Genomic DNA, 60,948 nt, shown 5'->3' with positions numbered 1-60,948 from the left:
AAATGCCAATTTTGAAAAACATCCTTCCTGGAGATGTTGTTTTAGCCGATAGAGGTTTTATGATTGCTGATAGTGTTGGCTTTTATTGTGGGGAGCTAAAGATTCCAGGATTTACAAAAGGAAAGTTACAACTTACTTGTTTAGATGTAGAAATAACCCGGAAAATTGCCTCTGTTCGAGTACACGTTGAGAGGGTTATTGGATTGTTATGCAACAAATAAAAATTTATGCAAAGCATTATGCCATTAGATTACTTATATACTAAAGATTCAAGATCATGCTCAATAGAAAAAATTGTTATTGTTTGTTCTTCTTTGACAAATATATGTGATTCAATTATTTCCTCCTGTTAAATTTTTAACTATTCCACAATTCAAAAATAGTGGAATAGTTAAAATTTAACAGGATTGAATAATTAGTGAAACTAGAATTTGTAACAAAAGAATAAACAGTATAAAATATTTTTATTAAAAGACTACATTTTTATTTCAATTTTATACAATAATCGTGATCAATAAAAACTTTGTTTTCTTTTTTAAAGTAGTTGTGTTCTTTAAGCACAAAATTACTTTTATCCGATATTTCTTTCATAAAACGATTTTTATGGGTGTAAAATTTGTCAATTAGTTCAGGTAAAATACATTCTTCAAAAATTTGTTTACATTTTATTATACTCCTATCCAAAAAATTCCAAATATTCGCTTTCTGTTGACATTGTCGATCTATTTGTTTACGTTTGTTTGTCCTCCATAATGGCGGTATAGTTAAGTTCCTTATAATTAGAATAAATTAATGACGAGGTAGGAACGGTGGATACCCAATGAAAATCAACACAACAAAATAGCCACGATGGAATTTAAAGAAATTATTTAATTGGTATTTTATCATTATTGTTTTTTTAATTTTTAAAATTTTTTTTACATGCTTACAAGCTGTAGAAAGTTATTATTGGAAATTACTATATTTTAGGAGAAAATTCAAGTCGACTGTTTAAAAAATGAATATTTTCATAATATGCGCTATAAAATCTACACAGCGTTTGCTGTACCCTTTTGACAATCGAGGTCGATTTACTTTAAAGTTAAAATTTGAATCTTTGATAGATCAGTTGCTGCCATGTGAAGTTTACTTTTGGATTTTATTTTTCATTGAGACAAACTTCTACTAACGGACACTTTTTAAGAAAAAAATTGCGCAAGAAAGTATTTCTTGCCTTATTGTTATTTAAGCATGGTTCTCCAAAAAAATTCGTTTTTTAAACAAAGGCTATTTTTCACATAAATGAAGAATTACCTTTAAAAAAAACTTTTTTCTTGAAAATCGAACAGTGCACCTTCCCCTTAAGTGAGGGCGCCACGTCTTTACATGTCATTCTGCATCAACTTTTGAGTGTGCTACTCAATAATATAGCTTGAATTTTGTCCTCTCTCAACTCCTTTCTCTTACATAAAAATGACGCTGTTCTTAAAGAACTAAATATTGCAGTTTCGAGAGTTAACATTCAAAATATTCACTTTAATTTGACAAGCTAACCGGGGGTTTTCTATAAATATCTTAAGACAAGAAAAGACAAGAAAGGACAAGATGAAAAACTACCTTGTCTTAATATTCATTTGATAAGTTTAAAACATGACCATCTTGCTTTGTCAGCATCCTAAGTAATAAGAAAACTCTAGAACGGACTATTTAAAATATATTTCGTTAAGAAAAATTCTTTATGAAAAATGTATTTATCTTTATGAAAAATCATGATGCATAAAAGCAACCTCTAACGTAAATTTACTTTCATTGTTTCCTAAGTTTCTTAATTGTTAATAATGTATCTGCGAAGTAAAGCTTACATTTAAAATGTATCTGCGAAGCAAAGCTTACATTTAAAATGTATCTGCGAAGCAATGCTTATATTTAAAATATATCTGCGAAGCAAAGCTTGTATTTAAAATAGGGACAAATATCGCTACAGGTAAACGACCGTTGAAGTGGTTGAATCAGCAGAAGTGGATTCAGCATCAACATCAACAACCTCTTTTAAATTGTCACTAATTTGATTTTTTTCTAACTTCATTAACTCAATCTTTAGTTCTGCTAGGTGATTATTCATAGATTCATAGCTATGAGTGCTGGCCTTTCGCTTTGATTCTGCTAACCATCGTTCACACTGAGCAATAACATGAGCTTGTTTCATCAAGAAATGTTTATGAATAATCTACAGAAAAAAAAAAAAAAGATTTTAAAGTTGATTCACGTCATCGCTTGTATTTACAGTTCTTAGGGCCCCAATTTTACAGAGGAGAGCGCAGTAGAAATATTAATTTTTAATAGATGTTTGCATTGCTCTCTCTCACGCGTAAAATCGGGATGTCAGAGAACCCTAATTATATTTACACATAAGATAGCCAACAGAAATTTACCTGAGGTCATTTTTCTTACAAAACAACAAAAAACCCCACGAAACAACTTAAGTTTGGTTTAATCATAACATTTGAAGAGTAGAGATTCACACACACATTAACAACCCTTTATGATGAGAATAGGCTAAACAACAGCAACGCAACAGCTATAAACAAACCTCTCGGAAACATAATGATGGCCTCTTAATCTGTTCCACCATTGCCCATTTTATTGTTGCTTGCTGAATGTTTGCATTATAATCACAAGAATTTTGCTGACCCTGTGGTGTAGTACGCATTCTCTCATAACCAGGTTCATTAAAATACGGTTCACTAACCAAAATCAAGGATTGTATTGAAACAAGAACCTAATCATAAAACAAAATTAATATTCAGTAATATACCAAGAGCAGGCATAAATATATAACTGCTAGAGAAAAATCAGAAAAAGAAACAAACTTCTCATGGCACCTGCAAGAGACTAGAGGTTTGTGGATTCCACCGTTCTTCTGGTCTTCCGTGCCATGTGTTAAGTACACTTAAGCAGACCTTTCCATCGTTGTAAAGGTTAGGATTGAACCTTACTGTTTGTTTCCCAGTTGTCCTCAAGTTGACACTCATTGGAGAAGCTGGGTATTCTGCTGGAAAGTAAACATCAAACTCAAAGCAACCATTCTCATACGGCGTGTCTTCTGGTCCTGTTATAAGTACCTGAAATTAAAAAAAAAATTCTAGCATCAAAGAAAACTACTAAATATTACACGGCGTCAATCCTATAGATAAATTACAGACTTGTATTTATAGGTCTCTTTAAAAATCTGTTATTCTGTAAGAGAGAAATTTATTTTTTAATTTCCTAAATTTTCTGTTAGAGAACCAAATGTTAAATGTATTACTAAACAAATATACTTGTGCGTAATTATCAAGTTTCCAGTTAACTGTTTAACTGTTTTTGACCCAACTAAAATTATTTTCTCACCTTCATAACATCCAATCTTTCATCGTCACATCGCAAAAACACAGTAGAGCTATATGATAAAGGCAAGGAAGTTGATAATGTAGCAACTTCTTGAGCTAGCCTGCGAGCTCGTGAAGAACTCCAAGCATCATTTGTTACACCTGCAGTTGAGCGCACAGCTGATGCATAGTAAAAAGGGACATTAAAATGCAATGTTCCATCTTCCTTTTCTGTTATAATTTCATATGTATCTAGTTAAAACAAAAGACATCTAAAGTAATTAAATACAATTAAAAATCCAGAAGCACTAAAAAAATTCTAAACCAAAAAACAAATAAGAGCGAATGCTTATAGAACACTAACAATAGATAGGTAAAATCTCACCAAATTGAAGACGTGACATTGTAGCCACATACAGTTCATCATTGCTTTTGCCTTTAAGACATTCGAAAGATTCAAGAACTTCATTATCATTTTCCATTGCTGCATTCAGTTCCTTGTCATAATCCTCTGCTTTGTGTTGAACAAAGTCCGATATTAGTTCAATATGATCAAGTAAAATATTTAACTCTTCAGTGTCAGTCTCAGGAGACAAATCTTCTTCATCTTTGTATATAATGACACGTGACTTTGTGACTGTTCTTTTAGGCTTGTTAGTTACTCTACAACAAAAAAAACCTAACAAGTTAGAACAACAGTAGATTTTTTTTTTGGAATCTTATCAATTTCCTTTCATTTTTATAAGGATTTGTAAAACTTTTTAAAGTCTTTTTTTTTTAAAATTTGGAAAATAGTTAAATTCTTTAAGTGAATATAAATTATTTTATTAAATTATATTAAATTATAACTCTTAAATTTATTCATGTTGTACACTGCTTGAATTATCTATAAATATCCAAGATATTTAAATTGTTAAAAATGTCTTTTAAAAGAAAAAAAAATCTAAAAAACTATATCTTACTTGAGCCTTTTATTGTATGTTTCCACACAGGATTTCAGCTTTGATAACAAACTTACAATTGAAGAAGAACTTTCTTTCAATGTTTGAGGTCCTTTCGTTCCAATGAGAAGTCTTAAGGTGATTGTGGAAGAAGCAAGTGATTGTACTAACTTTAATATAGCATGATACAGCACAATGTGATGGGACATGTCAAAAACTAAAGTTTATTTTAAAAAATATAAAATTTAAATACGAGCTGTACCATTTTTTTTTTAAAGCCTGTTAAAAACTGAAAAAAAAATCAACTTTTAATTTTTATTAAACTGTTAAATACCACTCACCTGAATCATTTCTAAGATACCCAGAAAGAACTTCTGTAATGCATGAGTTTTCAAAAAGTGAGTAGACATCATTTAAAATCTCAGTGTCTTCGCATAGAAAAGCTGCCAGTACCTAAACACACATCTGAAATTCATTACATAAAACTTTTAACATCTGTTTTGCTTTATTTTTATTTTAACTTTGAAATAAATTCTAAAAAGTACAATAAAAACAAACCTGAAAGATTACAACAACTTGCTTCTCTTCCTTTTTTTTTTCACTTAATGCTTTCTCAATATCCCAGTTTGATGCAGTAGATCCAGTCCCAAATCCAGTTCCCTTTGCCCAGTAATTTGTACTGCTAGAAATCATATCAGTAGAACCAACAGCCTGACTTGTACTGAAATTCCAAAACAAGTAAAAAGAATCAGATTACTAATTTAGCTGAACTTATAGCATTTTGCAATCAAGCAAACTCTTTCTATGAGCTAAAAGCTACACAACTCACCTTTGTTCACTTGGTTTTAGATTCTTCTTTTTATTGGTTACTAAACATTCAAGAAGACTGATTATAAAATTGAGAACTCCTTGTTTTAACATTTCTTTTCGCAGCTCTATAAAATGTTTATAAGTGGAAGGCTTTAGCAACAACAACTTCCACAAAGACATTAGAGGAAGTACATGAAGATCTTGTGCAACTGCTAATTCTTGAATAACTTCTAAAATTAACAAAGTTTTCTTGCATAATCTTTAGGAATATTATAAATCAAACTTTTAAACTACACTTCTTCAATTAACAATATTAGTTAACTACTTACGGCCAGCTTTTGTTTCCATCACACCCATCATAATACGCAACATAAATTCAGCTTTTGTGCGGTCCTCTAAAAAGACACTAGAGAAACCTGGCAATGGGAGAATTAAAGAGAACAACTTCACAAATGATTGATGATTGTCCTCAACTTTAGGGGATAGTAAAGAAAGTCCTCCAAAGTTAGCAAACATTTCTAACATTGTTGAAAATGGAGCTGTTGAAAGAAGTACATTATTTTCTATTGGAGCAGCATCATCATTTGATTTCCCATATCGCACACAGTATTCTATCAATGGAGGAGAATCTAAAAAAATAGGGTCCTTTTCATGCAATAACTGCAAAATCTGGCCAATACTTAATTTTTTTGGAAGAGGTTGATTGCTTATATCTGACTGGAAAAAATCAATGCCAAGCTGCTCATCTAATGTTGAACTTGATTTTTCTGTGGGTTCCATCATAGATTTTGGTTGGCGCTTAAATATTGCAAGCTTTCCAGATTGCAAAACTTGTTCATTTAGCAAGTCAACCATTTTATTGTTGTCAGACTTTGGTACTTTATTTTCAGTAACTGCAGAACTTTTAATTTTAAACAATGTTTGTTCTATTTCATTTAATGTTGCTGTTATTCTAAAATGAAGTTTATGCGTATTCTGCAATATATACATATTCCATTTTGACTTAAAATGAACAATGATGGTATCTTCGGCAATAACCAAATGCATTATAACCTGCTTTAAGTAACCACTCATTGTCAAGTTATGCTGCTTTGTCCAGTATAAAACATCAATAAGAATCTTGCAGAAATAATACATGTTTTCCTTGTTTAAATATAAAATGTTATGAAAGAATTGTATAGTTTGTTGTTGAAGCTTATACATATGTAATAGTACATTTGAGTTTACATGTTGTGATAGCGTATATTGTAAAAGTTGTTTCCAAAATAATCTACCATCAATAGAATAAAACCAAATAGATAACCCATTGTTGGCTGAAGAAAACTTACATAAACAACTTAAAATCATGCATGCTGATTTGACATTTTTTGAATCTACAGTAGGTTGAGATAAAATGTCTGCAAAATGTCTTGAAAGTTTTCCTAAAAACTCATATGTTTTATCATGTACCATAGAAATCTTGCTTTGATATGCAAAAACTATGATGTCTAAAGCTTTTGAAAATTGAGTATTATTTAAAAAAGAATTGTTCAGATATGTATCAGCTATTTGTAAGTATTTCAGGAAAAAGTCTTGCTTTGATTCAATAGCCATTTGAAGCAACTGACCAAGATAAGCAATGTTGGAATGGTGTGTAGTATTATTTAAAATAAATTTCTCAAGCCCACTAAAAAAAATTTTCACTTAGATTTAAACAATCAAAATATTGATAGCAATACTTGTTATCATGTGCCTTATCTTGAGCATACCTGAAATTTAGGATTTCATACACATGGTAACAATCTAATTCATAAACTGAAAAAATTGCATACACAATTATTGCTCTGAAATGATTTAACCTAGACACTTTCAAACTAAGAGAAATGAAGGGATAAGCTAGAGAAACACTTCCTAATATTGAAATCGGTATTTAAATATACCTGAGCAGCTTCTCGCTAACTTTACATTCAATTTGCAAACTCTTTGCATGTAGAAAAAGCTTTACTATAAAACACTGAATAACATCTGATACTCTTGCATTACAATCATCTTGTGCAACATTTAAAAACTCAGCAAACCATTCAAAAAGATATGAAAATATTCTAAAATATCAAACAATAACCCATTTTAAACAACAACCATGCTTTCGCTGAAGTTATTACACATATAATAACACCAGCAATAATGATGAGCCATTTATAAGCTCTTCTATTAAAACAAGTTGCTACTTTTTTTTCTTTCAATAAAAAAACTGGTAAAACTACTGCAAGTGATAATAGATAACATCAGAAACTTAGTTGTTACATGGCTTACCTAATTTGCTGTGCTGAATCTGTTTTTAAAACAATATCTGATAACAGTTGAATAAGAAGCTGCAACTGTGAAGAACTGAATCGATTTAAATAGCTAATCTGTAACATATGTTTAGTGGTTTGCATCACAAATGTGTATGCAAAATCAGGTAAAGATCTCAAAAAAATGGACATTAACACTGTGGATATTCGATGTAAAGATAACCTATATATATTTAGGAAAAAAAAAAATTATTATAACAAAACACCTAACATTTTCCAATTACAAGATAATAGCACAACAATTATTTGACAATTAAAAACTTTGTAATTAACAGATTTACAAAAAGAAATCACAGCATTAGCAAGATGTTTTGAAAATAACTATGATTAAAATGTAAAAAAAAAAAAAAAGAAGTTAGGTGTTAAAATGAAAAACAGAATCAACAAACCTTGTCAAAAATGGTAATACACAAATTAATGAATCAAGTAAGCGATCATCTAAGTAGGATTTGATCAGCTCAATTGATGATTTGTTGTCTGTTAACATCATCGACAGCAAATCTATCCATACTTCACTGAAAATGTAATAGAAAAGTTTTAATAAACACTTTTTAAAAAATATATTTAAGTAAAAACTATTAGAAAAGTGGAGATTTGGAAATAAAACTATTGGAAAAGTGGAGTCATCGCACTGTGGACATAGTGAACTCTGAGCTACTTCAAATAAAATCTTTTTTTTTCCCACTGTAATATGGCAGTAATACCATGTGAGGACATTTTCAGTGAATACTTCATATATGATTTTAGTACCCTTATCATTACATTGATAAACCCCACCATCTAGAAAAGAACACCAAGGGCGCATAACAGAATAATTTTGGACATGTGGACACATGTTTTATACTCATTTTTTAAAGACCTATTCATTTAAAATAGTCTCCAGAGCAAAGGCACATGTAGGACCCCCTGACAGATGGCACCAACAGCATTTAGGACACATAACATTGTTAAGAATGTTATTAAGATCATTTAAATACGAAGAATTTTAAAAATTAATTTCAAATGTTACAGAACAAGTTCAAGATATTCTTTAGGTAGGTCTAGCTTCTTCTTTGATCCAGAACCTATCCCCATAGGAATGATGAATAGGTCTGAAGAGCAGAGCAACTTTCTCACTACATTTTCATTCATCAATTTTCTTAAAAGTTTTCTTATAAAGTATTCCCTGTAGTTTTCAACACCTTTGTTTCTGCTTTCCAGAGCTTCTTCAGACAAGATGCCAATTATCATAGACTTGTCTCTTACAACCTGGTATGAATGCACAATCATCTTGTGAACTCCAGCAGGCAAGGGATACTATTCAAATTGTACTACATGTCTTGAAGATACAATTAGTTCAAATTTATCTGGATATATTGGGTTCTTAAGGGGTAAGGGACAAAGGATAATGTAGAATCATTTAACAAGATCTACATCAACTCCAAGTATTTCATCAAATGCTTCATGGCTCCTAAATGCTCATCTCACAGTATTTCCATCTTTTGATGTGCCAGAACCTACACTTCTGAGAAATCAACTACTACTCCAAATATATCATTAACATTTCCTTTTTTGTATTTGCATTTAATTCTGTCTTCTCATCTGTGTTTACATTAAAAAATCCAGGATCTTTAACTTCTGATCTTATATGTCCTACATCTAACAGACATCCCAGATTATAAATCCAAAGATGGTGAGTATGGATTTCCAGGTCCAAACAGACTGTCCAGTTGAATCATTGAATATGACCTTGCTTATAATGGTTATAAGAAAGATTGAATTAGATTCAGGTAGTTTTGTTTTATCCACTACTTTCCAAATTTAGTTTATAGTTTGGTCCATTATTTGCATATTGGTCCCTAAAAATAACAGAAGCACTGTAGTTTGAGGCTTTAATTCCAGTCTCCAGAATGCAATCACACTTTGCCTTGACTGAATAGTAGTAAGCAGGGTATAGTCTGCAACCTTTGTCTAAAACCCATGACAAATATTTTGATTATCAGCTCTACTCATTCTACAGTCCAACATCAAAGCTAGGGTTTCTTCTGGTGAGTAGGTTTTAGTGCAGTCTGCTTTAGGATCCATTAATATCACTTTCTATTAATTATTTCAAAATCTTGGAATTTTTTGGTCATCCTTCCTTATTGAGGTTTAGAATAAGAGCATAAAACAGGCTCTCTGTGGTAACTCCTACAATTCAGTAGTCTCAGTAGGTTTTCTCTTCTTAGACTTCACAGAGAGATCTTCAAATGCTTTGGATGACTGCAAAATTTTTAACATGTTGGGGTTCAGTTAGCAAAATTTCCATCTGGAGCCATTTCTTGTGAGTCTGTCTTTCTGTTTACTAATTGCAGCCCATTTTTTTCTTAAAGTCCCTTATGAATTTTCAGTTAACTGAATCTGATTGCATTCAGAAGAATATCAAGAAATCAACATACAATTTTCAGCTTTTGCTTCTTCACTAGTTAAGCTTGCATATTTATTTTCATCTTTTCCTTTAACTAACAAATCAAATATTATTCTTCATGTTGATGTCTGGACTTGACTAATTAAATGAGTATTTATTTTTTCTGAATAATCCTTAAATACAGAAAGAAAACAATGGTCAATATTCCCAAATATTTTTTTTCACAGTCACACACAAATGAAATTCAGAAGTTGGGAAGTGGGAGAGATGGGAGGTAAGTTGGTTTAAGTTTAAAAAGAAGGAAATAAAATGATACTGTATGCATAGAACATGTTGTTTAAATTATTTAAACCAATCGTGAAGAATATATACACAACTATTTTAACTTAATGCATCAAGTTTGGAAGGATCCTATAATCATAAATACAAATGAATACAGCTAAATAATTCATAGAACTTTCGTATAAATATCAGTTGTTCAAATACAAAAAGTCTCAAGATAAGCAAGAGACTGGGCAAAAGTTTTCAAAGGTGTTCCAAAAGAAATAATTTAGATATTAAAGTTTTCTTTCTTAATGTCTTAAAAAAGAAAACCTACAAAAAGAAATACTAAATTATTTCCATTTAAATATTTTGCATATCTGTTTCTATATATGCACACAGGTAGAGTTAGAGAGGCTACTTATCAGACCTATAATGTTTTAAAAGGACAAAAATCTTAGAACAAAAATCTATGAAAAAAGAAAACTTTAACTTTAAAATTTTAAGTAATATCTCACAAGTTTAATTTTTGAGGCTTGTCCATAATAGTAAATATTGTTCTTCCAAACAATTCCAATAGATTCAGTTTTAAACTGTCACAACCTCGAGGTCTATGCAAACACAAACGAAGCTCCTAAAATACATGACACATGCATTACATTAAAAAAAAAAATTGCAATTATAATAAATCAGCTTAATTTCTAAGCAATCAAGCAGACATCATGTTCACACAACTAACCAAATTGGCTTCATATTAAAATAATGAAAGAGAATTTTTAAAATACTTCACATGTGTTGAGAATTACTAGAAACTAATTTAGAGTCCTCCATGGAAACCATTTGGAGGGGGGATGATAGTACTGCTATTCTTGATTACAAAAATGCAAAACTTGAAACCACCTGTAAACTGTCCGTGAAAGAAAATTTGATTTGAAATTTTCCTCTATTTAAAAAATAATTTAAGATGATAGCCTTAGATCTTGTTTGCATTTTTTACAGCATTTATGAGTAAAAATGTCACTAAAGTTTTCCATGAAAACTAAAATACCAGCCTTTTAAATTAATGTGCTCTCCTGGAATTTTCAATGTTTTAATACTAACAAGGAATTTTTTTTTTATGAAACAGCAACTACCCTGTTACTTTACTTTTAGAATTAGCCCTGTATAGGCTAATTCTATATCAAAATTTTAAGAACAATTCTTAAGAATGCCAAACTCGAAGAGAACTCATGAAGACTGTAGAAAAATAGTTTGCATCCTTTGCATGAAAAATTGTACAAGAGAGTTAAATGACCAATTAACTAATACACTGGAAATCGTGCTTAACATCAAATTCAACTTTTCAGACTCATGAGTCCCAAAAGGTATTTGGGACACATGAAGGATTGCTCTTGGAAAGAAGAAAAATAATGAAAATATTACACTCCCTCTAACGTTTCAATTTAACACCATAAAAATTTGACCTTCAACATGCGAACAAGAATGTGACTGCCTGATCTGTCTAATAGTGCATTTAAAGTTCTATGAAAAACATCCACTGGAGTCTTCCTCTGAACAACCTCAACCATCTTTAAACCAAAGAAGGTGTTCTGATTGTTTATCCCTTCTCAGAAAAGGAATTCCACATAGCTGCAATAACTTCTCATTTTGTGAAAATGAGACAACTGGCTACAAAGGATTCTCTGGTGAGTGAGCAAATTGCAGCCTCAGTTATTGCTGCTGAAGAAGCATCCCCACATGGAACTGTCAGACTTGCACAAACATAGCTGTCCACCTTGCATTTCACAAAAGGTACTAAATATTTCTCCAGGAACTACCATTGAGTTATGTAGTAACTTTGAACTATGAATATTTCTTAGTTTGTTATACTAAAAATCATAATACTTTAGCAAAGACATCTTTGAAAAATGCAATGTTTTCCTCTGTTATCTTATTAAATGAAATAAAAGGCAATAGATATCAACTGATTCCTTTAATTTGAAACTTAATCAATGCTTGAATAAATACCTAAATATTTGTTGCACATTAAGTACAAGGGTCTTAACTTATACATTTATTTGTGAACCAGACATACCCAACAAATATCAATGTTTTATGTAGTTTACATCTGTAAACTTTTTTATGTAATGCACCAACCCAGAGGTTAAAATTTGCCGAATAAAGGCAAATTGAGGTCTGCAATGACAAATCACAGAAAAAGAAGCAATTAGTTGTGCACTGCAGAAACCTAGGAGAGTTTCTGAATGATGTCCTGCTTCAAAAGTAAATCTACACTCATCACATTGTGAAGCTTGGACTTGATGATGGTCTAAGGCTCTTCATATCAAGCTTCAGCCTTTACATGGAGGTCAATTTACTGGAAATTAGTGTAGAAATCTTCTCAAAAATGTTGATGTCCTTCAGAGACTTGTAATATTTTTGTGATAGTTTATTAACTGAGAAAATTTGATGCAGTGGTGTCTGCCTGCCTTGGAATGTCACTAGAACCAGACTCTATTGAAAAGTCTCGGCATTTCAGGCCTCTTATCTAGTTCTTGACAGAGTGAGTGTTTTACCACATCCAACACTTCATACAAAAACTTTCCTGCCTTGTAAAATATAGTGAGCAGGCTGCTGAAGCACTTCACTACAGCTTCAAGACTCATTGGAATACATAGAAACCAATTTATCATCCAGATTGTTGCTTCTTTACCTATTCTCAGGAAACTTTACTACTTAGAATTCAGAAAGTATTCTATACTAGAGAATATTGAATAGATCACTGTATAGAAAAGCCACTAAATTTAAAGCACTGCACCTTATGTCTCTAATTATTGAATGTACAAATAACAAAAATTTATGTTTATTATATATTTTTGAATTTTTGAATGATGTAGAAATACAAAATAAATTGAATGCTCTCATTTACTTTCAACTATGTAGCAGAAAACTTTCAAATTAAATTTTCTTTCTTAAACGTATACAAAGAATTTCAAATTTTACATTTTTGTAATCAGGAATAATACCAAAGGGTTTTTATAGAGGGCTTCAAAGTATTTTCTAGAAATTCTCAATATGTGTAGCTTTTTTTACAAATTAAATTAAAATTTTGGTTAAAAAGATTATTTCAAACAATCTGACACACTTTGCAAATAATCCCTTCTGTAAAATGCAAATCAATTGATGACAACCCGCTTGTTTCAATGATGGGAGATGCTTTAATAAAATTGTTTGACATTGCTTTGTACTCAACCATGACTTGTGAAGGTGCCCCTAAAATAAGAAACCAGATCGGATTACAGACTAAAAAAATAGAAAAAAAAAGAAAAAGAGGGGGATACACAAATAAATGCTCAAAGATGCAATATCATTATGTTTACCATTATTTTTAGTAAAACTTTAGTAATGCTTTAAACCTGGCAAGCAAGAAGCATGCATGTGTATAATGACTTCCTTTAACAACAACTGAAACGGAAATATTAGGTGAAGCTGTAGCCAAGGATCTTCAGAATCCTGAAATTGATGTGCCCATGCTGCAAATCGTGATCTTCGAAGAGGAGTTTTATCAACCAATAAAACATCTGCTCCAGATGGTATGATTCTAGCTGTAAAAGCATAAATATATAAGAAAAATAAATTTAAATAGGCTATTAGAAACTAATGCCAATGTTTTTAACCAAAATCTGCTTTGAGACATAATTTGACATAGTCATATGAAAAAATAGCAATGCGATTATTTTAACTGTCTCTAACCCTCTTTACAGTGATATGATATAATAAAAAAAGACTTGAACTTAAGAACTCTATTTTATAAATCAAGAGAGTATTGAGTAACTCAAAGTTCTGTATTGTACTTTTTACATTGCATTGAAATGCAATGTAAAAGTAATATAAACATACCAGCAAAATAAAAACAAACCATAAGGTGCAAAGTTCTCTAATTTATCTGCTCTTGTTCTTTCTTGATCAAGATGCTTTCTATTTAATTGACTTATTTCAACTGAGTATAATTCTTGCATTACAGGTGATTGATGTAAGGTATCAACCCAACTAATTTCTTTCTTAGAATGGAAGAGGACTGCATCACATATAGTTTTAAAACCACCTTTAAATAAATTAAATAATATTTGTTAAAATCAACTGATTATGAAATTAAACATCTTTTAAAAGCACTTTTTAACAAATTAATAACATTATTTAAAAGCACTTTTTAATATAATTGTTTAAAACCATCTTTAAATAAATAACAAGAAATATTTTTAACTACTTTTATAATGCTTAACAGAGGAAAAAAGGTTTATATAACAAACCTGCCATTACAAACTTTGGGAATAGTTCTGAGTTTTGTGTTAGCAAAGATTTCATGAGAATCACAAGATCTCCCTTCCACTCAAACTGTTTTAATCTCTTCTGAAGAACAGCAACTAATGAACTAACCAATGCATTAGAAAAATTTCCACTGCATAGATCAGTTAAGGTAACAATTATACCAAACACAATAGGATGTACTGCACTTGATAAAAGGTCTCCTGAGATTTCAGTTAATGATGTATTTTGTGCCAATCCATTTTTGATCCTCAACTTTGGGCAAATACATAGTGCATCAAGCAGATTGAGGCATACCTTTTCCATCAATCTATTTTTACAAATTATTTTGATTAATATTAAAGAAGATGTATGGAACTCTTTTTTTTCAGCAAATAAGAGATAAAGTACCACTAATACTCACAGTGTTTGTTCTGAAGCAAGTTTTGTAAAATCAAGAGTTGACAAGATCTTCAAAAGTTTTAAGCATTCAGTTACATCTTCATTATGATGTATTTTACCTGCCAACTTTACGCAACCTTCATTTATCAAAAAAATGGTGCTTTTATTAGATGCACTCTCTTTCTGACATAAATCAAGTCTCTGGTTTGTATGAGTAACAAACATTTTAATCCTTTCAGTGACAAGTAGAGCAATTCTTAAAGTTGATTCTTGATCAATATTATGAGAAAACAACTTGCTCTGCCATATCTTTTCAAGCAAACTAACTATTTTTGAATCCCCATCAATTTCTCTAAAAAAATCCATCTATATAGCATATAAGAGTATAGTGAAATCAATAAATCTTTACTCTAAATCCTACAAGCAGATTAGAAACATGATTCAAATATAAGCCATTAAAAATATGGACCCACTGAAAATTGAGTTTAAAAAGCAACAAAAAAACAATAAAATAGTACGCTACTTGTTTGATAAAATTACAGAAAAGAGTTGCTGTGCCACAACTGTCTCATCTGGTTGTAAGTGTATCTTTTCTGTTAACTTGCATAGTGATAATATTGCTAGCTCAAAATCAATTAGACATGTGGTCTTCAAACCAATTAGTTTGTAAATGAAAGAAGCTGGTATGACATCCATCTCTAAAGCTAATGCAATTAGCTGTTTGAATAAATTATAGGCAAACAGATCATGTGTTGATATTTTAGAAAATAATTGAACTAAAACATTTTCAAGTTTTATTGCCAACTCATTTGATGGTTTAATACCACTAGTCATCATATGCTCTGCAAAAAACAAAATCTGCTGAATAAACAAGGAACACTTCACTCTATCCATATCAAAATTCAGTAAACAATTTAGAAGATAATGCAAAGATGAAATTTGCATTTTTTTTAAACCCTTGGAAAACATTTCATGATCTGAATAAAGAACATTTTGTTTCTGAAGTTTCCAAGAATTAAAACTAGCTAAGTTTTCTGAAACCTTAGATTGCAGTTTCAGGCCATCAGATTCTAAAAGGGAGAAAATATCTTCAAGTATGACATGCGTTACCATACATTCTGCTAAACTTTCAGATTCTTTCTCTAGAGATGAACTACTTTCTTGTTTTTGTTTTAGATTCGTTAACGTTTTTCCTTCGGTCATTTCTAAAAACTTTTTAAAAAAAACTGTTTCTTGAGAGTTTTTTTTTTCAACCTTTTTTTTCTTGTGCTTTTCTTCCTTTGAAGTTGGTGGATTGCATGACTCATTTAATGAATGTTCCACTTTTCTATCTTCAGAACAGGATTTTTGATTGAGGAAACATTTAACAAGTGTGTTAATGGCAAGTAGATGCCATTGCTTGCTATTGGATTCTAAACAAGGCATGTAGAGCATCTGGAAGTGTTCAATTGATAAAATGTCTTCTATGTAAATAATACTGCGGCAGTTAATTAACACCAAGGAAGATACCTAAATGAACAAAAAAATTTTAATAACAATAAATATATTAATACCAAAACAAAATCAGCAACAGTGGTGGTCAGAGAATCAGCACATATAAGTCATAACTAATTTAAAAAGATTTTCAAAAAGTTAAGAACTTTAGTTTAAGTTTTAGATAGGTGAAAGCTCTGTTACGAACTTAGATACCATATGAAGATTTCTTTTCATTAGAAAGAAATAGATATAGTTCTTAAGTAACTATTTTTTTTTTTAATATGAATTCATGTTTTTCTTTTGTAACATATTTAACACACTTGTAAAAAATTACAGGTCTTTTTAAATTTAAAATTTTTTATTTTAATATTTGGTTGGCTAACAGCTTCCAAACAGCATAGCAAAAAATTAACTAAATCTTTGCACCAATATGTAGGAAGTGAATATCGGCCTTCTTTTACTGCTTCTCACAGTTCATTCATGTATTCAACTTTGTTAATTTTTACATTCTTCTTGATGCCATTCCAATTTTTTTCAATAGGATTAAGATCAAGGCTTTGAACTGAGCACTTCAAAAAGGTCAATAGAGTAAGCATGAAAACAATATTCTATTAGGGATGAAGTATGTATAGGGTTGTTATTTTGCATAAATGTGCATTTTCACAGGATGTTTTTATATAAGAATGGCTTCTTGTGATTTTTTAAAATTTCCTTATAGGTATTCTTATTCTTTCTAGTGATTACCAGTCTTTTCTAGTTATCATTTAGTATTGTTTAGTTATCATCTAGTAATGTTTTTCTTAGTGGAGTTTTGTTTTTAATATTGTTGTTCATTTTATGCCTTCCATATGCTGAATTGAATTGTAAACCAATATTCGCAATCTTCCAACATTTTCTGCAATTTTGCTGATTTTCCATTGTTTTTCATATCAATGATGGTTTTTCATGTTTCTGGAGTGCAAGAGTTATTACAACCCATTTACAAGAAATATTTTAAATCCAAAATGCAACTAAATTAAGTACTTAAAGTTTGTTTAAAGTTATTTTTGATGACTTCAATTAAAAAAGGAGTCACAACAAAAACTTTTTCTGATTAATTACATTTACAGACTGTGTGGTAATAATTCCAGCCAAGATTGCAATAGAAACAACATTTTGATTAAAAAATGGGAGAAAACTATCAGATTATAAGAATATTTTCACAATACCAAGCATAGCTATACTAGATTAAATACTCAACATCAACCAATATTGATGCTAAAAATCCAACAAAATCAATAGAATTGAAATTCTCATAACACAAGTGTGCTAACTCCCATACCACCGCTGTTCATATAAAACTACACATTTTCAATGTTCTCGAACAATGCAAAAGTTAATGTTTGAGAAAAAACTTTAACAGCTAAAAATAGTTGCTAATTGGTAAATAAATTCACTAAAAAGTACTTAAGTACAAATGCATAACATTATCACAAATCAACAGATATGGTTGATAATTAACTATAAAAACAATATACTTTGCATGCTAGAGTTAACTGATGCAGATTACCACTGACTATTTTTAATGAAATAAATTCCATTAGAGCTTTAAAGGTCGAAATAGCTAAATTTCTTTGTATGAAGAAAGTTTGTTCAACAACAAAGCTTGTTTCAAACCCTCGGTCAGATGCTTCAATACCAAAAAATTGTTTATAAACTTCTTCATTTTTTGATTGATCCTGAAGGCAAATAAACAAGGCAAATAAAAGTAGCAACCGCATACATACATACATACATACATACATACATACATACATACATACATACATACATACATACATACATAAAACATAAATATGTATATGCATGTATGTATAATAGATTCAGAAATTCATTATTTAGATATTTACAAAAACAATCAAACTTAGAGCTAATACCTCAGAAATATCCTTTGATTTGCTTGATGATGTAAGAAACACAGGTAGTTTTACAAACATCTGATTAAGCAGTTTTTCAGAGGATAGTGACTTGTTATCTGAAGGATTTGTAATGATAGGAACTGAGTCTGACAAAGATGGTTTTAAACTCTCCCAAGGACTTAAGTAATTGTAAAGTTTAAAATCTAAAAAAAAATTCAAGAGGAAGTTTAAAATACACTTTGACCAAAAGCTATAGCAATTTTACAGTTTTAACATTAATATTTTTCTTTCTTCTTTTTTAATTTTCGATAAGTTCATCACAAAATGTCTTGCTATCAACAAAATCCATTCTTCATAAAAAAATGAACTTTAACTGCAGAAAAATGTTTTGAATTTTTATCTGGAACAGATTGCTATTTAAAAATTTTAAAGCTGCTTTTATATTTAATCTCAACCTTATGTCAAGTACAGTGACATTTTGACTAAATCATCCTCAGGCTTGTTCCCATAATTTTTCAGGGCTTTTAAAGCATTCTGCTCCAGCTGTGGATATTGCTGACAGTAAATTTATTATACAGCATTTTTCTAGATACCTTCATCTAAATAATATTAAACCATCCAAATGTGCAGGATGATAATTTAACCACTTAAATTTGAAAGCTTGTGTGCTGTGAATTTAGTATATTTAAGGCAGTTGTTCTGACACTTTGTTTTTTTTATACTGTAGCTATATGAAATAAAGCAGTTAAAAAATCTTTCAAGTGTCAGGCAAACTAACAAAAAGATAATATTAAATTTAAGAGCTTTAATCCTAATTATCTCTCATTCTCATATTTTACAGCACTTGAATGCCATGTACATACCCATAAATCTTCATGACAAGTATATGAAATGAATGCCATGTATGCCATGTACATACCATGACAAGTATGTGAAACTATTAAAATCATACAAATGACAATTGGATAAATATATATAAATATAAGTTGAAATATTACAAAATAGAAGTAATTACAAGTTTTTTGATATAAGTGTGAGTTCAAATATATTTTTATTGTAAAAATGTCAGTCAATAAACAATTCCTCATTGACCAAAGAACAACACAATATTAATAAGAAATGGTGTTGACATATCACTTAGTAGGCCCTTGAAAAGCAGAAAAATCAACTTGCTGAAGCTAATCAAACTGCTGTATGTAGATATTCAGGAAAAAAAACTCTAAAAATGAGATTATTGTTTCAATATGGATACTAAGTTCAATTAACCATGTGCCAGTTGAACATCAGTGAGGCTGAAAATAGCCCTACCAAAATTAGTCACAGTTTGTGATTGTCATGGAGTATCTGATAGACAAGCTGCTGTATTTGCATCAATGTTCTTGCAAGATTTTAGACTAATTTCACAGGAAAACCTGGAGATAGTTGTTGGCAGAAGCAAAGTTAGAAGAGTAAGACAAAGAGAAAAACTTTGAGACAAACTAATAAGGAATCTCATAATGCTATTCATAGCTCATTTTTTAAATTGACATGAAGACTGCACAAACATTGATAAATAGAAATGCAGCAAGCAATATTAACTGGTGCTAGTAAAAGAGCACATATCATTTACAAAAGAGCTGGAATAAAAAGATCTTGGTCATTTACGCTATAATTAGCTATCAAGCAAACCCAAATGATCTTTTCTTACGCCAAATGCCATTTTCTTCTGTTTTTTTTTTCAAAAACAAATTAAAATCTGACCAGAATCTCATCAATTAATGCCTAGTTTTAACACTTCAACTGAATAACCAGTCTGACATATGTAACAATGAAGGTGAATGGGATTTTGGACTCAATTAAATGTAATGTGTTTTTACATTATAAATACTCTTTATTCTATAATTAAATGAGCACAACAACCTAGATTTCAAATATGATATACAAATATACAAATAAGCATATAAATTGTTTGAAACTTATCAGTTAAAGCTTACACAGGCCAAAAAAAAATGTTTGTAAAAACTTTTTAAACCACATCACCTAAACCCCATTATTTTTTTGGTGCTAAAACTGTATTTGGCATCAGTTTTTTTTTATTACCCACAACTCTTTGACAATATGACATCACCATTTCAAAATAAAAAAATTTACATTAAAGTTAACAAACTTTATAAATAAAGTTACAAATTTTACTTAAGATAATATTAAATTACTTATTTTTATATTTTTCTTATCCCTTTTCTCAGTAAAATTTCTTATAACTTTTTCTCCAATGTGATACACTTTGTTTTTCTCTGTGAAGTGACCAATAATAACCCATTATGTTGATATTCCACTGTCCTTGGTATCATTTCTCTGTAACTTTTGAGAGAGCTTTTCACCCGTGATTAGCATTACTTAGATTGTAAATTAAAATCACATAGGTCAAACATTGCAATGTGAGGTTATATTAACTAGAAGAAAACAAACAACTCTGTCATTTATCAGAACTACTGACCTAATAATAATTGATTTAATTGCCAACCTTACAATATTTGAATGATTAAAAATATATATTTTTAAAAATATTTGGGTGATTAAACTTTTTTGTTACTATTTTCAGAATAAAAAAACCAAACACAACACAGGAAATAGGTGAAACTATTGAAAAAGATTTTTCAGTGTTGTGTTACAGATGAAAATATTCAAAAAAGTGAACATGTATTAAAGATGAACAATAATACTGCAACTTGAAACCTAAAAATATGTTCCCCAATCACAACATTCTATAAAAATCCAAAACTTTAGAGGAGCCTCAAAGCTAGTTTTTCTTGAAATTTTTTTTAAAATTAAGTTTGAGAGATTATCTGGCAATTTTTTTTACAACCAAAATCCACTTGCAGAGGACCTAATCTAAGTCAAACTTACTACAGATATATAAGTTAACTCCATATTACTAGAGATATATAAATATAACTTTTGAACATTTTAGAAATTTAGATTATAACTAATATATCATGGTAATTTATTAGCTATAATATGATAATATATAATATATAATATATAATATATATATATATATATATATATATATATATATATATATATATATATATATATATATATATATATATATATATATATATATATATATATATATATATATATATATATGATAATATATAATATATAACACAATTGTAATATATCATATTATAGCTAATAAATTACCATGATATATTAGTTATAATCTAAATTTCTAAAATGTTCAAAAGTTATCTTTATACAACATGTAACTGTTTTTTGGCCATCTCCCATTCTCTACATATGTTAAGATTTACAATGAGTAGTTAAATACAGTTATTTTTATTAGATAGAAACAGATTTTATCTAAATTAAAATTTTTTTAAAACCGCTTTAAGAAGAAGAGAAGAAAAAAAAAAAAGAAAAAAAAAACTTTACCTGGAGATTCTAACAAAGTACACAGTACCAATAACAACCAATCAAGCATACTTTCATTAGATACATGGTTAGAAGATGTGTCTGGATGCAAAAGAGCATTTAAATCATTTTGCAATAAAACAAGAAACTTCTCAAGAACAGCTTCCTTATCTTTTGATGAATGAATAAGTTGAGCTAGAAGCTTAAACAACCTAAAAATTGATAAAAGAAAAAAGAAAAACAGTGGAATTTTTCAAAGTTAATTTATTACAAAAGTTTTGGGATCATTTGCAAACAAATCTTTATTTATAAACTTTAAATATCTTTTCACTTTTTGTTAAAATTGGGATCATTTGTAAACAAAAATTTATTCATAAACTTTAAACATCTTTTCATTTTATATTAAAATTATAATTTTAACATAAAATGAATAGATAGTTTCATCTTGCAACTGTATTTATTTTTCTTATCATTTCAATATCATATAATATATAATATATAATATATAATATATAATATATAACACAATTGTAATATATCATATTATAGCTAATAAATTACCATGATATATTAGTTATAGTATCATGATAACAAACTGCATATTATACCAAAAATAATTCAAATCTATATATAGGAATTTTTAGCATACTGGTATCATCTTTAGTATACTAATACCAGCATCTTTAGCATAGCATAGCATCTTTAGCATAGCATAGCATCTTTAGCATAGCGTAGCGTAGCGTAGCATAGCATAGCATAGCATAGCATAGCATAGCATAGCATAGCATAGCATAGCATAGCATAGCATAGCATAGCATAGCATAGCATAGCATAGCATAGCATAGCATAGCATAGCATCTTTATGATATACAGCAAAAACATCTTCATAAAAATCAAACGCAAAAAATAATGCTAACCTCCCTCTTGGAACAGGAACTAAGGAATTTATGCAAAAGAATTTTTTAAACACTTCAACTAATGCATCACTCCACCAACTTGCATTCCCACAGAGCATGCACAAAACTATTGTTGCTGTGTTTGTCAAGTGACATACTCCATAGACACAGAGCTTTTCAAACAACACAATAAATTCTTCTTGCAATAAAACACAACTAATTTCACTTTTATTTTTATTGAGAGTTAAATGATAAAACATAGTTTCCAATAGACGCAGTAAAATAACCTGAACACAGCTAAATGAAGCATCCTCTAGGCAAGGAATGTTAGTCAGTTCATTCTCAAAGTCTTGTTTTTGAAGTAAGCTCTCAAGAGATTGATTAACTATGTTATTACGAAGAAAGTTTAAACTCAACTGCAACTGAAAACTCAGAGCATGATCTTTTTTTAAAGAGCTTAGAAGAAGACTCATTCCTTTTGAAAACCTAACTGTACCTTCATGTGGACTTGAAATTGGTTTGAAGCGTTCTATGGTTGATGTGAAACGGCAAAATAAATCTTCATATTGCTGCGAATAACTACTTAAAGTAGCTGATGACAAGATATCTTTCTGTAGATATCCATAAAACTGTCCCAATGGTATAGCTACACTTGAAGATATACCTCCCATAACAAGAATCTATAGCAAAAGATATCTATAAATTTATATGTAGAGTTCAAAATAAATAAAAGCAACAACAAAATATTTACAGACTATAACTATGCCAAAACTAATTGTAAAAACAAACTTTTAAGTATTGCAAACTTATAGGTTCCACCAAGTTTGACATGATCAAAGCTTTTGAACTAATTTCATCACTATATGCTATTACATGCTCTAGCTCTGGAGAAGTACCCCAAATAGAAATCATTATACTACCAAGTGCTTTGCATGGTGGAATTATAAAATCTGTTAACAAAACTGGAGCTTGAAAATCCAAAATAACATAATGCCATGAACTTAAATGCATCTTTTCAACAATCATACATTTTGGTGGAGGAAGCTAAAAAAAACCACTTTTAAAGTCCTATAAACTAATACACTGATTAACAGTAATATGTTTTTTAACAATTTATTGCAATTTGATTACAACAAAATATTCTGCATTTTGAACAAAATCAAATGGATTTGATTTTGAAACTGAGAAAAAAAAAAATCAATTACATTTGACTTCATAAAATGCAAACAAATATTTTTAACCTGAAATTCCTAAAAATAAATTTGACGTTAAATGAAGTTAACAATAATTCTCTATATTCAACTTTAGCATATTCTAAAGAAACTACTTACATAGGAGTCATCAGCAGCATTTTCTATTGCTGAAATTATAGAGAAAGTCTTTTGATCGGCAATTGAAATTCCTGAATTAGTATTTGAGAGTTCAAAATATGTACTCTCATCTTTTTCATGCAATAATTCTGAGGGTTTTTCGAGATCAGCTTGCTTTTGGAGTTGTGATGTTCCCTTAAGAAAACACAGTAGTTCACTACTAATTACGAACTATAAATAATACAAGAAATTTTTGATTATTATTAAGATTCATTTTGAAAACAAAAAATTTTTTTTATTTATAAGGTTTAAAAGAAATTTGGGCTCATTTAGAAATATTTAATGATGGTACAAAATAATTTTATAGATTAGTGCGATTAGAGGATTTTAAAACAAGTGGAAAGACATTTAGTCTCTTGTGCACCATTTTAATCTATAGTTGAGCTTTCATATATCTCAATTAACTAATTCATACCCTAAGGTAAATATTATGTAATTCATTACAGTAAGGCAAGAAAAAAATTTGCATTAATTGAATTTTTTGATGATTTTAAAATATCTACTATAGTTAGAGATGCAACTAAAGCAACACATTTTAAACATCTTCACTATAACAAAATTTTAGTAAACTTTCAAGATTCTAAATTCATTCAAATTCTGAATGTAAAATTAAAATACGATTGTTATATTTTTTAAAGAAATATCCTATCCTATAAACAAAAAATTGCATCATCAAACAAAATGATTCCTTTGTATTCTGAAATAATGAAAACCTTTTCTTTTCTTAAATACTATAAAAAAAAAAAAAATGTTTCACGCTCAAGGCATTCATGCCAAAATTAAATTTCTAATTGTCTTTCTTTGACAAAGTATTACAACCTACTGAGATCACTTTTTTCAATTTCAGAACTGTTTAAGCCTTACTAAAACCACATCAGTCCTGGTTCTTACTAAAACTACATCAATCCTGGTTCTTACTAAAACTGCATCTAGTTATACTAAGTCTTAAACACTTGAGGCAACTTTACTAGTTTAAACAATTAATGATACCTGAATAGGTGACCATGCCTTGCTCAATTTGGAGATGTTAGATTTGGAGTTTATCTGCTGAACCTTAGAACCTTCACTAGCATCCAAGCAAACAAATTTCAGAGGTTGACTTTCTAATACACCTTAAATTAAACAATTAAAATGTTAAAAAAAAATTTCCTAAATTATTAAAACTTATTTAATCTTAACTTGAAGTTATCATGCTAAAAAAATAGTATACTAGCCTACCAGGAATATCAGTAGGGGCAATGCGAACAACTTCAAAATGGGCTGTATCACCAGTCTTAAACGATGAACCAATGTGTAGCTGTAGATAATGTGGCTCGGTTAGTAAAGGTTCGCTGACCATTTCAGATAGGCCATATCTAAAGAAAAAAAAAATAAAAGTATGAATTATGCTATTACATCTTAAATCTAAATTTTTAAAGTTTGCAATTAATTGGTTTGTTTTAATTGATCTTCAAATAAATTTTATCAATTTTTAGAAAGTTATATTAAGATTTTTTATTTCTTTACAGTATTTTATATTATTATATTTAAAAAACAATAATCACATTCAATAGCCTTAAGCTTAATTAACTTTTATTTAACTAATTTAAAGAATTAATTAAAAAAACCAATGAAGCAAAATTGTCCTGGTTCATTTTCTTTTTCTAAAGAGATTTCTCTGGAATTTATTTATATTCATTCAGATTTTAATCCATAAAGATTAAATTTAAGCTTTATGTATATTTATTTTGGGTAAACTTATAAAAGCACATTAAATTTAACATACTTTTGGGAATAAATTTATCGACTTCTGCCAAAAGCAATAGTAGAGACCTTTTAGCAATTTCTAACGAAAGTGAAAGTGAAAATGAAAGCTGAAAGTAGTGTAAAGAAAACTCTCAATAAGTTTGACAGTGATAAACAATTTTTACCTGTTTTTTAAATTTTTATTGAGCTCAAGATTTTAAAACCTTTTTTAAAGAAAAAAAAGTCACCAATTAAAAATACATCTCTCTGTATACATTGGTTTTTAAACATTAAACTACTCTTTTCAGTTAAAAATTGGTGTTTGACTTGTAGGTTTGTCTTACAGAAAACAAGGCATAGTGTATATAAACAGTTATGTGTACCATGCCTCCTTTTGTGTAAGACAAAAAAACAAAACATAAGAAAGTAAAATCTTCATACACTGCATCCAGATATTTATGAGTTTCTGTAATTTTGTCACCATATGATTTACCAGTTTGCATCAGCATGGTTTTAAAATGAAGAAGCATTTCACTGCTGTTTACTTCTGAAAATTCAACAACTTTACAAAGAAGTAAAAAAGTCCAGTGAATAGCTGCAGCAGAAAAAGCATTGTGAATATTAGGTAACAACTTCCTCAACTCAGAAGATAGGTCTATGACAAACATACAATTGGAAGAGCATCTAAATTTAAAAAATTATTACTGCAATTTAAATGTAAGAAACTATATAGGGTCCAAGTTTCCTGGAGAAAAGGGGTACTTCTTAATTTGCAGGCGAGGAATAAAGGAAGGAAGGAAAGAGATTATGTTATATTATTCTCCTCTCCTTAAGTGATTTTTGGTTTGCTATTTACTGGGGGAGGGGGGGGGGGGTTATTAAATATAGATTAACAAAAATAGTAAAACCAGCATAGACAAATAAAATTAATAAAATTTGTGTAGAACTTAATTAGAAGAATATAAATCTACATACATCTCAATAAAAAGAAAAAGGAAAAAAAAAGTTCTTTTTTAACCTGATTAAGCCAAGCAGTATATTAAAACAGCTATGACAGACAGATCTATCACCATACATCATGCTTGCTTTCAGAAACTGCCAAAGTTTCTTGTGTACAATTGAAATAAGAGGCAAACTGAAAGTATACATGCATAAATATTTTCATTACTCTTTTGACATCTAGCAAGTTCATAATTATAAACAAAAACTGAGGACAAGAACAAACACTGAGGACTTGTTTAAGTTAATCTGTCTCTACTTAGCTTTCATTTGCCTATTATACATAAAGTAAAGCTTTCATTTGTCTATTATACATAAACTAAAGCTTTCATTTGCCTATTATACATAAAGTATGAGGAAATGTTATGGTCTTTATTGCTATAAATACTTTCCCCAACTTAGTTTTTTTTAAGAAAAAAAAAACTTTTTTTCAAATTTAAAAGGATAGATTTTCTATGATTTTTTTTTTATTAGTGACAACTTTAAATGGAAAATTCTGAAAAATGTTTACCCAGGACAAGAAGTTGTTTAGAAACATATATAGCTTCTTTATGAAGTAAATACACTTTTGAAACAATACATACATGCATATATGTGAGCACATTTTCCCTTTGTTGTTTAGTATATATACATATTATGAAATGCACAAAAAACTGAATTTAAAAAAAAAATTTAAAGATGAAAAAAAAATAAATAAAATCTTCAATAAAGCAATCTACCTGCTCTTAGTAATACAATTTAAATGAATGCTGACAATCCATGATAAAATTTTAAGAATCATTTTAGCATCTTTACCGGGTAGCATAGAACAGTTACTGCTTACTAACTCCAAATATTGGTCTAACAAATTACTTTGAAAGTTGCTTTCACTGATTAGAATTTGGCGACATCCAGTATAGTAGAATGGATTGTATGAGATAGATTGAAATTTGTGTACACCAACAAACACTTCTTTTAAGGCATCAGAAACTGAAAAATCTGGTAACAAGCTTTTACCACTCACTAACTTGATAATAAGTCTAATACTTTGATGTTGTAGCAGTTTAGGAACAGTCACTGTAAATTTCCCTGATATTCTAGAGTAATTTGCAACATCTGAAAATAATATCGGATCACAAAGCTGAATTTCATGATTATCTTTTTTTATGGCCTGACACCCGTTACCATCATGAGTTGAATTAACAAAAAATGAGCATGAAAAGTCTTCTGAACTTTTTAAGGGTGACTTTAAGTTAACAATTATATCAAAATAACCAATGGCAGTGTGAAGAGAAACACAGACTTCAAATGTAAAATCAGTCTTGCTCAGCTCACCACTAAAACAAATATATTTGTTATAAAAAAAATATTTACAAACTAGTTCCAAAACATCAAGTATACATAAATTTGGCATGCTTTCATTTACAAGATTTTTTGCAAAGTATAAAAAAAAGTAGTTTAGTTTTCATGAAAAAAGAGCTACTCATACCGTTCTGTTTCTTTTAGCAGTTGATTGTCCATCTCAACAGGAGAGAGACGCAACATATGTAGTGCTACTGGAGGAGTTTTCAGTGATTTTTTAACAGCATTCACACACCAGTTCATTGGATAAACAATGTTACAGCCTTGAGTAACAGGCTCAAACCTAATTAAGTCACATAAAAGTTTTAACTCATTAGTGCTGAAACGCGAGGGCCATTGGTTAGAATCTAAAAAAAGTAACAAGAACATATGAAAAAGTATTAATTTAAAATTGGCTGTCAGTCAATCTAGAAAATGATTAAATAAAAGGTTCAAAATAGGTCATTTTCAGAAAGCTTCACGAGAAAACATTTCTTTTTTTTTTTAACAAGTACAGAGTTAAGACTTATACTTTATTTACCAAAAATGTAAAAAAAAAAAAAATGCCATTGAATCTACCTTGAATCCATGTATTACTTTGATTGAGAAACGGTATTTGAAAAAATGTTTAAAAATGATAAATTTGCAGTTCTCAATAATATTAATGGAGATCTTCATCTTCTTGGTATTCCTCTGTTACCATCTTGATTGGTTCAGAACAATATAAAGAAGACATAAACCTGCTAGACAAGTATGAAGTCAATGGCTGGAGGGCTCTGTTTTGATACAGCTTCCAGTAACACATGAAAAAATCTCTCATCAGGATTTTTTACAGTTGGAAATTAACTCATATTATTAGCCTACTTACATAATATATTAGACCATCTATTGGAATTAAGAATGGTTTTCTGGGAGAAAGTAAAAAATGAAAACTCCATTTTAACTGTTCCACAAACACATTTTTACAGAGAAGTATGGTAAAAAAAAAAAAAGTAGATCATTTATTCAAATCTAGGTGGTAATTGGAACATAGGTAGTACTTAGACTCTACTGCAGTTCCTCTAGTGTTGTTGGAAAATCAAGTTTAAAATAAAAAAATAGCTGCTACAATTTTACTATCATTAGATCATTTCAAAATTTGATGATAAAGAAATGTAAACACTACCAGTTATGCACTCAGCTCGGCTTAAATGAAGGATAAATATTTTAATATGATATTTGATTAAATATGGTTGAATCAACAGAAATTTAAAGATTAGCTTTCTCTCTTCTACTTATGTTTGGCAGACTCAGTCATCTTAAAAATAATTCTGGGAATTTGTAAATAACCTAAAAGTTGTATGTTGACTAATCAGAATAAGTTGTCAGCATGATAGAGCAGTTTACAATTATAAGGATAAAGAGGAGAAGCAGAGTTATTGACAGCAGACAAAATTTATTCAAATTAACAAGAGAAGATGAAACAACTTAAAAAGAATGAATCAAGAAAATGAATAATGACCTACAAAAAACATTCTGATCCTAAATGCTCAACATTGAACTTTTATGTCATTTATATGAATGTATATTGAGATAAGTAAAACTATTCAAATAAAAAGAATATTGCAATAAAAATTTGTTAATTTGTCAAAACATGAACTAAATTCACTAAATTTGGATGTTTTTGAGTTAAAAACTTTAATTACTTGATTTCAAAAACAAATATATACATAAACAATTATTACATACTTATATAATATAAACAATATAATATAAATAATTATTCCATACTTGTTAAAAAAAAAAAATTTAGTAATTACTTTCATCCTTTAAAAATGTCTTAGTTTTGGCTTTTTTTTACTATTATGGCAAACTTTTTTTATTTGTGATTTTTTTTTAAATTACATATGTGTGTATTTATATCATTTAAAAAAAAAATCAAATCTGTGTGTATATATATATGTGATATATATATATATATAAATGTGATATATATATATATATACATGTGATATATATATATATATATATATGTGATATATATATATATGTGATATATATATATATATGTGATATATATATATATATGTGATATATATATATAGGTGTGATATATATATATATATGTGATATGTGTGTGTGTGTGTGTGTGTGTGTGTGTGTGTGTGTGTGTGTGTGTGTGTGTGTGTGTGTGTTTCATATCAGCATACCACCAATCTTTAGCCAAAATACATAATTGGGTATACTTTAATGTATACCCAATTATGTATTTTGGCTAAAGATTGGTGGTATGCTGATATGAAACCTTAATTACCAATAAAGTTGTCATCCATTGTTTTATGTTTAATATAGTTGCTCTAACCAATAAGCTATTGAGCATTCTTAAGTGAAGTTATCAAATCATATACATTTATCACATTTATATGTATATATATATATATATATATATATATATATATATATATATATATATATATATATATATATATATATATATATATATATGTATATACACACAGAGTTTAGTTAAACATTTCTGTCATCAACTTTTTCATTTATGAGTGTACACAAAAAAAAGAGAAACTTACTTAAAACATTATTAGTATGAACTTCTTCATGCTGCCTCAATGCTGTTGTCCACTGGTGCATAGAAAACCTTCCTTTTTCATCACACACTGCTATCCCAGATAAAGAAGAACAATATGCTAACCTATGAATTGAGCAATTATTTGGCAGATTACTCTGTAAAGGTAACTTTTCTAATCCAGGAACTGACAAGAATATCACAGAATTGTCAGACAATGCAACAATAAGCACTGATATAAGTTTAGTTAACATTAGATTTGTAAGGATATTTGTTGGAAGTTCTGAACACGCGACACTAATTATGTCATTAATCTCTATTTCTTTAAATGAATGAAATGCAACCTTTTGTAATTTAGTTGCTAATGAGTCAAACACAACAGAAATTATAAATATACTACTCTGAGGCTTAGAATTTTTATGCAATTTATCTTTTACTATAACTATCAGTTGGTCATCTACTACAAGCAATTTTGAGATGACACTAAATTTATTAAGATTACTATCACATAAATCAAACTTGTGAAAAGCACAGTCTTTGTATACAGTTTTACTATCTTCTAGTTTAATCACTTCTTCTTGATCAAATCCCGTTTTAATTTCATTAACATCTCCTGCAATATTTTGAGTTCCTCCATTTGAAGATCCTAATTGCTTAGAGGCTATTAAATACTCATCAATTATTGACAACTGCGTTGAGTCACCAATATCATAGATTCCATAAGCATCATCTAAACCAAACCAAGTTGGTGTTGAAGAATCTACCTCAAAGATGGCATTGTTAGGTATAGGCATAAATGATTGGGTATACGGCTTCAGGAAACTATCAGAAGTCTCCTGATGTTTTTTTTCATTTGAAGAGATTTTATTTGCAATCTTGTATGTAAGAAGGGAAAGTTTGTGCTTCTCTGACTGTTTAAATTTCCTGTTTTTTAATGAATCAATTTTCACACCAGCTATAATAAACTTTTCAGCTGTTTTTGAATCTTTCATAATGGCAACACTTGTAATTTTACATGACTTTTGAGTGTAAAATTTGGTTCTGGACTGAGTACAACTTTGTAATGAATTTTTAGATGATTTAGAAGAAGAGTTAGTTGACTCTAACATCTTAGGAGAGCCTTTAGTAGTATTTTCATTTTGTAAAGTTTCTGAAACTTCAATCTTTTGATCATCACCTTTTTGTTCAATAAGTGATGATTCTTGAACTATATCTTCAGTAATAGAATTTGGAGGCAAATTATTAATAACACAGTAAGATTCTCCACCTACAACAATATCTGTCATTTTATCTAAAATATCATTTTGAAAAACAGGAATAGCAGCAGATGCCAGTGACTTTAGAGGAATAGGATCCTTAGAAGAAAAAGATGTTTCAGTTCTTTGTTTATCTGTTAAAGAAATTCCTAACTGATTATTTTTAACAATATTGTCATTTTGAAGGTCCTCACACAACTTACTTTGGATTTCAATTTCAAAAGAAGAGCTTTCATTTTTTGTAATTTTAGATAAATTTGCAGTTTTACTTGACTTTTTATGACTGTCTTTTGTTGTAGAAACTGATATTTGGTACTCAGAGTGAATCTAAAATAAATTTAAGTTTTACAAGACAATATTTTCAGCACTTTTTTTATTATTTAACAAAAAATTTCAATATGAAATTTAACAAAATATTTTTAAATAAGGAAGCAAATGAAGTACATGCAAAACTACAAACTTTAAGAGATGGAAATGTTTCCCAAACCACAATGTAGCCTTCTTTTGTACCAACAGCAATTAGATTGTCAAAACTATACCCACTTAAACATACAATCTATGAAAATATTGATCATCTTAGAATCAAATAACCATGCACACAAGATAACTATAAAATCCTCATAACTAATCCTGATAAATCATTTTTAGAAACTGTTCTTGGTATCCAAAAAAATGTCCATCAACATTTCTAAATTACTTTAATGCTATTTTGAAAGAAGCAAGTTAAATATTAACTGGCAACTTTAAAAATTGAAATTATCTTCAAAGGCAAATATATTAGAACACCAATTTATTGAAAAAGTAAAAAGCAATGTTTAGAGGATTAAAATACTTTAATACTTTAAAAGCAGAAAGTTTTTAAAAAAAATTACAAAATTCCCCAAAAATATCTGCTGAATTGTTTTTGCCATTAAAACTAAAAATTAAAACCACTTCTTTCAAATGTTTTAAAATATTGGAATGTAAAGTAAGATAAACTGAATATTGAAGACTTTATTAAAAAATAAAATATTAAAAACATTTGAAATTTTTTAAATTGTAGTTTTAGAATTGATGCTAATTTTATAAAATTTTTAAGTAATTATTTACAGCTTTTTGAAAGTAAGATTTATGTGTGTAAAAGTAAGATAAATGCATGTAAAATAGGGGTGGTAACCAATTAACGATTAATCGATTAAAAAAACTTCATCATTTATCAATTAATTTCCAAAGGATTAATCGAATAATTTTAAAAATCGTTTCAACCGTTTTAATTTTTAGAGGCACTTTATATATCAAAAAAAATTTGGTGTTTTTTGACAACAAACTTTTACCTTGTACCGCTGTGAAATGTAAACAAATAATATACAGTAAAATCTCTCTAATTTGAATCCCCATAATTTCAAAACCTCCGTAATTCGATTAAATGTAAAGTCACCGTGAAATGTGATTAAGAAGAGTCAACATTCTATAATTCGAAAATCTCTCTAATTCAAACTTTTATTTTTCCCCGTAAAATTTGAATTACAGAGATTGTACAGTATATTCAGTGTGGTAGTATTGAATCTGACCATTGATATCTTTGGATGTATCACTGATGGTGCTTCAATTATGAAGAAATGGGATGAGAAATGGGGGTTATTCACCAACTTTGCCATTCCCATGGGATTTATCTTTCAGTATATGATATTCTTTATAAGAAAAAAGTTCAGCAATAGAAACAACTCAAGAAGAACTAATCAATGATGAGGATGATGAAAATGAAGAAGCTAAATCTGATCCTGATGATGTTAAGGACAATGAAGAATGCTGGAATGAAGAAAATAATAGTTTTGTTGATGAGGGAACCCAGTTTAATAAGGACTATGGTATTCTTATATCAAAGGTTCGTAAAAAAGTCAAGATGTTTAGAAAACCACCACTTAAAAATGATATTCTTAAGCTTGTTCTGATATTAAAACAGGATGGAATTCTCAAATCAGTATGTTAAAATGATTCTTGGAATTAAAAAGTGCTATTGGAAAAGCTCTTGTGGATATATCCTGAACTGATTTGATTTTAAAAGAAGAAGAAATAAAACAGATCTCTGATATTGTTCAGGGCCTTCATATTGTAGAGCTATGTGTTATAGCATTGGGAAATAGAGACTGTAATTTGATAAAATCTGAAAAAATTATTTTGTTTTTAATCTTAAAGAGCAAAATACTAATAAAGGTCAAAATTTATTTACTGTTGTCTCTGAGGGAATTAATAAAAGAAGAAATTATAATATTGTTGGTTTACTTTGCCATTTAGATAATCCGGGAGACTATAAGTCAGATTCAGAATCACCAGTTAATCTTTTAAAGTACCCTAACAAAAATGAAATTGCTAAAACAGCAAGAAAAATGCATGTATGCTTGTTTCTATGTGAGGATAACCAAAGGAATAGTGAATTAGAAGTAGCATCTGAGTTTAAATCCACTTCTAATATGGAACCAATGAGAAAAAAACTAAAGCTGAAGAACAAGCAGAAATTCTATCACCTAAAACTTCATCAATAGAAAGAGCTAAAGGACTAACTTGTAATTCATCCCCTCAAGAAATTTTGATTTGCATTAAACGTGAAATGTCAGTATTTAAAAGCACTGGAAAAAGACCATGCGCTTTATAAAAGACTTACAACTCAATGCCAAGCCTTTCCCCATCTTCTATAGAAGCAGAAAGAAGTTTTAGTGCTGCTTGTTTGTTTATTACTAAGTAACGAACTAGTTTAAATGGTAATACTAATAATAGCTTATGTTTTTTAAGATCATATCTGACGAAAAAAAATAAATAAAACCTTAATGAGTAGCAATATACTTTTTGAAACTCATAAAAATTTTTAACAACTAATTGAAAATTAATCAATTAATCGATTAATTTAGCTAAAGTTAATCGTTAATCGATTAATTCAAAATACAGATTAATTTACCACCCCTAATGTAAAAGTAGAAGAATTTAATTCTTAACAATGCTTAACTATACCGTGTCTGTTAATCTTGGCAATTGCTTTGCACCTGCAGTAGCAGCATAATCTAAATTATATAATAACTTTTTATAAGACAATCATAGATTTTGAAGAGTGAGAAAGAAGAGAAAAAAAAGAACAAAAGAACAAAAGAACAAAAAATAAATCTATATAGTTAACTACCTTGTAATGAGACATTTTCTGTGTAATCTCCTTTTACAAAAGGACAATTAGGGTAATGGCGTTTATGCTCAGACCTAAAATAAGAATTTTATGAGTCAAAAGAAGCCTGATTATAAATAAAAAGACTGCTGAATATGAATGAATGCCATTTAGCTGTGCAGAAGTGTGGCAAAGAAAAGAATTAAGTTCAAAACACTTAATAGAAATAAAACCTATCTAAACCAATAAAAATAAAGAGAATATTGTTTGAATATCATTGGTGAGTAAAATTTTAACTATCAGTTAAAATGAAAACTTTTAAATAATGACTACTAAACACTGAAACAAAATTTCAAACATGAAGCAATTTATTTGAAAAATATACACAGTTAATTCATCACAAACTAGAGTGAAGTTATATTAACAACATTTTGTTTTTTTAAAATAAAAGTAAATTGTTAAAATTACTAAAATCAGGTCATTTGTAGTGAGGTTGTAAGAAAGACCATTTGCAATTTGAATTGCATTTTGAAACCATTAGACCACAGTTAAAGAAGAATTTATGGTCTGGAACAAATACAAAGAGATTAATCTTAATTTGAAAGAAGCATTCCAAAAGAATTATTTTGATTCCTGTAAAATTGAGATAATTATAAACTAATAGATCTCTAACCATGGCTGATCAGAAGATTCCCAACACACCAAACAAACACTGCAAGTGAAACACATTGCACGGTCTTCAGCAGCTTTTGATTCAGTATGCTAAATTACATTATTCAAATTAATCAGAAATCTGCTAATTTCAAATTATTTAAAAAAATTAGCCAAAATAGAGAACAACAAGATTAGCAAATGAATATTTAAAAACATGTCCAAGTTATTTACCGGATGGTAAAATCCGGCTTCTGCCATTGGTCCAGGTAGTGCCCACCTAAAATTTAGTAAAATAAAGTATAGTACCTACAACCATCTTAGAGTAAAAAAGATCAAATGAATAAAAAAAAACTCACTTATAATTCATATGAGGCCATGACATAAATGTTTGTAAACGATCAATTTCATTAAACATTAAACGCTTTTCACTAGATATACTTTCATAAGTAGTCTTTTGCATTGAAGTTAAGCGTTGAAGAACATCACCAATTACAGGTAATGCAGGGCCACGTTTTTCTTGCTTTATTAGCAACAATGCCGTGTTAAAAACATTTGTCATTAAACTATGTTCCATAGTAATACACACAGTTAGCCACTATAAATAAATACAAATAACTAATTATTGAGTATAAAAAAGGAACAGCAACTATAAATAATCCACTAAAGCAAAATTAACAAAATCAACAAAAAAAAAAAAAGAATAAAAATTTAAAATAAAACAAACTTAAAGTAAAAATGATTCAACCTATGTATTAGACAATAAAAAAAGATTGGTTCAACCAATGTATTAGAAAATAAAAAAGACTTATGAGTTGATTTTCATTACAAAATGAAAATTGTTTTAATGAGATTCAAGCAACTCAATAATTTTTAATTGCAAATGATGTGAAAGTTTTTTAAGACTCTTTGAATTTCAAATTAAACTGATAAATGATTGGGTTTTCTTGATTTTCCATGTACTTGTGCTGTTTAGATATTTAACTTTGATATTTTTATTAGTTAAATGGACTACTTACAGTACAATTAATATATTCCAAAATGTAATTTCTAACCTTTAAGTTGTGACCAGAAGCATCTTTCATATGTAGAACAGATTTTTCATAAGCATCCCTTAAGTTATTAATTACTTCTTCAAACTGCTTTTTATGTACTGCACTACTCATTCCAGGAATGGATGAGAATGGATCAGTAGTTTTTACACAGTTTTCCAATGCTACCAGCAATAACCCAGCCTGAGAGCAAAACATGTAAATTTATTAAATTTTTGATTTGCAAATAATCTGAAATGGATGATTTTACACTATCATGAAAAGAAAAAATGTTGATAGTTAAATTAAAAAAATGAAATAAAAGTTAAAATAAAAATGAGAAAGTTTTTTATTAGTTAATAAGATTTATTGTAATCAGAGTCAAGAGATATGGTGCCCTTGGTAAAATTTCCAAATCCGCCCTAAATTTAAAACTGATTTATTAATACTAAAAATTATGTTCTTGTAAGATTTGATTGAACCATTAAAGCAAGCATCAATTAAAAAAAAGATAAAGACAAATAAAGTGAAAACTGAAGCAAAGAATTATCTTTAATTTTCTTTAATTTTCTAATTAATCTTTATTTTGTACATATTATACGAGAGCATATGACATTAGGGTGTGTCGATTTTTAAGGTAAAATGAACTTTTTCAAATTTCGAAAAAAGAGTAGTGAAAAAATATAACTTTTTTTTAAGAAAAGTGATATTTTCAAAAATGAAATCATTTTAATGCTAGCTTGGTAAATTTTGATACTAAATTCAGTTATTTTGGTTATTACCAATAATTCGTAAGTTCTTGTTTTTTTTCTTTCAAAAGTAATTAATACTTCATAATTGGACCAAAAGGAAAGCTCCGGAAACATTTTGACATAAAAAATGAAATAATATAAAGAAATAACTGTAATTTATTTATGTCATTGAAAAATGCCAAAAAGAACAAGGAATGCATTATCTATTTAAATGAGCAATATTGTAGGAAGTAGAAAAGAACTTTATACATCTGAGCTTCCAACAGCTAGAGATATGCTAAGGTATGGTATATTTTTAAGAGAAAATAATGATAAAAATGTTAGGAGCTATACTGAAGATCATCTAGTAACTGATATGTTACCTGCTTTACTTGGCCAATGGTTGAAAGCATATACAGTTTTTACATATCTTGTTGTTATTCATGAAAAAACACTTTTCAAAAAACTTAAATGTTTATGGAAATCAGCTGTTGATTTTAGTATTGGACATGGTAAAAAAGCTGAAAAAGAAAGATTTAATTTAAAATTAGAAAACCTTGTGGACATCTTATTTTGCAAATGCAAACTAATCCTTTGTTCAGAGTACAAATGTGATTCAGAATATATGGAAAAAAATTCATATAAAGTATCAATGTAAGAGAGATGAAAAAATACCAATTTTAGAGCTTCAGTTCATCCACTCTCAGAGGACTAAAATTGGAAGTTTTGGAACTTTCCATATTGGTGGTGCAGATAGGAAAGAATCCAAAAAAATTAAAATAAAACAACAAAAACAAAGAACAATTAAAACAAATAAAGAAGAAAAGATGACTATTTAGGTAGAAAGCTTGTACAACTATATTACATATTCATACATATGTGTATATATATGTATATGTATGCATGTATATATATATATATATATATATATATATATATATATATATATATATATATATATATATATATATATATATATATATATATATATAAATATATATATATTTATATATATTACTTATTTTAAAGCCAGATGAAATATTCAGTCAAATAGAATAAATTGATTGCATGCACAAAAATGAATCTTTATCTCTTTTATTGCCATATATTGAGCAAGTAAGTTTAAAACTCTTACACTTACACTTTATTTTAAATACAGATTAAAAATATAAACAATTTATTTTATTTTTCAGGATTGTGTGTATAGTGAAAATGTTCAAACAATTTATATAAACAGCTGCTCTTCATCATTTAAAGATGGCAGTGGTCAGAAAACAATCCAAGTTGATAATCAAACTCAATGTGAATCCTCTTTGAATCAAACATTGCTCTGACTAGTGTGAGACACCAAATAAATTTAAGAGAAACTGCTGAAATAGCTACAGCAACTTTGATAGATGCAAAGATTATAAGCAAGAGTGATTGCAATCTTATCATAGATCATAACAAGGTAAAAAGGGCTCAGGAAAAATTAGCAAAAGAATTAGACAATCAGTTTGAGGTAGACTTAGAAAAAAACCCTGTGTCATGTCTTTTTTTTGACGGGAGAGTAGATGCCAAAAAAATGTTTACAGAGGCAAATGAAAGAAATTTTCCTAGTCTGATTAAAAAAGAACATTACTCTGTTGTAAAAGACCCTGGTGGTGACTATCTTTTTCATTTTGTTCCAGATATGACCAATAACAAAATAAAGCTGAAGTTATTGCAGATCACATAGTTGACTGGTTAAACAGTAAAAATCAAAATTAAAATATCATGGCATTTGGAGGAGATAGCACAAATGTCAATACTGGTTGGGGAGGCAGGGGCAGGGGCAGGGGCAGGGGCAGAGTCATGCAATGAGTAGAAAAAAAGTGAAATAGAAGATTTGTTTGTGATTTACATACTGGTGAATTAGGGTTAAGACATTTAATTGAACATTTAGATGGTCCAATGCTTTCTCATAATAAATGGTCTGGACCACTTGGAAAAATGCTTGACACAGCAACTGAGATTGAAATCAATACTAACTTTGTTAAAATAAATTTAGACCCTCCTTTGATTTTTCTCAGTCAGAAGAAGGATTTAAGCACTGACTAAAGTTATGCTTATTAAATTTGTCAAGCAATAAAGACTGGAGATCTGCCTATCAGGTTAAAAATGCTGGAAATCGGACCAGTCTGTTACAGTAGATGGCTAACAACAGCACTTCAATTTTGCAGAATTTGAGTATCTAATCATGGCCTTACTGGTACAAATCTAAAGAGTTTAAAAATATTTGTAAATTTTATTGTTAGTGTTTATATACCTAACTGGTTTAATATTAAAGTTCAATCAAGTTGGGTTGAGGGACCTAAACATGTCTTGTATCAACTAGAGTTACTTAGAACTCAGAGTAAAAATGTTTTAGATATTGTTATGCCAACAATTAGACGATCAGCGTGGTATGCACATTCTGTAGCAATTTTACAATCCATGCTTTGCAGCAAAAATGCTGAAAACAGAAAATGCTGTAAACAGAATTCTTAACATACGAGGAATAGGAGATGAGGTAATTTAAGTTGGAGATAGTAGTCTCAGAGTAAGAAGAACAACAGAAATAAATCCTAATGCTAAACAGCTATCAGACCTTATAACATGGAATTTAAGTGTAACTGAGCCTCCACTTACCTGCACTCTTACCTCTGCCACAATCAAGGAGTTTGTAAACTATCCTATGGAAGTTCCTCACTGGAATTCTCATACAACGCAGTCAGTTAAAAGATGTGTCAAATTGGTAACTGAAGCTGCAAGCCATGTTAACACACGAGTAAAGAGAATCATATATACCTGCTCAGCTTGTAGGTAGACATTTAATGTCACGAAACAGAAGTAAAAAAGATATGGCAACCCTCTTAAAACTGTAGGGGAAGTAGAGAAAGACTTTGAAAAATGTTCAAGTAGCTAAAAACTTCAACCTTTGTTGTTATATATGTTTTTTAACTTTTTATCAATTTGCATAGTGTATGATGTGCACCATACCTATGCATGGTGCATGTCATACACTATGCAAATTGATAAAGAAAATTATCAGCGCTATTCCATAAACAAATTTAAATGTAATGACTAACGTCTAAAACAACCAAAAATTTGAAATATTGAAATCAAAATTTAGCATATTTATAAATATAAAAAAGCTTTTTTTTTGATCATCTCAGTTGTTCAACTGAGATGATTAAAAAAAAGCTTTTTTATATTTATAAATATGCTAGTTAGTTTATTTTGGTTTGGTAACCACTAGGTAATAAAGAATTTGTGAACTGAAGATGTTCAATCCCTTAAACTGATATTTTCAGTCTCAGTGGAAATCCTAGTCTTGACATAAGCATGGAATCCTCTCAACAAGTTTAGAATCATAAGTAATCAAAATTGAAATGAAGTTGTTTTTTTAAGCTTATATTTTTTTCAATTAGATTAAGAATTTGAAGCATTATTTGATTTTAAACTCAGTCATTTAAGTTAACTTTGTATATTAAATTAACAATAAAAATTAACTGTATAAATAATTCTCCTACATGCAACATTTCCCTGTATTATCATATAATGCTAGCTGTTACACCACAACTCAGAATATTTTCTAGCACACCTGCTAAAAATGGGCTTGCCACTTTGGTTAGCCTGTTTTGTTTTGTTGACTAAGAGTCTGATGCCATTTCAGTCCTCATCAAGATCACATCTGGTTTAAGTCTCACCTCCACTAAACTTCATATTAGTTGCTACTTTTCAATTTCTTTCAAAAAGAAAAAAAAACTCTGAAAATGAACATGAATTTTTTGTTTTCTGGTAGTTTTTTCTGATTATCCATTTTTAATACCAATTTATAACAAATGTATCTCTTTTTGTGACATGGCATTAGCAGAAACAGTCTGAGAATCAACCATGCGAGTACTGCAAAAATACTGCAAAACTTATTGATTTGAAAAACGCCTACTAAAACCAGCAATTATTTCTAACTACAATAAAAACTGCAACCATTCATGGGCATATAGATACAACCAAACAAAATATACAATTGAACAAAAGTAAACAAAAGGAAGGATAAAAGAAGTAAATAATGTTTAAAGTGTAATTTTTTGCAACTTCATGGCTACTTTTAACTCATCCATAGAAACCTTGAAATCTTTTTTAGTGTAAGATAGTACAGGTTAACTTCAGACTCGCCGAGAAAGAAAAATGATGCTTGTCATATCTCCTGATGATAACTGTAACATAATAAGCAATAATATTGTGAAATATACAGATTGTAAAATAAAAATTGCAGCAAACAACTTTTTGTTAATTTTTTTTAATTTTCAGACCACTTTTTTTGTAATATAAATAAAAGATAAAGGGATAAAATTAGGTGATATGAAAATCCTGTTATCTTTAGCAAAAAAAAAAAAAAAAAAAATAGGTGATCGGTTTTAACTGTTGCAAAAAAAAACAAACAAGGTGGTTAGTTCTAATTGTTGTATGATTGTTTAAAAACAGTTTGAATTTAAAAGTGGCCAAAAAAGGAAAAAAAATTTTTCATAAATTTTCACATAAGCTATTTTATACAAAGGTGGCAAATGGAGATAAAAGCTGGATTATAGCCCAATGTAATTAATTGTAGATCCAGTAAAACAAGGTAAAACATATTGTTAGGTTGAGGAACAGACTGGAACTCCTAATGCAGTATCTAGATTAATGGAAAAGTTATAAACTAGGTTATATATTACCAACTAGGCAATAAGAATAGATCTCAACAGAAAAATAATCCAAAGCACGCTGATAAAGAAACTATGAAGTGGTTTAGTGATAATGTGGAAGTATTTGAATGGTCCATAGAAAGCCCAGATTAAAACCCCATAGAGCATTTGTTAGTTACTTTGGATAAAAAGAATGGTCACTCAGACAGGATGTTTAGAAGATATTATCAAGGCCAAATGAGAACTTACCAAATACTAAAACATGATTTACCAGTAATAAAAATAAAATATTGAAATAAACATTTTCTTTATAACTTTGTAGCTTTTTCTACATAAAAAAAGGGTTCATAAGTGCTTTTAAGAATGAAATAGGTTGATCAACCAGTTAATATTAAAATCTTATTGAAATATCTGTGTAAAGGTTATTACTAAGACTTTTCAAACCTATGATAAAAAAAATCCTTAAAGTAATGACAATAAAGATAATCAATAAGGTTTAAAGTAGATGTGTATTTAGAAAAAGCCTGAAGTTGCAGTCAAGTTTCAATACTTAAGATTAGGTATTGGTGAGCGAAGGGCAAGTATGGTATATAAAAAAAAACCTTATCAAATAAACCAAAGTTCAATATGACATAAGAGTTAAAGTATGAACTCTATTCAGAGAAAATCATGCATTATTGTACATTCATTTTGGAGAATTTTTTTAAAAAAAATCATGAAATAAAAAGATTTTAAATAAGACGTGCTGATGTATGTAGGTAAGAAAAACCTTCAAATTGAAAAAGTAGATTAAAAAAACTACCTTAGCAATCCCAAGTTCAATAGTAACTTCTCCGTCGACAGGTATTTCAGATACCTGTAGAATAGTTTTTAAGAAAACTTGTTCATTATTTGTAGAATGACAACCAATGATATGACCAGAAGTTACCACAAGCTTTTCATCTTTCTCAACATAAGTACAAAACTGCGGAAGAGGCAATCCTACATTTAAAAATGATGAATAAATAATAGCAGAATCAATGAAATATATTTAAATGAATTTGCAAAACCAACTGATTACAATTAAGATAAATTGAGCTTTTGGTTCCTTATCTTAAAAAATAACTGATTATAATGAAATTGGTTAACTTCCACACAGGTGATATATTGACTATACTATATTTGAGTTTTCAGATAATTCAGAACTTCTGCCATCAACATCAAAAGAACATATAAAAAGGTCTCTATGTTAATTGTTAAAGTATTAGGCAATTTTTACCAAAACAAAAAACAAAGATAAAAGAATTAACCCCCAATTAGATTCATATATAGTACAGACTCTAGCTTCAGAAGACAAATGCTTTTTAAAATATGTTAAAATACATCATCCTGGGTTCACGGCAGCTAATCTGTTTCAAATTGGGGTAAATATGTATAGCTAATCAAAAATTTGTGTTTTTGAAATAGCAGTTATTCCAAAAAAGGTTTTAGTAGAGATTTTAAATACTTTTGGTCATTAACACCATGTTGAGTGTTTTACACAATCAGAAATGTGTTGAATAAAAATTTGTAAAGTGAAAAGGTTTGCAATTGAAACTTTTAAATATAACACAACCTATAAAAACTTTCAATTTGTTTTTAATTTTTCAATGGTAAAGTTATCTATATATGCTTAAATATAAAGGTGATCATACATCAATCATCATTGTTGAAAACTATCAAGTTGGTTATTATCTAACTATAATAAAAAAAAACAACTTTTTATCAATAATGATGAAGCATGATTGGTTCACCATTGTAAACAAAACTGCAACTGACAATACAAAGCAAAAAAGAGAGCACTGTCATCCTAAGGAGATATAATTACATTCTGTGGATACACTGCTCATATTTTAAATATTTTAGCAAATGTTGAAAATGTGAGTACAAATTTACCCAAATAGTAAATTATATCAGAAATAACTTTCAAGCTGGATTAAATTACAGAGAAAATGGAGGAACAAAAAATGTTGTAACTTTTAAAAACTTAGAGAATAAGTTCTTTTTTATGTTAAAAAAAGAAGAAAAAAAGAAAAAACTTGTTTCATTTAGGCTGTCTAAGCTAAATTCTTTACAAAAACACAAGTGTGTTTTGGTTATAACCTTTCAGAAGATGTAAATGAAACTGTAATGATTTTTCCAGATAAAGAATTTAAGTAACTATTACTAATATTCAAATTGAAAGAAATTATGCTGCATTTAATAAAACCTATTTGTATAGTAAAGCTGTGTAATGCTGCAATAAAAAATGTATCATCAATAGAATAGTAGAAATCAATAGAAATATTGGATCACCAGATAATAATACATATTGTTGGATTGTTAAATCATTTTACTAAGTACAATTAATACAACTCAATTTGCACATTGTTTATAAATCATTAAGCTGCAAGTTAAAACTATACAAGTGTATAATTTTATCTATTCACTAGATCAAACTATACACTTATATATGGTATCCTATATAGTTTATCAATATTTAAAGGTAATATGGTCTATTAGTAGTCTGCCTAGTCAGTTATACAGTGAAAACTTTAGGTGATGCCAAGTTCAAATTTACGAATTGTATTTCTTTACAAGGTGGCTGAATACTGGTACATACTTCATTTTTTATATCGTATTATTTTGTTTCCATATAAAGAATTATTATAATCACATTGGCAAACTTCATCTTAAATTCTTTTGTGATCAATATCTGTCAACCTTATCAGTTTTCATAACTATTCAGCTATTGGTTGTGACTAAGGACTTTTATCAAAAATTTTACAACAAAAACAATCTTGTCAAGTGTTAAATAACATTAATAAAGGTTAATATAAATATACTTGTTGATTGCTATATTGGCAGTCTTCTCCCATCTAATTTACAGAGTTCAAACCAACAACTATATACTTTGTTGTTGTTGTTGTTATTTCTTTAAAAGTAACAGGTTGTTTCCCAACCCTGGGGTAAATTATTTCTCAAATGTTTTTTTAAGATCTTAGAAAGATTAGGAGTGTTTCTTGTAAAAACTTACTATGTAAATAAGTGGTTAACTTAAGATTGCTTATCCTATGTAAAGTGGAAAAATAAAAAATAAAATAAAAGTATAAGTATAAGTAAAGCCAATCTAAGAAAAAGTTTTTGTAGTGATAACAGCAGTAGTTGAACTGAAATAGTGAATTGTTGAAACTTTTTTCTAAACGTGTGTGCAGCCTTTCTGCCAGATTAAAATATTGGATAAAATTCCACAAGTAATTTTTGGATTTTGAATGATAAGCATGAGGGCCAAAAACTCCTGAGTTTGTGTGGTAAAAGATTGTAATTTTTTCATTAATCCGCTTTTAAAGCCACTAGAAAATCGATTATAAAAAATTCAATTTAGCAAAACTCATTCTAACTGAACAAAAATAATGGACAATTGATATTTTAATGAATAACTGCAACAAAACAAAACAAAACAAAAAAAGGCTATTGAAAAGAAGTTTTAAAACACCTATTGCAAAATTTCTTTCAAAACAGGTTAGGTTAAAAGCAGCACAAATAATATCATCCATGCACAACTCTAATACAAAGATATAAGAAGTGGAGAAAGAGTGGGAGAGAGCTAAATACAAACCTTTTTTCTGGTTATTAAATGATATACAAGTTTTTTTTCCGGAATGAATATCAATTATTTCAAATCCATTATCCTCTGATGTTGCTATAACACAATTTAAAGACTCAGAATACTGAAGTGATGAAGGTAACGTTGAAAATGTCAGGTTAGCGCCGGCAAACGCCATTTTTCTTCATAGCTAATCAATATTATGCGGACTGATTAGGAAAAATAATATTTGGAAAATTTTAATTTGATTTCGCTCCTGCGCACCCACCCACAACTAATTTTGAAGAAATTTAAAAGAAACCCATTGTAAATTAAAATTAACAGAGAAAATATTTTTCTAAATTATACGGTGCAATGCAATCTGTTATATATCGCTCTGATCTATAAGCTCCAATTTTCGTAAATAATAATTTTATTGGATTAGAAAGAGATTTTTGTAGACAAATACAACCCCGGCACATCCTCTGAATAGAGGGATATTAACAATTATGATGCGATATATATATATATATATATATATATATATATATATATATATATATATATATATATATATATATATATATATATATATATATATATATATATATATATATATATATATATTATAGTACGTAAACTAAATTGTCTCTTTATGAATATAAGCAACTTGTATAATGGAATTATTATACTACAGTTGCGTGAACAACATCCATTTTTAAGTGATTCTAAACTATGCACCAACAGCCTATTAACGCGCACCTTACGCCCTAAGTGCACGTGCAATTTATGTGTTGTACGTAAATTATTTTGAAAAGCAAGATTTTATATTAGCCAAGCATGAATTCCTATTTTTTGTTAAATAAATTTTCAGTAAAAATTAAACACTTTTGTCTCATTTTTTTTCGGTTCAAGTCTCTTTGGCCAAACTGAATTTTATTGATTTAAAAGCTAATCACAAACTAATTAAACTTTTCCTTAATTTCTTGCTCAGGATGAGCATAAAAAAAGTTTGTTCAAAAATTTAACTCTTTTAATTTCTATTTCAAAAGTTGTTATTTTATTTTAAAATATTTTAGTATTAGGAGTCTGGCTTGAAAAATGTCTGTAATGTTTTATTTATTTGATTTTTTTTAAAGAAACAGTTGATAAAGCTTTAACTGCCAAGTTTTACTAATCTGTCAGCTAAAAGACGCAGTCGGATATACTGCCGTGCGCTGTAGAAGGGAAAGGCACTTTATTCTCTTGTTTTAAAAGTTTTCAAAAAATGTTTTGAAACGAAGCTTCCTTTCGTATATAAATAATTTAATTTACTTTTGTTTAGTTTTACATTGTTTAGAACTGTTTAAATAATTTTAAAAATAAAATTTAAAAGGCGTGGTCACTACTTTGTTAATAATAATTATGGGCCAGTCAAAACAATCCCTGAAAAATGCTGATATCCTGGATCAGCACATTTTTGTGCTGATTCGTTAAATAACCATTCTACGTTCATTTTCTTTTGATGTTAATGATATTTTCTCTTTTTAACTCTAAACAACCCTTAAATAAATGTTTACTGATCTGACAATAGGTAAAAATAGGTATAACTGATGGCAATAAATGAATGTTTAAAGCTTTTTTTAAGTTTTGAAATTCAAGTACACTGGCCAACAGATGGTTACCTAAGTTTTATTCTTAAATATCGAAGTTTTTTATACTTAATAAATCTAATAGCCAGTTTATGCTTTTATCATAAATCTTGAGCGAGTGTACTGCTGATGAAAAATCCTTTTATTTTCAAAAAAAACAAAACACAAGCCTAATTTAGTTGTTATTGCATAATAAAGGGTATCAGTAGTCAAGTTTAAATCGCATAGTTTTGCCAGATTTTGCCAAGCACTATGAAATCCGCTGGTTCAAAAAAGAGGAACGCTGTTCCTTCATTTTTGTCTAAATTTTATACCTTTGTAACAAATTTCTTTTTTACTTTAAACAAATAAAAACTTTTGAGTTAAAATGTTTGTTTTTTTTCAAAAATTCAAAAAGCAGTTCGAGTTAAATAGAAATGAAAATGACGTGAACCTTTTTGTAAAAACAAAAAATAAAACAGCAATATAAGCTTCGAACTATTTAATAGCGTTCAACACCCCCTAATGGTTACCTTCCCTTTGAAAAATTTAAGTAATGCAATATTATTTTGAAACTTAAAAAAAATGACCAGACATCGTATGCATAAGCCTTTATTTTTAACGTTTAGTTCCTAGTGCCCTGTTGACCTTTTGATCACTGTTTAAGCTTCAGCTTATTTAAATAAGAAACTGTTTTTTCTTCCAGTAATGTAGAATAGTTTTATAATAAAAATAGACAAACAATTAAATAAATAAATTTTTTTTATAAAATAATAATTTCAATTATTTGTTTATAAATATATAAATCTTGAACAAAATATTACTAAAAATAAATACTAAAGCTACTGTGCAAATTTTTACAATAAAAACGACTTAACTCTTTAGCAAATTTTTCTAAAAAATTTAGAACTTTCCGACTTTCATTTCAAAAGAAGATTTCTGTAAAATTCTACTTTTACTTGTCATTGGTAACAAGAAGTGCTTTAAGCAAAATTTATGCAGCCATCAAGTGTAACCTGGACATTAGCAAGACAATCAGAACGACGTTAGAAAAAAATCTTCCTAATGCGTATAATAACTATATAACTGGGAAGCTATTTTTTTTACCATTGAATTAATATATTGATGTATTAAATACTTTTACTACACAATAATTTTTAGTTCATAACCGTCTTCGTCTTTATACTTCTCCAGCTCATTAGATTTCAACTCAAACTTTCCTGTAAAATTACTCATTTTACCAAATCTTCCGTAAATATCGACAGCACAAACAGCGAACTTGTACTTTATATTGTGTTTTAAATTTGTAACATTACAAGACATCGGAAGAGGAAGGGCGTCAATAACTCCCATTCTTTTCATTGTACCAACTTTTTGTCCAAAAAGTTCACGAGCAAACAGCTGATACGATTTGACCAATGAACTGTCTGTGTTTGATGTTGCGTTCCACGTTAAAGTTACCCCATTTTTGTTTTGGCTTTCGACAATGTGTAATTTAGGTGGCAATTTCGTAAAAAATTCGCTATCATATTTTTTTACTTCTGAAACCTCTAAATGTTTTGAGTTATGACAGTATTTATCTGCAAGTAATGTATTCTCATTTGATTTATGCCGACAATAAGGATGTTTTGCTTCAGTTTTTATTAATTTTCGTTGCACGCTTCTAGGGAATGTATAAGGTTCATAATGGTTTTCGCGCCGAAAATAACCAGTGAAAGGATTTTGGAGTATTTCTTTGTTGTATGTCTCATAATAGTGTGAAATAGGTGATGAAGATCTTTCGTTAGAGAGCTTTACTAAAGGAGAAGAATGATTTTTTAAAGATGGTTTCACTAAATTTTTATAGGTATAATCTGCACGGATACTTCTAATTTGTTTCAATTGTTCCTCATAGTATGTAGAGCGGAAAAACTCATTCCGTTTTTCCATTTCTTCGGGACTAATATTATTTAGTTTTGCATTTTCGTCAGGAGAAAATGTTCGATGTATTTCTGATACATTAGGAACACCATCACAAGCTATAAGGTGTTTATAATCCCTTGTACTGACATCATGTTTTATGGGTGACAAAGCATGATTAACACCGTTTGTCCTATGTTTTATGTTAGAGTATGTATAAAACGCTTTTGTGTCGTAGTTATCATAAAAAGTACCATAGGAAACCAATTCATTTCTTGAGTTACTACCAGGAGCTTTTGAACCAATAAATTTGACAGTGTCGGCAATTTTATCACCAGGTGTCTTTATAAAATAAAATTAATATAAATTTTTTCACTTTTTTTTTATGATATTACAAATTCAAATCAAATTAAACTATAATTCTGCGCTTACTTTTTCTTCTTTGTTTGATAGAATTTGTGTCACTATACTTTCCAATCTACTACAGCGTTTTCTTAAATCTTCATTTTCTCGCTCCATCTCCATTAACCTCTCGTTATCAGTAACTTCAAGCCTAACATCATCATCCTATTGAAAATCAAAACATTATAGCAATAGCAGCAATAATATAAGAAGTACCTACAGCAATGTTGCACTATTTAGGCTACAAAGGCAATAGAATTATCAACTTGTAAAACTATGTTATCTACTGTTAGCACTTTTACTAGCATTAATAATAATTTAAAAAAAAAAATTGTAACAACCCAACATCCGCATTAATACCTCTGCATATGAAGCATCAGTTTTGCCTTTATATGTTACGCTTTCGTCATTCTTTATTCTTTTAGTTTCATATTCAAAACTTTTAGATCTTTTCATTTTAGACCAAAGTAAAAATTGAAGTCTGAAACAAGTCGAAGGTCAGTTATAGTCAAGCGCACATCAAAAAATAAAACAACGATTTAAATTCCACAACTTTCTAGAGATAAAAATTTATGAATTGCTGCGACAAATAATGAAGGCTCAAAACTTCCATAAAAAAAATATAGTTAAAGAACTAATACAATTTATTTCTCCATTTTATTTCACTCAGTAAGCCTCATATGACGAAACATTATTAAAAGATTGATAAATTGATCGCAAAATAAGAGGTGATTCATATAGTTTGAATATTCGGGGGTAATATCTCATGCATAATAAAGATCTTCGCACTGTTAAACAGGAAACTCCACAGTGTTCTTCATATCGTAATAGTTCCCGCAAACTGATTTATATGGGAGTTAAAAGCCTCTCTTGTGCGAAAGAATAGAGGATATAAAAAATGTTCAGAAATACATTCACAGGATACTACTAAAACTCACACACACATGCATACGCATACTGATATATTATAATAGAAAAAAAATAATAGGAATAACATTAATAAAAAATGATAAAAATATAACAGCAATAACAGTTTGAAAATGATGTTAATAATATTAACAACAACAACAACAACAACAACAATAATAACAATAATATTAAAAAAGTAGTAAAGAATATTGATAATAGTAACATGAAGAAACAACAATTATAATTAGAAAGGATAATATAAATAATTTTAAGATATTGATAGCAAAGCAATCGTAACAACCAAAGTAACAATTGGATTAATAATAATTATAATCATACATGTATAACATTATTAAGAAACAAGTTCTTATATATCCTAATATATCGAGAAGAAAAATTTGCTAATATCATTTTTTATTATGCTCATTCAATGAATAAACCATCTATGGATAACGAAATAATAATATGGAATATTTTGAATAATATTTCAAACAAAAGATTCCTAATAAAATTTGTCTTCAGCAAAATCGAAAACTGCGGGAAAGAGATGTTGTGGTTATCTAAGTAAGGTTTTTCAAATGAATAATCTTATCCAATTAAAAAAAAACAACGTTTGTTTCAGCTTCTTGTTATGTAAGAACGCATAATTTTAACGCAGGTTTAGATTACCGCGAAAAAATGACGTAAAGTTTCATAAAGTTTGTCGACCAAAAAAAACTGATGGAATTTTCCTTCATATTTTAATGTAACCATTTATTTTAAATCTAATATTTAGTATTTTCAGATCAAGTATTGTAATTATTTCTAAAGCATGATATGTTCAAAAGAATGAATACAATTTTAAAAACTATTATTAAAAATTAGTGCAAATAAATAAAAAATTGTAACATTTGCTTAGTAATTTAAAGACGATTGCTGAAAACTCACATCTTCATGAAAGTATACACACCGAGAGTGTAAAAAATACTATTTATAAAATATTCAAAAGATTAAAAAAATATTTTCTTATACAAAAGCATTGAAATGCAAAATCAGCATGATCTTTTCAAATTGGATTTTTTTGCTAGCACGCCGTCAGATTTTCACTACCAATCTGAATAACACCGCATGAATAAAAACTAGGCAGGATGACCGGTGCTGAGGGCTATTAATTTCAAAAACTTTAAAAATTATTTTTCCTAATATTAAAAAAGCTAAAATATAGCATCATAATGCGCAGCAATACGCGTAATGCAAAATCTTTGAATAAAATTATTTATGCAAAGAGGAAAGTAACCCACATTTATTACTCAGATCTATTATAATGCAGATCTATTAGATACAATTATGAATAGCTTACATATATATATATATATATATATATATATATATATATATATATATATATATATATATATATATATATATATATATATTTATTATATATTTATACATACATACATACATACATACACACACATACATACATACATACATACATACATACATACATACATACATACATACATACATACATACATACATACATACATACATACATACATACATACATACATACTTACATACATATATACATACATACATATATACATATATATATGTATATGTATACTTATGTATACATGTATACATAATTCTACATATAATGTCAGCATATGCATATATTGTAATGTATGTAGTGTATATAGCATGAAATATTTAATTTAAAAAAAGAGCAAAAATATCTTTTTCTTGACACATCACAATTGATTTTTACATTATAACCGTGCAAATTAAGCCACCTGATGAGAGCAAACAATATGAGGCGGAAAATACATTTACTTATTTTGCATAACGATATCCTATCCCGTTGTCATTTAAATTTTTATGAGGGTTTATTTCAATATTTTATTGTAACCCTATTGTGTTATAAATAACAAACCTATTTAGTTAAAAAGTGTTTTTAGTTTAAACTCGTGCTGTGCCATTTATATTAAATCGACTCAATTATTTATGCCATTTAAGTTTGTTAACGAAAGTTTTTGCTACGAAATTCTCCCACCCATTTATTGTCAGTATGTGTATATTGTTTAAAAAATATTCTTTACTTTTTTATTTGTTGCATATAAGTTTGTTACTATATAAGTTTGTAGAAACCATGATTATTTATTATTTATCGATTTGATTGAAAAACCAGAAGGAAAATATCAAATTAAGAAAACTTAGTTCATTCGTGATGATAGTTGTTATACATAAATACAGAGTGAGGTCTAAAAACTGATTGGAATGTGTTCTATTTTTCTAATAGTATTTTACAACTTAATTTTTAATTTACATGTATGAAGCTTAAAAAACATTCATTTGATACGAATATTTTTTAAACGTACACACCGAATGTTGTGCTATTTGCCCAAACCTAATCATTAAACGATACAAAGTTTCCTGATTTCATGTTTAAATTTAAAGCACCTTAATAGATCTCGCCATTAACAAAAAACTTTTTTATTTGCAGAAAGCTGTATACTAAGGATTCGCGTTACCGCACCGGTGGTAAAAACGCCAAAAAATACGTATTACGCATTTTACCGTGTTTTACCGCATTTTACCGAAGTTTGTTTACCGCCGGTGTGGTAACGTCGATGCTTAGTATGTACGTTTAAAAAAACGTTTCGTAACTTGTATTTTTAGCAAGTGAAAAAATTAGGCTAATGACACGTGATCGAAATTTATGTATTTAGTTTAAACTTTTAAAGTGTGATTTATTATGGTGATAAATATATTTATGATGGTGATAAATAAATTTATGATGGTGATAAATATATTTATGATGGTGATATATTTAACAAAATTAATGCGAAATTCTGTTTCTTTTAAGATGAAAATTATCTTAACAAAACAAGTTACTACATTCATAGCTTGACTTTTAAAGATTTAAAGCATGAAAATATATTATTCTAAATAAAAGAAACTTAAACTGTGAACTTATAACAAAGAAGATTTCTTTAAAAAAGATATTCTAAAAACTTCATTTTTTCTCATTTAACAACAAAAATGAACTTTCGTATTATGATTGCTGATACATTTAATATTTTCACCGGGGATTGTTTTTTATCAGGGGAGGTTCAATTTTTTCCGTCTGGGAGGATCAATTTTTTTATATCAGGGAGCAAAACTTTTTAGCAAGCTTTTTGATCATCTTCTATGAGTGAAAATTCGTAAGAATGTTCATAAGGATTTACGTGGGAACTCTTACAAATTTATTTCTTCACAAAAAAACGTTTGGGAAATACAAAAGAGTTCAGAACAAGTTCTTAATTAAAAACTTTAGAAATGCGAACAATACATCAGTATTTTAATAATTAACTTTTAAGTCGCACGCTGCAAGCTTATGAACTATAAAAAATAAAATATGATCGTGTTAAAAACAAAACAAAACAAAACAGCACTTAAGTTCAATAAAGAACCTGATTACTAAGTACTGAATACTGAGAAAACCGAATACTAAGTACTGAATACTGAGAAAATGTAACGATAAAAAGTTTCAGTTTTGTTTTCAGTTTTTAAAAGTTTTCAGTTTTGCTATTTTGAATCAGTTCTATTTATTAGAGCTATGACAAAAAAATGTCTTCTTTGCCTGTAGTAGAAGTTAATGAAATTTTTGATGAGGATTCAGAAAAGTACATTTTATTCCGAAAAATGCCCGCACCATGAAGCATAAAATTTCTGAAACATTCTAAAATCTTCAGCTGTAATTAAAAACAGTTTTTTTTTTTTACAATTAAGTACATTAAGCAAAATTAAAATGCATTAGTTTAATTAAACTTAAGGGAGAATGGCCCTGGAACTGACATTCTCTTTCATCTCAAACGCATGGTAAGAAACCTGGTTTTCAAATCAAATGTTCAAGGAAGGTTTACAAAATGTTGTTTTATTTTCTATCAATCTCAAAATCTAAGCTAAATTGCTCTGGCATTTAGGAATGAGAAAGTAAAAAATAAGAGCATAGTCCGCACGGTCCGCATTTGACTATGTTTGGAGGATGATAACTTACGCCATTGAAGTGATTATCAGTGCCGGATTAACCCTTAGGCAAATAAGGCACATGCCTTAAGGCCAGCAAAAAATCCAGGCCACAAAAAATTTATACATAAATTTATATTTATGTCTTATCTTTATTGATGAAATTATTATAATTATTCCAATTATTATACACATTTTGTTCATATATCAATTTTACGATGTCAAAAATTGTAACTAATTCATTCTTATAAGTGATAATTTTTTTCTTCTAAAATATCGATTTAAAATATTTCGAATAAAATATTCGAAAACTATTGTGTTTTTTTATATTTTTGAAATTCGATAACATTTGTTTTAAACAGTGGAACTCTTTCGTAAACAATAACAAAACGTAGTAATAAAATTAATGGTTTTAGCAAATGAATATACTTTTAGATATAACTATTGTTATAAAATTGTAATCCTTTAAATTTATTAGAAGGTTTAAAGAAGAAAAAAGCATCATATTTACTGCAGAAAGAACTGGGTATAGCTTTTTTGTTCAACATGCCATGTTTTAAATGTTTCTATTAAAACATATTTGTCACATATTTTATTTATTGTTGATATTAATATAATAAAGCTCACTAATATAATATGGATTAGATCCATGTATCTCAACTATACTGAGTGACTTTCATTTTGACTTTCACTATCATACATTATTATCTATATATATATATATATATATATATATATATATATATATATATATATATATATATATATATATGTATGATTTTTTATCATATATATATAAAACAATATGTTTAATCATTATTATATCACATATACATTTTACATATTCTAATTAATATTATTTTAATTTATAAATTAGTTCTTGCTATAACATAGAAAACGTATATACACTATACATGTAGAACTTCAGTTCTGTGACCTAGGGGTATAAGAAGCAGATCATTAATAAGTCAAACAATCAATCCCAGTGAGTAATTTGCATGAATTTTTGAACACCATGCTCCTGAAATAAACAAAAATAAAATCCTTCACTAGGAAATGCGGGTTCTAGGACATTGATACTTTTCCTACACTGAAGGGGTTCAAAATTTGAGCATTTTCCAAGATCTTTATTTTAATCCTAAGTCTTGCCATAATCCGCAATGAAGTAATAAAATATTCTTGCCAGGTTCAAGGTTTTTTAAATTTTCCAAGATGGCGTCTTATTCCGAACCAAAGACTTGATCCATGAATTTAAAGCAGAGGTCTGTTTCTATAATGCCCAATAGCCAAGGTGCTGATTTTATCATTTTGGATGATCCTTTTGTCATCGTCAGCGCTAAGAGCAACTTTGTTAATCTCTTCCGTGTAAATGTCGTGAAGATGAGATCGGATAACGTTCATTGTTGCAAGCGTTTCTTTTTTATCCATTAAGCAGTCGTAGTAATGTTTATGTTTTTTATCCATTAAGCAGTCGTAGTAATGTTTATGTTTTTTATCCATTAAGCAGTCGTAGTAATGTTTATGTTTTTTATCCATTAAGCAGTCGTAGTAATGTTTATGTCTTATTTTATTCTTGACAATATTTTTTTTGACTCCTTTGCATTTTTCTTCTTCTTCTTCTTCTTCTTCTTCTTCTTCTTCTTCTTCTTCTTCTTCTTCTTCTTCTTCTTCTTCTTCTTCAAGAATCTTGTAAGAGTAGAGCTTAGGTCGAAGCCCAATAAATTCTTTAATTTGCTTGCCTCCAGTTTCATCCTTAAACATGCCAATAACCTTTTTATTTACGCCCACTTTGAGCCCAACATTTTTAACAGCAGGATGATCTTTGTCAAATTTGCTAGTGTCGTATTTACTTTCGATGTCGTCAGTAATGTCTTTATAAAAATCTTCAGTTTCAATTTCATAAATGAGCGAGTCAGTGTCAGTCATTAACAACTTTGCCTTATTACCGTATTTAGGCTTCATATAGTCGTAGTGGTGTTCAAACATGAGAGTTTTGCTGATGTCGAGGATGCACATTCCCAAGTAAATGGGTTTGTTGAAAAAGATTTTTGTTCTTTTCATGTGAACTGCAATCAAATTTTCATCAAAAATGGTGTTTCGCTCATAATTAGGTTTTCTAGACAATTTTAGAGCTTCTTTTTTTGTGGTGATGAGTTTAACATCAACGTGCTTTAGAATATTCTCCATGGTTTTTCCAAAGACGGAGTTGTTCATCAGCTTGAAAAAAGTCTTCTCAAATTCGTTTTTAGCTTTTGCTCTTAATTGGGTGTTGAGGTCAATGTAAATTTTCATAAAAGGTTCTTCTCTAAAGGTGATACCTCGATGAATTTTTGCAATGACTAAACCCATTCGCTCATATAGTTTTAGGTTTTCATGATAGGCGACGTATTTCTCTTTGTTGTTTAAATTGGGAACCAGCTTTTCAACTTTATTAATTTTCATTTTCTCAGGAGCTAAAGGGTAATCATTGTGATAATCGTGAAGGTCATCAGGGTACTCCAAATCAACTTCTAAAATCCATGGCATGGATTTCCAATTTGAGAGTTCGTCTTCAGTCATTCATCTAAATCCTCCAACGGGAAGATTTTTGCTTATTGCCCATCCATAAAAATTGTTAGCGTCCTGGTATTGGATAAATTTCGATGGTTTTGAAGGATCATATTTGTTCATGTATTTGTTATTAGCAGTTCCAACTCGGTTTGAGATCATGCTGATTCCACCGCGTATTCCTCTTTGAAACATGAGAAGCATGTCGGGATCGAATAGAAGCTCTAATTTAATTCCAGTTATTTTTAACATTGCATCTCAAGCCAAGCCAGGGGAGGTGTAATACCAAGGAGGGTTAAGACCGTAATAGGTACGACACACCTCTCTGAAATTTTCAAAGACATCTGCTAGAATCAACACATCAGACACGTTGTAAAGATCGTGATAATCTCGAAACGTAACACACTTAAATTCATTCCAAACGTTTTGAGCATGGGCATAGTCTTCAACTTTTGCTGGTTCAATTTGGAGTCGAATGCTTCAATAGGAGGTAATTTTGTTTCTGAGAATTTTTCAATCGAGTCTACCCTTCGTAAGGGTAAACGCCTTTTTTTCTTAATAAATCAAACTGCTTTCCAGAATAATATTAAGCAACGTTTTTGGATTGGTCGCTGGTTAGATCTTTAGCCAAAGTGTCTAAACTGAAAGCCATGAATCTGAAGCTGTCAATAAACCTCTATTCTTTCCACACTTCCTTTAGTTTACCATTCTTAATAAGTTCACTTTGATGTTTTTCGTGAAGCTGATGTATTTTTCATCGTTGTTGGGTATGCAATTGAGTTTCCCACCTAATTTTTTAATAAACAAATGGTTGTCGTAACCGGACAAATTGTGGAAAATGACGGGTATGAATTTTGGAATTTTATAATCCAAGTTGCATTTGTTATGAGCAGCTCCACGATACTTTCCAGTTAAATGACAGTGGTCTAAGACTTTATCACCGTCAAGATCTTTACTGCAAATATGACATTGTGTTGCATTTTTAAAATTCTTTTCATCCTCATCAGTCATCACTTTCTTTTTTATTAAATCAAACCCATTGAAAATCTTTCTAAGGTCTGGTTCGAGACTGTTTACAAATTTTTGAGCAACATCGTCATCATCGCTTTCTGCTGTGTATGTGACAGGTTTTCCCTTATAAAGGTTTTCGTCAAAGCATTTGATATAATAGCAGAAGGAGCTTGGAACATGCTTTTGATATTGTTTGGTGTACGACTGTTTCGAATTTGGTGTGCAAGTTTTAACAGGTTTGATGAAACTTTCAGCATATACGACATATGGAACTTTCATAGACTTTTTATAGTTTTGAAACTGAACGGTTGCCCCTTCTTTAGGAAGTTCAATTCTCACTGGGGCGTTATCATAACAATAAGGTTGATGATTTTGGAGCTCTTCCTGGTCATAAGCTTGAAGGCAATTTCTGCAAAAATGTTGTTTTCTTTTACCTTTTGATGCTGAAGAACCAGCAAATCGACTGAAATTTTTAATGACTCAATAATGGTCAGTGTCATCGTTTGAAATAAACAACAAATCAACACAATGCTTTCGATCTAAAAATTCAGATATTCGCATTTTTTCAACATAGCAAAAGACGTTAATGCTAATTTCTGGATTAATCTTTTCAAACTTGTCGATTTTATTATACTTGACAGGAAATTTAATTCCGTCCCAATTCAACTCTTCAGATTTTAGAATCAAGTCTTCATCAATTCTTTCATTATGATTGTTTTTCAGATTCAGCGCTCTGGTGACCGACCATTTGAAACATTGGTTGTCATCGTTTTCCATGTTGATGATCGCCTTTTTGTTTTTCAAGTCAGGAGGGAGATCAATATAGGATCTACCGCTGAGAGGCTCGTAATCAATAAAATTAATATCCATTCTTAAAATCTTAGACATTTTGCAGTTGGATCCCAACTTATTGTATTTGACACTATTTTCCAAGATTTTTTCTTCCATTTCACCCATTAACTTTCTTAAATCCGTAGCCTCCAGTATAATTTCAGAGTTGGATGAAAAACTAGCCATTCGAGTAGCTTCTTCACCAGTCAAGATGCTTACACTTTTCATTTCACACGTTAAAATAATTCTTACTTTTGTATTCCTTTCTCCTCCCATAACATGAATAGCAGACTCTCTAACCAAATTAAAAAAGGCTGCAAGGTCTTGATATCGAACAGAAGGCTCGTAAGAAAATTGCCTAACAGCACGCTCCACTGCATGATCAGTCATTTTAAACTTTGTTTTAAAAGGTCTTGGTGCTGGAACCGGTCTTGGAGTCGGAACAGGTCTTGGTACTGGAACGGGTCTAACATCAAATACAAGACTTTATCGTTTTTTCCACTCCATTTCTCACGCTGCTCACTGCATTTTTCACCGTATTTGGAATGAATGGATCAATAAGAGCATTTACTTGGTCGAAACCGTTGGAGACAGTTGTTGTAATTCTTGAAAATAACCCAGGTTTAGGTGCTGGAACCGGCCTAAGTGTAAGAACGTTTGTTGAATATTGAAAAGGCTCATCCCTAATAGACGGCCTAGATCCAATCACCCGATTTTGTAAGCGGGTAGGTCCGAATGAAATCAAGTCGTTAGAAACAGGACGAGGAGCAGGCACCGGTCTTTGAACAATTGGCCTTGCATCAGTCGTCCGTCTACGAGCTCTAGGTTTAGAACCAATGACAGGCCTCGTTGTTTTTATAGCCTCAACGAGCTGTTCCCTGTTCATTCTTGTATAACCTTTTATTGCCCGGTCTCTGGCTTGACTTTTTAATGATGCCATTGAGACTTTTTTATCTTTCAATGCTTTAGAGGATTTATCTTGCATTTTTATTAAGGAAAGAAATTTTTTTTCGGTTCTTTCAATATTTCCCTCTTTAGTGATTAATTTCTTTGAAGCTTTATCACTCATTTTTATTAGGGGAAGAAAGTTTTTTTCGGTGCTTTCAATTTTTCGCTCTTTGGCAATTAATTTCTTTGAAGATATGCAACTCATTTTATTTACGCCATGATTTTCTTTAAGTCAATTCAATTTTTTTAAATCTTAGCACACTTTCAGTCTTTACCGTTTTTTCAATTCTCCCGTGAAAAGAATTAAAAAATTAAGCAGCAAGATAATTGGCAAAAATTTCGTTTATTGAATCGTATACATGCGCTTGACCCATTTCATCAAATTTAATCGTATACTTTCTTTCACAGTCATCATTAGCAGTAAATTCAGATACAGCGACATGAATCTCTTTGTCTTCATCATAGACATGTGCATGACCCATATCATCAAATTCAATCACATACTTCCTTTCCATCTTTTTATTAAGGAAAGAAAATTTTTTTCAATGCGATTTTTTAAATTTTTGCAACTTTTCAATTCTCCAGTGAAAACTCCCATTCTTCAAAACCAGAATCAAAATCAACCAAAAGAATATTTCCGTATTTATCAAAACCAAGTGTATAAGAAGCGCCATATTCATCAATCACATCATAATTGTCAACAAACACATATCGATTTCCATGAACATCAATCAGATGACCTGATTCATCAATAATAAACATCTTTTTTAAATACCAAGAAATTTTCTTAACTCTTTTAATTCTTCAAAAAGAATTTAAAAATCCCTGAAATTCCGAGTGTTTAAGCAGCAGCAGGAACCAACACAGGTTACTCTTCTTCCAACTCAGGAACCTGCTCATACACCTTCTCTGGAACGAGCACAGGCGACGAATCTGGAACAGACTCGTTGAGGATATGTCGTGTCGGTATCGGATTGGCAGAATTTGAATTTTTAGCTGATAATTTAAAAAGTATTCTCCTGATATTTTGAGCTTATCGAGCTGAGAATCTTTTAATCATTGAATATTTTTTTTCCCGGCATAGTTCAATCTTTTTAAAATCAGCGGAAATAAAGCCTTGTCTAAATCCTTTTTTGTTAATTCTTGCGAAAGAGAATATTTCAAAAAACAAATCAAACAATTCAACAGGTCTTAAACCCTCTCATCTCGATATGTTTTCAATCAGCATTTGAACTTCCAACAAATTACTCCTTTCCATCTTTTTTATTTATGCCAAGAAATTTCTTAACCTGAATTCAATTTTTTTCAAATT

General features: G+C 29.1%; 2 protein-coding genes and 1 pseudogene across 4 annotated transcripts; 1 reads left to right on the top strand and 2 right to left on the bottom strand.

Moving 5' to 3' along the window:
- Positions 1-1,680: 1,680 nt before the first annotated feature.
- Positions 1,681-45,886, bottom strand: LOC145183513 (dual E2 ubiquitin-conjugating enzyme/E3 ubiquitin-protein ligase BIRC6-like). 3 transcript variants are annotated; one of them, XR_016452257.1, is made up of 42 exons: positions 45,514-45,886; positions 42,700-42,878; positions 36,503-36,682; positions 35,807-36,045; positions 35,682-35,727; positions 35,470-35,558; positions 34,818-34,891; positions 34,652-34,701; positions 32,127-32,222; positions 30,415-31,993; positions 27,996-28,215; positions 27,247-27,843; positions 26,547-26,663; positions 25,970-26,212; positions 25,022-25,158; positions 24,794-24,915; positions 23,765-23,938; positions 23,223-23,477; positions 22,455-23,113; positions 21,559-21,749; positions 18,157-18,341; positions 17,758-17,958; positions 15,288-16,273; positions 14,787-15,116; positions 14,368-14,693; positions 13,977-14,162; positions 13,474-13,662; positions 13,203-13,330; positions 10,597-10,712; positions 7,821-7,946; positions 7,391-7,594; positions 7,018-7,179; positions 5,428-6,764; positions 5,118-5,328; positions 4,847-5,009; positions 4,630-4,741; positions 4,310-4,505; positions 3,733-4,010; positions 3,370-3,599; positions 2,862-3,101; positions 2,412-2,758; positions 1,681-2,206 (listed from the first exon to the last, which is right to left on the bottom strand). XR_016452257.1 is itself a non-coding variant. In XM_090086519.1 (42 exons), exons 1-42 carry the CDS (start codon positions 45,677-45,679, stop codon positions 1,958-1,960), a joined length of 11,757 nt encoding a protein of 3,918 aa, XP_089942645.1. In that variant the 5' UTR covers positions 45,680-45,886; the 3' UTR covers positions 1,681-1,957. The 3 variants fall into 3 exon arrangements, 2 of the variants coding, with proteins under 2 accessions (XP_089942645.1, XP_089942646.1); XM_090086519.1 differs by having other exon boundaries at positions 2,570-2,758; XM_090086520.1 differs by lacking the exons at positions 1,681-2,206; positions 2,412-2,758; positions 2,862-3,101; ... (1 more) ...; positions 3,733-4,010; positions 4,310-4,505 and having other exon boundaries at positions 4,630-4,753.
- LOC149889472 (uncharacterized) lies at positions 37,505-40,297 on the top strand (annotated as a pseudogene).
- A 2,102-nt stretch (positions 45,887-47,988) lies between the features above and the next one.
- LOC145183629 (uncharacterized) lies at positions 47,989-50,436 on the bottom strand. Its single transcript, XM_080059040.2, has 3 exons — positions 49,752-50,436; positions 49,422-49,556; positions 47,989-49,331 (listed from the first exon to the last, which is right to left on the bottom strand). Exons 1-3 carry the CDS (start codon positions 49,845-49,847, stop codon positions 48,234-48,236), a joined length of 1,329 nt encoding a protein of 442 aa, XP_079915166.2. The 5' UTR covers positions 49,848-50,436; the 3' UTR covers positions 47,989-48,233.
- Positions 50,437-60,948: the final 10,512 nt, after the last annotated feature.

This window comes from Hydra viridissima, unplaced genomic scaffold (assembly GCF_058129835.1).
Source record: "Hydra viridissima isolate aposymbiotic clone 2 unplaced genomic scaffold, HvirCarnegie_v1 scaffold_4, whole genome shotgun sequence".
Lineage (NCBI taxonomy): Eukaryota > Metazoa > Cnidaria > Hydrozoa > Anthoathecata > Hydridae > Hydra > Hydra viridissima.
This window is presented reverse-complemented; position numbering and strand designations above follow the sequence as displayed.

Coding starts and splice junctions, on each gene's coding strand:
- LOC145183629 (XM_080059040.2), bottom strand. CDS start 49,847: ATGAAAAGATCTAAAAGTTTTGAATATGAAACTAAAAGAATAAAGAAT. Junction 49,557..49,751: donor CTGATGCTTCATATGCAGAG/GTATTAATGCGG, acceptor GATTTTCAATAG/GATGATGATGTTAGGCTTGA. Junction 49,332..49,421: donor TATCAAACAAAGAAGAAAAA/GTAAGCGCAGAA, acceptor TATTTTATAAAG/ACACCTGGTGATAAAATTGC.
- LOC145183513 (XM_090086519.1), bottom strand. CDS start 45,679: ATGGCGTTTGCCGGCGCTAACCTGACATTTTCAACGTTACCTTCATCA. Junction 35,559..35,681: donor AAGCCGGATTTTACCATCCG/GTAAATAACTTG, acceptor AATGTAATTTAG/CATACTGAATCAAAAGCTGC. Junction 5,329..5,427: donor GATGGAAACAAAAGCTGGCC/GTAAGTAGTTAA, acceptor TGTTAATTTTAG/AAGTTATTCAAGAATTAGCA.